Source organism: Daphnia carinata, chromosome 3 (genome assembly GCF_022539665.2).
Source record: "Daphnia carinata strain CSIRO-1 chromosome 3, CSIRO_AGI_Dcar_HiC_V3, whole genome shotgun sequence".
NCBI classification, from domain to species: Eukaryota; Metazoa; Arthropoda; class Branchiopoda; order Diplostraca; family Daphniidae; genus Daphnia; species Daphnia carinata.
This window is the reverse complement of record NC_081333.1, coordinates 13,217,704-13,273,426: the sequence shown is the minus strand read 5'-3', so window position 1 is coordinate 13,273,426 and position 55,723 is coordinate 13,217,704. Positions and strand designations below refer to the sequence as shown.

Below are 55,723 nucleotides of genomic sequence, written 5' to 3'. Positions count from 1 at the left end.
CAATGTCAGCTTCTTCGTCGTCTTCGTCGAAAAATGGCTCGTCGTCGTCGACAGGGTGCCAAACTTCTGGTTACGCAAAGAAATGCCAATTTGTCTACGGTCCCGAAAAGAGGACGAAAATTTGCGAACTCATACCCGTCGAATCGACTGAAAATTGCTGATCCATAATCGTCGATTACAATAATGCGATCGGACTATCGTTGAATATCCAATCGCCGGGGAAAACAAAGTGTCCTGTCTGAAAATCCACAAATAAATTTCACTGATTCATTAACTCCAGCACAACTATTTAGATGTTTTGTATCTCTTGACTTTTTCCTCATTTACTGTAAAACTGTTGAATCAGTTACTCACGAAAGAAAAATGAAATTAGCACTGATAAAATCTAAGCTCTACTCTTCCATAAGAGACCAAGATTTACACCGGGTTTTTTTTTCACACTGTCATCGCCTTGGCAAAGAGAATTTGTTTTTTAAATCTCGACTGGAATGGTCATGTAGTCGAACTTAATACAAATAAGTCTAATCAACTCTTTCTTAAGTTGTATTTTTGCGTCAACTGTCCGGTAGATGGTTGAACGAGGAGACTGTTTGGCCACAACTTCAATGGAAGTTTCAACTGAAAAAAGTTGAACTTCTTTGGTCCAAACCACCGTTGACCTTCAGCTGAACTTCAAGTCCTTCTCTTTATATTAGTTTAGCTTCGACTTTCAGTTTGGGGAATATTCTGATCAGCTTGTCGTGGGTGGTACACAAATGGTTTGGTTAGGATCTCTCAGCCAATCACGTCTGCTGCCCGGACACGAAATAATCTGATATTACGAAAGAGATCAAGGGTGTGCTGTATGTTACAATTTGGGCATTTCCATCCTAATGTCCGATAGGGGTGAACAAAAGGGGCGGTGGCAAGGGGTGACATCTGGAACGATGCTGCAATGTGGTTATTAAAAAGTAAGACGCAACGCGAACCATCGAGTTTCGAACCTTGAATCATTTTTTTTTTAAGAGTCGAAGCTGTCTTTACACAATCATTTAAAGAAAAGTTCACTGCGTTAAGAAGCTATTCGTCTACTGCATACGACAACTGGTGGCCAACTCGAGAACTAGCCCTACTGCGCTTTTAATTCCGCATTTTAGCTTGGGGACGTTCTTGCAACAATAGAATTCTTAAGATTTCGTCCACGTTGTGGTAGGTAAGATTTGTATTGTGATGACTCAAATCGAATGGGCATTCCATACTTTGCTTTTATCTGTTGACATCGTGTTTGATCGAGAATGTAATCGAATCAATTAAGTGTGGGCTTGAATTGTGTCTGCACAAAAGATGAAGTGCGTCCCATTCATCGTCATCCTTTGCGTTTTTGTCAATGCCAAATTCGACCAAGAGTTTAATCGTATCGTATTGCTCCTACAAACTTTAAGAAAACAGACGGCGTCACTTACACATGTGTTCCCACAGCTTTTTAGGCCATGTTATAGATATTCTACCTTCGGCCTTGACATAGAAGTGTGACACCACATGTTGTATGGTAGACATGCTGTAGAGTTTAGATATCGAACCGACGTGCTCAACGAAATGGGGATCGATGGCGGATATGGGTCGTAGTTGGCTTACTGTAGAAATATCTATTGGAAAGATTATGCATTTGAATACGTTCGAAAAAGATCAAAGTGAACTGTAATTCTTTTGATTTAGCAGTGTCAGCAGAGGAAAAACCAGAAAAGTTGATTGTGACGTCATTAAGCAATACGCATCAACCTCGGATTCGATTATCGGATTGGAATAGAGCAACTCGTTGGAAAAAAAATGTTGAAACATCATCGCCAATATTTACTGATCGTCCAATGGCCCAGATAAACAACAAGAAAAGGTAAGTTAATCATTAAAATGAAACGAATCATTATTTTAAAAAATAATCAAGATACGTTTAAGCAGAAAATGAACTGTTGCAAACATCGTTTGGCCATTTCATCATGCATCGCCTTGGCGCTGAATCCCCAAAAAATAATTAGAAAAACGATGGACGTCAGTACAGTTGAAATGGCGCTGGTCAGCTCGACCTCGAGCAAGCCAATCATCCAGCAGCAAAGTATACAAGTAGTTAATGTAAATATGATGGACCGTCTGCTTCATCGCGTCGATATCTCGTGTCGGCATCAGCCACTGGCGTCTTCTCCGTCTCCCCTCCCTCATCCTTGACTTTTGCTCCATCCGATATTCATCGTCAACACAAATTTCTTCACGTCGCCTATCATATCATTGAAGTGAAAGAACTGCTGCGACTGCATACCGTCCCCAAACTTCGCACTACGCAGTAGCAGCAGAACAAGTGTCCAATCTATCGCACATCTCGACGAACCAGTTCCATTACTCGTCGCCAGCAGCCAGAGATTTTCTACATTTTGTGGTGCGGTTTGTTAACGGATAAAAAAAATCATATCTCAAAATGATGTCGTTTCATTGCCTGTTAAAGTGTTTCTCTTTTTCGCATTTCAGGTAACGTTGAATAGGGGAGTTGAAGAAAAAAAAATGAGGCGGGCGAATAGGCCTCCAAATGGTGTGTTCCTGGCCGGCTTGGTCGGATTAGCTATCGTTTTCATCTGTGGCTTTATGTCTACCGTAGTGACAGCGCAGTTAGAAAATGAGGAATCGTCTTTGCCCGATGAGGTATCATAACTGCTAATTAGTTTTTTTTTTAAGATGGATAATTTATTTAATTGAAAATTAGATGATGACGATTCATAAAGTCGGTCGTAGGAGGATTCCCGTTCGAGTAAGAATTAATCACGAAGAGGAAACAATTTGGTCGGTTCCAGTTTCGACACACGGTGACCACCATGAGCTGGAGACACTCTACGATTTCAAATCTGTAAATATCGATTTTCATTTAGAATTTTTCATCGTTTGACTTTCTTTGTTTTTTCCTTTAAAACATCAATAAAATTCAGGGAATCGCAGTTTATCGGGCCGAAGGCGAAAACATCTGCTACGTGGAACAACTGGTCGACCTCAGTTTCGATCAACTGTTGAAGGCCATTAAAGAGCAATCGCTTCACGAAGTGTTTGTCAGACAGGCGCCCCGCACATTATACATCGTCAATGCAACGGTATTTTCCTATTTAATTCCGCAGCCAAACGTTTTTAAACTGATTTGTTCTTATCTTTACACAATGTGGAATACTGGTGAATAATAGACGGAACCGACCGATGCGCGATTAAATGCCATCTGTGAAGGAAGAGAAATCCACATGTTGATCAGCGATCCGGAACAAGCTAATCAACCAATTGAAGGTATTTACCTATAATTTTAACAACGCCATCTAGGGCTCGATTTCAAAATCAATTCCCGAAACGCAGAGAGCAGTGAGACGCCCAAAGTGAGGTCAAAGAGATCAGCTAACCCATGGCAACCGACTTCAAGTTCGGCGTGGGCCAAAGCCACACTGGACTCGGCTGAATCTCGTACTAATGGAAACGGATACGCCCAGGCTTACAGCAATTTAGGCGAGGATTCGTCCTACCCTCCTACCAAAAATCACAGACGATTGGAAGCTACCAGCGCATCGGGCACATTTGCCCGACGACCGGACACTCGTAACCTCGAGTCCAACAGCGATGGTCAATTGCAACAAGGAAGACAAATGTCTCAGTTCAGTTTCCAGCAATCGTTTCAATCACCTGAAAAGGGACACTCCATGTCCTCGTTCTCTTCACCTTCAATGATGGGCGGCTCTCCGATGGAACGATCGGGACTGTCGAATAGCTTCAGCAGTTCCAGCTCGTTTTCTCACTCTTCTCTGATGGACGCCTCTGATTTGCAATCGATGATGATGCCCGTTGGACGTCATATGCCTCAAGGCAACACTAAAGGACCTGGCAAAGGACCGGTAGCTTGGACTGGCTCCATTCCTCGTGATGCGACCGTCACCCAAGAGGCTGGATCGTCTCAGCTGACGTACACTTGGAAAGTGCAGGATGCCAACGGTTACTCAACGACCCATTGGTATACAGGACCATTGGGCCCCGACAGAACTCCCATTCGAATTCAAATGCCTTCAGAGCTGGACGTAGGTGGTCCGAGTCCCAGCATTTTGGGAGGTGGCCGCCGACCTGTCAGTTCATGGACTGGCCCCATTCCCCGCGATGCAACCGTCACTCAAACGGCCGGTTCAACTCAGAAAACGTACACGTGGAAGGTGACGGACGCCAATGGTTACACGACTACTCACTGGTATTCGGGACCGTTAGGACCTGACCGAGTACCCATCCAATTGGGCTTCGATTCCGACATAACGGCCAACATCCCCCAGCAGCCACAACCGCAACAACCAGCTCACCGTCGCGTAGCTGAATCGCGGACTGTCCAGCAACAGCAACAACAGCAATCCATCATCCAACAGCAACAACAACAGCAATCTGTCATCCAACAACAACAGCAACAGCAACGAGTGAGTCAGCCCCAACATCCACGACGCGTCGTATACCAACAACCTCAACAGCCGCAGCAACTTCAACCACAACAGCCGCAACAACCCGACTTCCAGCACATGGTCGGTCAGGTTGAGAGACAACAAGTCCAACAACAAGTCCATCAAGTGCAAGAACAACAACGTCAACAGCAATCAACATCCCAATCGACTAGCCGCATTTTGCAGCAACAAAAACAACAACAAGAGCAACAGCGTCGAGTAGCCATCGAAGAACAGCGACGTGTGGCCATCGAATTGGAACAGCAAAGACGTGCAGCTGCTTTAGAGGAACAACAAAGACTGGCAGCCGCTCGTCAAGAAGAAGAGGAACGCCAACAAGAATTGGCCCGTCAGAGAGAGCAGCAATTGGAAGAGGAAAGACGTCGCGTGGCTTTGGAAGAGCAACAACGTCGAATCGCTTTGGAAGAACAGCAACGTCGCGCAGCTCTGGAAGAACAGCAACGTCGCGCTGCCGCCGAAGAAAAACAACGCAGGGAGGAACAACAACGTCGCGCAGCTATGGAGGAACACGAGCGCAAACAGCAGTTGATCCGCCAGAGGGAACAGCAGTTGCAACAGCAGCGGATCGAACAGCAACGCATCGAGCAGCAGCGAATCGAACAGCAACGCATCGAACAGCAGCGTCGCGCTGAATTGGAAGAATACGAACGTCAACAGATGAAACGGCAACAGGCGAAGCGACAACAGGAAGAAGAGGAACGCGTTGCTATGCAAGAATACGAACGCCAACAAGAATTGTACCATCAACAAAAACAATCGCATCAAATGACGTCACATCAATCCATTAATAAAGAACAAGTGGTCCACCGGGAACAAGTGGCGCCGGGAGACGGACACATGATGGAAGAATCGACTATGTTGAAAATCATGGAAGAACAACAGCAAGAAAAGAGCCACCAATCAGCGGCTGAAGAGGAACATCATCGACGCGAACATCACTGGACGGTTGGTAATCGCAATGGAGGTCGTCAATCGGTTGCCACTCAACAACATCAACAATCGCAACAGCAAAGCAGCAGCCATGGCAGCAGCACGAGCGTCAACAGTCAGAGGGAATTCGCTAGGAGGAGTCACAGAGATTCGACTCAAGCGTTTGTCGATCGCGGAGCTAACGGCCACGCAACCAACGGCAACGGTCGAAATGGCCGCGCTGAGGTGGTCACCACTTCGGCCACCAGCCATCAAACGGAAGCTCACGCTCCTTGCGACACCTGCCAACAATTGAATCAACTAGAAGGTGACATTAAGGACCTTTTCAGCAAACCTTCGTCGAGTCCGTCGGGTAGAGCTGATATTCCGATTGAGCACGATCACGAACCAGAAGCCCATCAACCGGACCTCGGCGGTGAAACGGAGCTTGGCATGGAAGGACCTGAAATGGAAACTCAACCGGAACCTGAGGCTCCTTATCAACCAGAAAGGCAACCAGAGTCTTACGTCCCGGAGCCTTATCAACCAGAACCCGAGCATCACGCACCTGAACCTGAATCATTACCGGACACTGAACCAGGTTATCTACCAGAACCGACTGATGTGGGCACAACAGGAGGCGAACCGGTCGAGTACGAAGAAACGGACCAAGTGATTTGCGAGGAAGATGAACAACAAGGTCAGCCTGGTGATCAAGACTACGGTACGACAGGTGGTTGTGGGGGTGGTCCATCCATGACCGCCACATCTTCCATTTTTGAACACCAGGTGTCGATGATCAGCGTCCCGATTCCGGCCATGATTGACCACGTGACCAATAGCAACAGCAGAAGCGGAACGTTTATGTCGTCTCATCACCAAACGGCTAATCAACCTTCGTCGACACCCAGTCAGACTTTGCCGGCCCGTCCGCAACCAGGACCGGCCCAAATGCCTCAACCAAAGTTAGTGAGCGGCAGCAAACATGTAACGAGCAGTAGTTACTCCAAGACGTACATAAGCAGTGGATTCGTGCCCATGGGCAGTCAACCAGCCAATGTCCAGCCGGCCATCATGATGCCTTCTATCTCTTCACCTTCCATGTCGTCTTCGTTGTTGTCCAGCTCAATGTCGGCCTCGTCTTCGTCCAATAAAGGCTCGTCGTCGTCGTCGACAATGTGCCAAGCTTCTGGTTACACAAGGAAATGCCAGATTGTCTACGGTCCCGTGAAAAGGACGAAGATTTGCGAAATGGTACCCATCGAATCGACAGGAAATTGCTGTTCCATTTGCTGAAAACCTAAATCGTCTATTACGATACATTTTCTTTGTTGATAAAAGTGTGGTTCATCCTTAATTCTTCTTCTATAATAATTTGTTTTTTAATCTTTTTTCCTTCTTTATATTTTGATTTTCCGCTTGCGCCAAGTTACGTTCATTCACTCATTTCAAATGACGACCGTGAATCTAGTTTTTTTTTTATTTGAATGAAATTCCTCAAGCTCTGATCTTCCGCACATCACACAACTATAGACACACGTTCTCTTCCAGGCTTGCCAATTTGTCTCTAAATTTTGCCTGTGTAGGCTTTACAAATACACAACTTCCGGTTTAATGCTCTTTCAGGTATTTGCAATTTGAGAATTAAAACGAGTTTGCATGTGTAGATGTGTGTATTCATTTTGTTACCATTGTCAACCATAATCAGCCAGGGATGCTACGTGATGCCTTCTAGTGTGAATAGGAACATTCACATCGACTTGATTTGCAGACGACAGCCAGTGATGTTACGTGATGCCCTCTAGTGTGAAAACGAACAATCACATAGCGATAACTTGATTTGCAGACGACACTTTGACAGTGCGCGGAAATCTACATGATTTGCTACGATGCTATTACCCAGCTAAAAACGTTCAACGTTTCAGTTAAATGCAGAGTTTTATCGTAAGGCGTGATTAAATCATTAGCCATCGAATAATTTGTAGACGAGCTAAAGAATAGAATAGACACAAAGAGAAGGTGAGAGGGATTTAGTGTCCGAGGCAGATCCACTTGGAGGCAAATTCGTGTCCGAGCTTGTTCAAATCAACCAGATCTTTAACAGTGACGAATTTGCATTGGCAAGCATAAGCGCGACAAAATTTGGCTGCGGCTAGTTTGACGCGCACTCGATCGAATTCCGGCATGTGGTTGCGCAAGAAAAGGTAGTCCGTACCAGGTCTCCATCGGTAATGTCTGCATTAACATTTAATTCATCTACATTTCTCTATAGAGGTCTGTAATCATAAAAACTTACGCAAATTGGCTGACTCGGAAATCACAGCCCGTGCATCGGAGACTGGTACATACTCTGACAAATCAAATGTGATTATTACAATCAATTTCTAAGGTACTCAATGCAATTAAATTCGTACCTAACAGTGTGGCTGGTGTCTATGCTGTCAATGACGCCACTCACGTAGATGGGGAAACATTTTTGTTTTTCAACTACGACAGCATCGATGGTAACGTGAGTTGTACGCGTTTCTACGTTGCTGTGATGATGAACGAATGGCGGGGCGGAACGGATCCCCGTCAGCATTGCTTTGTTTCCCAATGAAAATCCAGCTGCACCGCTTTTGTTACTACTAGCAAAGTCGTGACGTTTGTCGGTGGAAGTCAGACGATCACCGGTGATTGGTTTTGTACCAACCAATTCCCTGGCACTGGCACTTCGTCGAGGACTGCGTTTGCAACGCAATCCAACAGTGGCCGCATCCGACATTCCACCGGCTTCATCCAGCAAATCGGAAAGTTCATCTTCCAGTTCACGACAGCTTCGTATGTAAATCATAACATTTATTGGCTGAATTGGTTTAATTTTTAATGTCAAAACTTACACAATGTCAGACGAATGAGCCCTTGTTGTAGTTCGGGTTGCCCCGGTTACCCCGACTGCTATCGGGGCCGATCGATCGTCTTTGTCTCCATGAGTTTCTGAGCTAATTGCACTTGTTGTCGGCTGAATTGGTTGTTTAGAATGTTTAACCTGCTGCGAATGAAAGGGGCGTGGCAAATATTTCTCTTCCACTTCACGAAGCAAATCCTCAATATCGTCGGCCATGTCTTTTTAATTCTATCCGATCGATCTATTTGTCAAATGACTGGCAATCTAGTCCACCATTTTGAATGTCACGATCTGAGAATCTACGAATAGATTTCAGTGATTTGTTAACACCAACACAACTATTTAGATGTTGTGTATTTCTTGACTTTTTCTACCACACTCACTGTAAAACTATTGAATTAAAGCCTCCACGAAAGACAACTGAGATTAAGCACTGATCAAATCTAAGCTCTACTCTTCACTAAGAGACCAAGATTTATATCGGTTTGTTTTCACACTGTCATCGCCTTGGCGACGAGAATTCGTTTTTTTAAATCTCGATTGAGCGGTCATGGAAATCGATGAAAAACCCGCCCCGGCTGTGACGTAAGGTTCGTCTTTTTACCCATAGATGGCGTGAGTGTCATAAAACGCCGATTTCTCGTCTGCTTGAAATTCTCAGGTTTGCTGTATTTTATCATTTCTGTGATCAAAATTAATTCTTTTTTATTTTTCTTTATTTACTGCTTCATGCTTTAGTCTCTGGTCTGGTGGAGTGCCACAATGTGCCCTTGTGAATTTATGTCCCATAAACATTCACCTTTTCCGTTTGCTTCTTCGCCAGTATGTGTGAGCGTTGTCACCTTTTCGTTGCAGGACATAAAAGCAGGTAAGAACATTTGTCATGCAATCAATGAAGTAAATTTGTTTAGACAATACTAGTTTATTGACGCGAAAGCAAAATGTTACATTTCTGTCCTAAAAACAGTTGCATCTCAGGCAGAGTGTGGATCATTCGACTAGGCTTGCAAGGTGGTTTCAATATTTTTCGATTCATGGGCCATCATAAGAAACTTGGAAACTTTGGATCGATATTGCTTGCAACATGTGCCTGTTGCGAGGGGAAATGTTTTAGAAATAAAGAGCCACCTGCAAATCATTTGTTAGCCTGTAGTATTAAGCTAAATATTTATAATGTCGTTCTTTTTCACTAAATGATGATTTTTTATTTGCCTATTTTTTTTTGCATAGTTTGTTGCTGAATGCAACGAGTCCTGGTGGTGAAACTGGCACACTTGGTTTTGAAACTGGCCAATAATCTAAACCATGGAAACATCGTCATACCACACGCTGATTGTCCATCAGTGCTCGAATGTTTACACGTCAGTTGACAATGGGCCACAAATCAGTTCATCATTTAAATCGGAGAGTCGAAATCTCAAATGTGTGTAGTGACCAGCAGATTACCCTCTTTCAATGAGACTATATATGGTGCATTTCCAGGTAAGTTTTGTATTCAAGCTTTACATTTTGCAAAACTTCAGAGCTGTGCTCGCGCGTTAGATTGTATAAAGTATCAATTTCCTTGTAAGATTTTTGTGCGTTTTCCTCGGATTTTTACAAACAAATATTTTAAGTGAAGGTTTATTTAATCGGGACAAAGCCCAGACCTATCATCCGTTCCGTTCCTTTTCAAGCCGCTTGATCGGTTTGCCACGAAATGAGGAGCGCTTTCCATCTTTCGTTGCACTCTGTATTATGTAAATGGATTAAGAACAAAGTTGACTCGGTTTCCTTTACCACACTACTTATTTGACTTTGGCAAATTTCAATTAATATTGTGGCTATGTGTTTGTTGTTGAAATTTCACGCTCATCTTCCCTGTTAAGTCTGCATTCCTTGGTAATTTTACGCCCCTAATATGTTTGCTTCAACTTCATTAACTATTGCGAATAATTGTCGGCGTTTCAAAATGCCACATTACGTACCGTTTGGCTTCGTGTTGTTGATGTAGAACTGGGTTGCCCTTTAGTTCCCATATGCATAACACCATTCTCACCAATGACTCATGTTTCTCCCAAACTGGCGGTGTCCAACCATAACAGAGTTGTGTTGGTGGACGTGGGGTCGTTCTTTTTACAGTTGGCTTAGCAAACGGAGAAAGCTGTTTTCCGCAGACAAGTTAGACAGTTTAATGCTTACGTTTAATTGTGCAAAGCAAAAATATTTCTTATTATGGTTGCAATAATAGGCAAGGGAATGATCGAGAGGAGAGGACGAAAACAACTAGTTGTTTCCTTATTAAAGAAGTAATTACTAAAAGAAAGGGATCAATTTTTCGTTACGTCTCCTCAAACACGTCCATTCACTTAGGTTATAACTTTCGCCTTAATCAGGTTCTAGCTGATGTGATGCGCCTTACTTTGTGAGGTAGTCCATCGACCAGAACCTTATTTTTTCGAGTGTTAATTTATTTAACTTACATGCGTTGACGTTACAGCTCGAAATAAATACTCTTTGCGATTGATCAATTTATGTAGTTAGCTGTATTTTGCCGAGAATCTCATTTATTGCAACGTAGCACGTTTTGTGACTTTTCAAACAACCTTGATATCCTTGTAATTGCCATAAATAATATCTTCGAAAATTCACCTCATCCGGTTTTAAAGATTTCGTACAGGTTGCAGTTTTTAAGATTTGGATTGCGCCGACTCAAATCGTATACATTCCATCCAAAGGAGGTTTTTGCGTTTTTGTCAATACCAAGCTCGATCAAAAGTTTAATCGCATCGATTATGTGTGGACTTGAACTGTATTCACACAAAAGATGAAGCGCATTCCATCCATAGTTGGCTTTTGCGTTTTTGTCGATGCCGAGTTCGATCAAGAGTTTAATTGCATCGATTAAATGTGGGCCTGAATTGTTATAACACAAAAGATGAAGCGCATTCAATCCAGCGTTGGTTTTTGCGTTTTTGACGAAGCCGAGTTCGATCAAGAGTTTAATCGCATCGATTAAATGTGGGCTTGAATTGTTATAACACAAAAAATGAAGCGCATTGCATCCCATGTTCTCCTTTGCGTCCTTGTCGAAGCCGAGTTCGATGAAGAGTTTAATCGCATCGATTAAATGTGGGCTTGAATTGTTATAACACAAAAGATGAAGCGCATTCGATCCAGCGTTGGTTTTTGCGTTTTTGTCGATGCCGATTTCGATCAAGAGTTTAATGGCATCGATTAAATGTGGGCCTGAATTGTAATAACACAAAAGATGAAGCGCATTCGATCCATGGTTGGTTTTTGCGTTTTTCTCGAAGCCGAGTTCGATCAAGAGTTTAATCGCATCGATTAAATGTGGGCCTGAATTGTTATAACACAAAAAATGAAACGCATTGCATCCCATGTTGTCCTTTGCGTTTTTGTCGATGCCGAGTTCGATCAAGAGTTTAATCGCATCGATTAAATGTGGACTTGAATTGTTACGACACAATAGATGAAGCGCATTGCATCCCATGTTCTCCTTTGCGTCCTTGTCGAAGCCGAGTTCGATCAAGAGTTTAATCGCATCGATTAAATGTGGACTTGAATTGTTTCGACACAAAAGATGAAGCGCATTCGCTCCATCGTTGATCTTTGCGCCCTTGTCGATGCCAAGTTCGATCAAGAGCTTAATCGCATCGATTAAATGTGGGCTTGAATTTTTTCGACACACAAGAAGAAGCGCATTCCATCCATCGTCATCCTTTGCGTTTAAGTCGACACCGAGTTGCATTAAAGATTCGATGTTATTCCTATAATCTGTTGTGGGACATGTAGACAGCTGATGAAGCTGTTTTTGCTTTTCGCTAAACTAAATGGAAAACCTTTGTTAGAAAATTAAAATTTGCCTGACGAAGAATGTGTTAAACTTGTGTGAATTGCTTACTTTGATTTTTATGGCTTCAAGTTGATTAACAACTTCTTCAGATGTAATTCGTGTATCAGGTGTGCTGGTCAGCATTTGTTCTATTAAGTTACGTGCTAAATGTTTCTGGTGAATTTCTATTTTTAAAAAGTTTTAGACATTTAACTAGGATGGTTATGTTATATGATCTGCCTTAATAGGTAACTTACTACTCATATTGACTGATTCGTTTTTCATAATGTTGTTCATAATTTCCAACTCATTCTCCCCGTAGATATGCCTTCCTTTTAAGAGAATATAACCAAAGACGAGGCCTTCTGCGAATACGTCGCTTTTTGTGGAGCCTCTAGTATCTTCAATGCGTTGGTTTCCGCCCATAATTTTCATCTCTTCGGGAGAGAACCAAAGTAGAGTCCCTCTGATTCCACTCATTGTAAATGTTCCTCTTGCATTCACTGCTCTTGACAATCCAAAATCAGCCCACTTGATCGTTATCTTTTCACCTTGGGCAGTACGTCTCCCAGAAATTAGAATGTTTTGCGGTTTAATGTCCCGGTGGATAACATTCTGTGAATGAATGTATTTGAGACCAGAGGCTAATTGGGAGAAAACTTCGAAATTATTTGGTAATGCAGGTCCTTTATATTTCCGAGGATCGTCCTCCTTTAGGAACACTTGAGCCAGTGATGCGTCGCACAATTCCAAAGCAAAGAACCTGAATCACAGAAATCATATGGAAATTCTCTTTTAAATTTAATCACGTAATAATCTTACTGGAAATCGGAACTGCTTGCAGAGTGGACAAATTTAACTATATTGGGATGGTCTAACTGCTGCAGAATTTTTAACTCGTTGTCAACTACTTGAACTCTGCCACTTGTCTTCTCTATTCTTTTGACTGCTACACTTTGACCGTTATATGTACCACGAAACACTGAGCTGAAACCACCACTACCCAAAAAATCATCGCTATCGAATTGGATGCCGTCTACATTTACGGCAGTAGTTGATGACATTTTAGACTTAATTGCACCCGAAAGTAGCGAGACGAGAACTTGTACGAGCTGCTATTGGAAAATACCGTTTAAAACTGGACAACTCTCACTTGCAACCCGAAATCGCTTTGAGTTTATCAGTCAGTTTATCTGTCTGTAAAGCATAAAGTAGAACTTACGAGTCCAATGCAGATAATGATGTGCTATCGCGTCGTCTACCTGTTGATCCCTGTGAAATGTCAGCAAGGCTTTTTCATTTGCTCCTTAAAATTACTTCAAATCATTTTTACGGGACGTTTTTCTTGTTGACGAGAGCTAGTCAAATGATCTGCATCGAATTAATAATTCGTTCAGTGTATCTCAATCGTTTCTTTTAACGCTTTCTGCGTGTAAAGCATTTTATCCTAGTTTTACTAATTGCCCTCTGCACTGTTCACTTTCGACATGTATACCTTATCGCATTATTTTCTCGTTATCTTTCCTGAAGCTTCCCCCCTTCTTTTCTTTTCATCTAAATATGTTGTGAATATCGTCTGCTTTATTTCTATAATGAACCTGGGATATTTATTAAATTATATTTGTTGGCGCTGTAGGTGATGCTAATCGGAAAGTAAAACTACTTGAAATTACAAATGTTTTGGTTAACCCGTTGGAAATATTTTTGCTTAAAGCCGCGTGACGAAGTCGCGTGCGAACCCCACCATCGGTTTGGCACAAGTGAATCTCAGTTCACCGCCTCGTTTGATCCGGTCCAAATAAAACCAACACTGATTACCTTAGACGCAGCTGTTGAAGATGGAGGACAACTAGCGCAACCAGATTCATGAAAGATATCATTAAAAGCGAGGTACCGGCAAAGTCGCTAATTAATATAACTCTTCTTTCAAACGGCATTCAGTTCTTCTTTTCGGCCGCATTCAAATTGAGTACAAAATGCGCAAGACGTAAGCCAGGCCCAGCAGTGTCATCTCAGCCCAAATCATTTGCCCCGTAAATGCTTAATTCAATACTCGCATTTTCCCAGCTTATTTGCCACGATGAACATTATCACCAAATCCTAAATGTCAGAAGGTGATTTATATAACTTTTCCCATCTCACGGGTAGAGTGGATGTGTTTAGCTGAAGCAAACATACTCGACGTTGCCTCGAGATAAGACGCGTTGGTTCTTTAATTTTAATGCACGTTTCGCAATTTTTATTGACAAGTTGCTTACCTCAACTCAAGTTCGGCCAGATAATAGCATTTCTGTTTGGTTTGGATTTGTTTCCCGTACATTTGTTTGTTTCGTTTCAAGATAAGCTCGGGCGTATCAGCCAGTTGTTATTCTCTTGATAGGATTGCTCACTGTCTATTGCACCACAGTTTGAGTCATAATTGCATTTCAAATAAATGTAATTTGGCTTATTTCTTCAAGCCAGCAAGCAAGGAAAAGACGAACAAATTCCCATGGTCATTTCCTTCGTTTGTTACAGCAACAGCTGAAGTGGCGAGAAAATGAATATGTTTCCTTGGCTTTTTTTTATAATGTGGTTTCATTGAATCCGCCATCTTCTAAAATGACGACAGGGTGATCGGTGTGACCCAGGAACCGAGCCTTGCCACCGCCCCGGTGTAGAAAATGTCTCCGTCATCTCGTGAATGGCCCATTCCAGGCATGGGGCAGAGTGGTGAGCCCCGGATCACAGCCAATCAGGTGTTTAGACCCGACTACTGCTTTCGTTTCGCATTACGGCTGCTTTGGAAAAGTATGGCAACAAAGCATGAGGCATTTTCTGGCGCTTAACTGACAAGAAAGAAAAAGGCTTTCTTCATTCTGGCGCAAAATTTTTAGGCAAGAGGTAAGAAAAAAAAAATATCCGGTAACTTAGCATTGGTTAGGGTTAACGTAGAACTTAACTCGTAGATTCCTACAAGTCATTTCCGTTCATTGGCCTGTCTAAGAAATGCTGTTTATCTCTTGTCAGACAAAAATGAAGCATGGTACTCAAAAGGGCAGTTTTCTTCTCTGAATGAACATCCAGCATAAGCAAGGTGAGCTTAAAAATGTGGATCCGTCCGCCTTAGCCTTCCTAATCCAAGTGTTTTTTGCCATGCCTGAAATAATTAAGGAAAAAAGGTGTCAAATCAGGCTTCATCTCCGCTCAGTGACATGGACGATGAAGAATTCATTGTTGGGAAAATTCTCGTCTGAGGTTAGTTTGGAAACTTATCTAAATTTAATGTGTTAATATAAATTGACCGTCTTGTTATTATAACTGAATCTGAAATATCATATTAGGAGAAGGATGGGTATTTGCTGATAGGGATTGGTGTTTCAAACAACAGAAATACTTGGGAGCCCAAGAAAATCTTTATTGTCATAATTTCATTGCAGCATTCAAAATCAAATTTCTATCGTTGAATGAGAATCCTGAAAACAAGCTAAGCCATGAGAAGAAAATTGTGAAGAAAGAAGAACTAAAGCACAGGTTTTTTTCAAATTCTTAACTAGATGCAATGAACATCAGTATGGTCATTAAATCTATAGTTTTCTACGTGTCATTATGGATGCCCAGTCTTACAACAGGATTTGATAGAAATGTAGAGGTGGAGACAATTTTTGGAGTGAGTGATGATGGTGAAGAAACTATATAGGTAACCATTTTGTTTTGTTAAAACTTTACTGTATCATTTTCAAGTGAGATTTTTTTTGTTTTTAGGTAGTTGTAGGGATGTGTAAGGAATGGTGGTTGTAGAGCAGGAGAGTCATTCTTTTATACAAACCATTTCCATTTTTATTATAAATAGTCTTTTTAGCCGCTGAATGTTGCTGGGACATGAAATATTGGAATTGTAGTGTCGACATTTGGCATGCTATGCCTAGTTTTATTGATATTCTCTATATTCATTTCTATATTTAGTGGTAATATTATAATAGTATGGTGTTTTATTACAGGCTGACCAGAATTACAAACACATTGTCACAGCAGTCTTTCAACAATCATTGTTGAAAAATTTTTTCCCCCAAGTTTTTATGCTATTATCTTTCTGTTGGAAACATGAGAAGTGATCTCATGTCAACAGGTAAAATGATTTAATTTAAATTACTTGGTTGATGATTAATATATTTTTTTTTGTAAGGAAAGTGTGATGATTGTTACTGCAAATCTAAAGAAACTGGTGAGCTGTGCGACTGGCTGCAAATACTCATCTTGAGTATTTGATCTCATACAACTGTCAGATTGTATAAAAACTTCATTTTGTTAGCTTCAGAAATCTTTCAATTGTTCAGAAAATTTTTACTAACTTTACGAAATTATCGTAGGAAAAGAAATGCAGAATGCTACAGTTTCCTCAGTACGGAGATGAACAGTGTAGCAAGTCCAGGTCACCTAACCTGTATCCCATGAAATCTCCAACAACTAGTTTGCATAGATGATTTGAACCACTTAACCAAAGGGTAACAATTTGAAATTCATTGAAACAAAAATTTCAATAATGTTCTTCTTGACTTGTTCTAAATTGGCAATAAAAGTCGACATGGGTTTTTAAAAAGTATGGAAGACTTAACAGGTAAACACTTCGATAAATGTCAATGATGATCAAATAAGTTGAATTAAGCATCATTTCTAGGAGCTGATTCCTGAAACAGTGACGTGGGATAATACATTTGCAGGTCAATGTATTTAATCTATTCGCAGTTCGTCGATCAAGAAAAAAAGGGGAATAGTACAGCTGCCCAACTTCCTAATGTTGCAATATGCATCTTACGCTTCCAATTCCGGATTGTGTTCCCGGAACAAGATGGTTGAGCACGTTTCTCAGTGATTTTGCTTTATATTACTTCTTATCTGTTTTAATATTTGCTTTTGTTTGTAAAAGTGTAAAAAAGTGAAATTAGCTTTTAAGTTCTAAAAAAAAAAATTACACAGAAATGAGGGGGGGGTATGGTGGAGGGTAGTATGATGTAAATATGAAATTAATTTGTAAGGTAGATTGGGGTAGGTTGTGCTAATCAATCCTAACTTGCATGGGGCTTAGGTTTGAATAGGAAGTTGGGTCAACTTAGTAAAGTTCCTGACTTTTGTAGGCTAAAGGTGAGTTGGGGATGATTTAAAGATAATGAACGTTAACATCATGTATCCTGGCCCATTTACCACATGTTTGTTTTATGCATTAGGTAGATGTGTGTAAGTATCGCGAAATTAATCGAAAGAAAACATACAATATGGGCAGGTAAAAGTGTAATTAAATTATATTAATAGCAGCGTACATGCATGTTATGTTTAAAATTAACAAATGTTGGTAAGTTAAACATTGAGGTTGAATGTCTATCATTAATTCAAATGAAAAGGCAGTAGTTAATTTATTTAACACCTAGATATATATACCTAAATTTATTAATTACGCTGTGTTTTCCAGGTTCAATCCACGTAGCATTTGCTATTATTGCACAAGCAATCCAGCAGATTTTCGTTAAGTATTAACACCTTATAGCATGCATGCCAATAAACTGACTACCATTTTACTTAGTATTGAAATTGAATTATCTTTAAATGGACAATTTATAGGCAAAAGATAAATAAACTATCGGAATGATTCATGTTTTTATTTTTTAATCAGTGAGGTTATATGGGCATTTTTTGATCTCGCGAGAGATTATCAATTAAACTTAAAGAATTTTTATCAGAAAGCGTCCCACAAACAGTATCGCCATCTATTGGTATGACATTCAGTTGAACCATTTTAGACTCGGCTAAGGACGAAGCATCTTTAAAGTAAGGTTTCGTTACTGTTTACTAACAAAAAATTTCATATTCATGATTCTTATTAAATTTACAATCTAAATGATATATAGTTATCTAGTTTTATTGATATTATGATTTTAAGTAAAAGTTCTGGAACGGGCCACTGCACCAACTTTTATATTTTAAATAACTCAAAAACCATCAAGTCTACATAAAAACAAATTTCATATTCATGATTCTTATTAAATTTAGCATCTAAATCGTATATAGTTATCTAGTTTTATTTATATTAATTTTTAAAATAAAAGTCGGGCTTGGTGTTTTGTCGGGCCTTATATTTCTAGCGTACCTACTTTAATATTTGGAATAACTCAAAAACTATGATGTCTACATAAAAACAAATTGCACATTCGTGATTCTTGTTAAATTTAGCACCGAAATCATATATAGTTATCTAGTTTTATTGATATTAACTTTTTAGGTAAAAGTCGGCCTTGGTGTTTTGTCGGGCCTTAAATTTCTAGCGTACCTACTTTTATATTTGAAATAACTCAAAAACCATGAAGTCTACATAAAAACAAATTTCATATTCGTGATTCTTATTAAATTTCCAATCTAAATCATATATAGTTATCTTGTTTTATTGACATTATTATTTTGAAGTAAAAGTTGTGGACCGGGCCGAAAATGTCTATTGTACCTACTTTTATATTTGAAATAACTCAAAAACCATGAAGTCTACAAAAAAACAAATTTCACATTCATGATTCTTGAAAATGAAAATACAAATTTTGAATAATACAACGTTTAATTACATTACTTTTTTTTTAAATGTTTTCCGTTTTCCAATAGGCAACGTTGCAGTAGGGGGGAAGGGGTCTCTTGCTTCTGAAGTACCGGACTTATTCCCGCGTTTTTCGCCGTCATTGTGGTCGATGCATTTGCTAGATATTGTTTGCCGCCATTCTGAAAATCGTCACTGTAAGAGACTGTTGTGCAGATGTTGCGTCGCACCTTAAAACATTCTGGTAATATGTATGCGATAATTCTTCATTATCCTACTTCTACTTGCTTGGCTAATTGTCTTTTTTCAGAATTCTTTTTGGCAGATTTGGTTATCCCACTTTTGAGAAAAAAAAACAATAAAATTTAAGGGGCATCGTCTGTGGGGAACGCTTTAACAATTTTGATAAATTTGTCCTTCAGGTAAGCCATTTCTCGAAACTGTATTTCGTGATTTTAAAATATCTATTGGGTCATCTTTAGGTTACAGGAAAAGATGTACCTCAATACTTAACACCATTCGAAGAAACCTGCCTGCGCCATCCACTACTTCAAAGCATTAAAAATTCAGGCTACGTAGAACCAACACCTGTTAAGAAAGCTTCAGTTGCAGGTATTCTTGCCAAAAGAGATTTAATGGGTTGTGCTGTCACGGGCTCTGGCAAAACAGTAATCCAATTAATTAACGCTCAGTAATTTTGAAACCACTACAAGGTCCAATTGCATCTAAGGTATACCACGTATTCCACTTTGTGCTATTTGTTGCTTAAGTCATCTAACATTTAACATTTTTTTCATGCAGGTGGCGTACTTGCAACGGTTTTGAACATTGTTAGAACAAGGTGTTGCTGCTGCGTCTCATGCCATGGAACAAAAGCCAGAAGTTACACACTCGTGAATTGGCCATTCTAAGTCACCGCTACACCATGGCCACTGATGTTCCTGCCCTTGGTCTAGGTAATGCTTTATGGGTTCTTCGTTCGTTTTTTTTTCGTATTTGATGTTTGTATGGTTTTTCCTAGATATTGCTGGCGTCAACTATGTCGTAAATTATGACTTGCCAACTGAAATTGAAGAGAATGTTCATCGTGTTGGTCGAACGGGCTGAGTGGGAAATGTCGGAAAATTAATAAGGTTCTTTGACGAAGAAGAGAAGCGCCTAACGCTGGAAAGTTTGTGTCTTTGTTAACTTGGGTAAGAACCTACTCCAGTTTGGCATCTAATTATATTTCTCTGCACTTGTTTTCGTACTTATTAATCCTCCTTATTCTTTTTAGTCCAACGCCGGGTGCACCGCTATTCATGCAAGCGATGTTTTATTTCATTAATCTTTGCGAAATGGATGGGAGAGAGTGGACGACGGAATAGCACAGCTGCCCAACTTCCGAATGGTGCAATATGCGTCTTACGCTTCCAATTCCGGATTGTGTTGTCGCAACAGGATGGTTGAGCACGTTTCTCGGCTATTTTGCTTTGTGTTACTTATCTGTTTTAATATTTGCTTTTCTTTGTAAATATGTGAAGTTATTAGCTTTTAAGTTCTCGAAAAAATTACACAGATAAGTGTTGAGGGGGTGGGGGAGGGTAGTGTGATGTAAATATGAAAATAATTTGTTCGGTAGATTGAGGTAGGTGGTGCTAATCAAACCGTAACTTGCGTGGTGGCAATGTTGGATTAGGGAGTTGGTTAATTTAGTAAAGTTTCCAACTTTTGTAGGCTGAAGGTGAGGTAGGGTAGATTCAAGGATAACGAACGTTAACATCATTTACCCCGACGCATCTACCACATGTTTCTTTCATGCAATAGGTAAATGTGTGTAAGTATTGCGAAATTTAAACGAAAAAATAAACCATACAACAGTGCAGGTAAAAGTATAATTAAATTATAATAAAAGCAGCGTATATGCAGGTTATGTTGAAAACAAACCAAAAGTTGGTAAGTTAAGCACACTGACGTTGGTAGTTTTTCATTCATTTGTATAAAAACGCATAGTTAATTTATGTAACACTTAAATGTGTATAGCCATTTTTACTTATTACCTTATCTTTTCCAGGTTAAATCCAAGCATAATATAAGTGCTATAATTCCGAGCAGCCCTTCAAACTTTCGTTAAGTATTTAACCCTAGAACCATGCATGACAATAAACTGACTACCATTTTACTTAGCATTGAAATTGAATTATGTTTAAATGGACAATTTATAGCCAAAAGATAAATAAACTATCGGAATGATTCATGTTTTTATTTTTTAATCAGCGAAATTATATGGGCATTTTTTGATCTCGCGAGAGATTAACAATTAAACTTAAAGGATTTTTATCAGAAAGCGTCCCACAAACAGTATAGCCATCTATTGGTATGACATTCAGTTGAACCATTTTAGACTCGGCTAAGGACGAAGCATGTTTAAAGTAAGGTTTCGTTACTGTTTACTAACCAAAAATTTCATATTCATGATTCTTATTAAATTTACAATCTAAATGACATATAGTTATCTAGTTTTATTGATATTATGATTTTAAGTAAAAGTTCTGGAACGGGCCACTGCACCAACTTTTATATTTTAAATAACTCAAAAACCATCAAGTCTACATAAAAACAAATTTCATATTCATGATTCTTATTAAATTTAGCATCTAAATCGTATATAGTTATCTAGTTTTATTTATATTAATTTTTTAAGTAAAAGTCGGGCTTGGTGTTTTGTCGGGCCTTATATTTCTAGCGTACCTACTTTTATATTTGGAATAACTCAAAAACTATGATGTCTACATAAAAACAAATTGCACATTCGTGATTCTTGTTAAATTTAGCACCGAAATCATATATAGTTATCTAGTTTTATTGATATTAACTTTTTAGGTAAAAGTCGGCCTTGGTGTTTTGTCGGGCCTTAAATTTCTAGCGTACCTACTTTTATATTTGAAATAACTCAAAAACCATGAAGTCTACATAAAAACAAATTTCATATTCGTGATTCTTATTAAATTTCCAATCTAAATCATATATAGTTATCTTGTTTTATTGACATTATTATTTTGAAGTAAAAGTTGTGGACCGGGCCGAAAATGTCTATTGTACCTACTTTTATATTTGAAATAACTCAAAAACCATGAAGTCTACAAAAAAAATTCATATTCATGATTCTTGAAAATAAAAATAAAAATTTTGAATAATACAACGTTTAATTATATTTAAAAAAATGTTTTCCGTTTTCCAATAGGCAACGTTGCAGTAGGGGGGAAGGGGTCTCTTGCTTCTGAAGTACCGGACTTATTCCCGCGTTTTTCGCCGTCATTGTGGTCGATGCATTTGCTAGATATTGTTTGCCGCCATTCTGAAAATCGTCACTGTAAGAGACTGTTGTGCAGATGTTGCGTCGCACCTTAAAACATTCTGGTAATATGTATGCGACAATTCTTCATTATCCTACTTCTACTTGCTTGGCTAATTGTCTTTTTTCAGAATTCTTTTTGGCAGATTTGGTTATCCCACTTTTGAGAAAAAAAAAAACAAAATTTAAGGGGCATCGTCTGTGGGGAACGCTTTAACAATTTTGATAAATTCGTCCTTCAGGTAAGCCATTTCTCGAAACTGCATGTCGTGATTTTAACATTTCTATTGTGTCATCTTTAGGTTACAGGAAAAGATGAACCTCAATACGTAACACCATTCGGAGAAACCTGCCTGCGCCATCTACTACTTCAAAGCATTAAAAATTCTGGCTACGTAAAACCAACACCTGTTAAGAAAGCTTCAGTTGCAGGTATTCTTGCCAAAAGAGATTTAATTGGTTGTGCTGTCACGGGCTCTGGCAAAACAGTAATCCCAATTAATTAACGCTCAGTAATTTTGAAACCAATGCAAGGTCCACTTGCAGCCAAGGTATTCCACAAACACTTTGTGCTATTCGTTGCTCAAGTCATCTAAAATTTAAAATTTTTTTGCATGCAGGTGGCGTACTTGGAACGGTTTTGAACATTGTTAGAACAAGGTGTTGATGCTGCGTCTCATGCCATGGATCAAAAGCCAGAAGCTACCCACTCGTGAATTGGCCATTCTAAGTCACCGAATTTGCGAAATGGATGGGAAAGAGTGGACGACGGAATAGTACAGCTGCCCAACTTCCGAATGGTGCAATATGCATCTTACGCTTCCAATTCCGGATTGTGTTGTCGCAACAGGATGGTTGAGCACGTTTCTTAGCGATTTTGCTTTGTGTTACTTATCTGTTTTAATATTTGCTTTTCTTCGTAAATGTGTGAAGTTATTAGCTTTTAAGTACTAGAAAAAATTACACAGATATGAGTGTTGAGGGGGTGGGGGAGGGTAGTATGATGTACACTTGAAAATAATTTGTTCGGTAGATTGGGGTAAGTGGTGCTAATCAAATCGTAACTTGCATGGTGGCAATGTTGGATTAAGGAGTTGGTTAATTTAGTAAAGTTTCCAACTTTTGTAGGCTGAAGGTGAGGTGGGGTAGATTTAAGGATAGTGAACGTTAACATCTACCCTGACGCTTCTACCACATGTTTCTTCCATGCAATAGGTAAGTGTGTAAGTATTGCGAAATCTATTCTACCATACATAATGTGCAGGTAAGTATCTAAATTATAATGATAGGAACGTAAATGTATATGCAGGTTATGTTGGAAACTAACAAAAGTTGGTAGTTCTTTGGTGTTAATGCAGTTCATCAATATGTATAAAAACATATCAGGTAAAAGGCAGGAGTTAATATATGTAAAATTAAATATATACTACTTAATTTACTTTAGAATCGCCTGTCCTGCACTTGCACTCTGGTAATTTTAACAGCTTTAAAATGGAATTTCTTTATAATTTTCTAGCTCGAACACTTGGCTTGTTACCTGATGATCGATAGATACATTTTTCTCTTTCTGTTGCGCAGGAGTTGAGGGGATATAGCAAGTCACCTGCTGATGTATCTGTAATATGTAAACCTTCAGTTCTTAAAACATTTATATTATATTGATCTCTACTTTGCTGATAATGTTGAACATAATTTTGATCAAATGGTATATAAGTAATGATGACGGAACATATTATCTTCTTGTATAATATTGTAAATAAAAAATTATTCTTTTTTTTAAATAATACAAAGTTCGATAAAATCGTTACGTTATAGGTAATTGTGTGATATGGACATTTAAGTTACGAAATTGTTTAGTAATATTATTATTACCTAGTAATAATAGTAAGTTAATTTATTTCATTAAATTAATAAGTTATTTTGCTTTGTACCAAATCAACGCCATTTCCAAGAAAAAATTGTATTTACATGCTAAAGTACCAGAATAATACGACAAATATTGACAATTGTTCTTCATACAGATAACATTGATTTGCCAACGCCATCTCTGGAGTAACATTAGTAGCATTTGCAGGCGTTACTACAGGTATACTTCATAACTGAAGCGTAATGGCGGTTTAGTACTGAACTGCCTGTGCTGGTATACTTTTTGCTTAAATTTAGAGAACTTACAGTCCATCATATTGCATATGGTCATCTTATTCTTTGTCTATTTATTTCCAATCAGAACTAAATTTATTGCCTTAAATTCAATTCACTAAACGTTGATTTGGGGCTTACATGTCAAAATTTTACAACAGGGCGATGTTAATAACAATCCGCCTATTGGGCTTCCTCTCTTCTCATTGCCAGTGAACGACCAATCACCAACGACCTTTTGTGTACTGAACTACAGGCGTCTGCAAAATTCCATCTGGTGTGGAACGAAGAAAGTGCTCGTGTTGGAGCTGTAAAAAGCCGTAACAATAATTTCTCACTTTCTTTATTTTTCGTTATGCAGGTGAGCATAGATTTTTATCTTTTACCACGTTTTTGAACTGTTGTTATGCAAGATGAAACTTAATTGAAAACATTTTCTACTGTGTTTCCCATGCTTGTTCCAGGGTCTTCAGGTGACGCCTAGAATCAGGGAATTAGTAACGCACATCTAATCTGACTTAAACCTTTCAGGTTGCGTGGAAGGATATTACGAAAAAGAGTTAACTTTCGTGTTGTGATTTTTGTCACGCCTGACATGATGAAGGAAAAAAGGTGCCAAATCAGGCTTCATCTCCGCTCAGTGACATGGACGATGAAGAATACATTGTTGGGAAAATTCTCAGTCTGAGGTTAGTTTGGAAATTTATCTAACTTTAATGTGTTAATATAAATTGACCGTCTTGTTATTATAACTGAATCTGAAATATCATATTAGGAGAAGGATGGGTATTTGCTGATAGGGATTGGTGTTTCAAACAACAGAAATACTTGGGAGCCCAAGAAAATCTTTATTCTAATAATTTGATTGCCATTCAAAAGCAATTGTGGAGAAAGAAGAACTAAAGCCCAGGTTTGTTTCAAATTCTTAACTAGAATCAATGAACATCAAGATGTGGTCAGTAAATCTATAGTTTTCTCCTTGTCATTATGGATGCCCAGTCTTCCAACAGGATTTGATCGAAATGTAGAAGTGGAGACAATCTTAGGAGCAAGCGATGACAAAACTATACAGGTAACCATATTGATTTTTTTTGTTAAAACTTCCCCATGTCATTTTCAAGTGAGATCTTTGTTTTGCTTTTAGATAGTTGTAGGGGTGTGTAAAGATTATGGTTGCAGGGCAGGAGAGTCATTCTTTTATACAATACCTTTCCACTTTTATTATAAATTGTCTTTTTATCCGCTGAATGTAGCTGGAACATGAAATATTGGAATTTTAATGTTAGGACATTTGGCTTGCTATATCTAGTTTTATTTATATTTTATATATTCATTTCTAAATATAGTTGTAATATTATAAGTAAATTGTTATATTTTATTACAGGCTGACCAGAATTACAAACACATTGTCGCAGTGCTCAGAATAATTTGGCTTTGCATAACATTACTTCGGAAGGATAGATGTGTTATAAATTTGTAACAAGCAACAATGAATATTAAAGGTTAGTAAATTTATATTTTTCTACATGTCATTATGAATGTTTAGTAGTTTTCCTACTGAATTTGATTGTAATGTAGGTGGGGCCTTTCCCCATTTTTATTATTAAAGTCTTCGACAGGAATTATTGCACTTTTCATAAATATTTAATAGGAAATATTGCAATGTTGGTAATTGGTTGGACAATTAACTAGTTTGTGAACATACATTGTCTTATTTTATCTGTTATTTTATTTCTGATTAATTATGTTTTATTTTCTATTCTGTAAAATTTATTATTATATTTATATTGGATTTTTCTAAGCCTATCAATCGTGTTGTTATCGACAAGATGTACAAACACATTTGAATGCTCGGTGTTTAACAATGATCAAATTAATTCTGCTTAGCATAATATTTGATCAAAGTCAGAACATTTAAATTATCAGGTAGATTCACATGTGCAGAGGATACATTTTAATAGTGATTTGCAGGTGATTAAAATAAGATTGTCAAGATTGTCAATGCTTAATAATTTTTATTTACATTCAGGAGTAGCATTTCAGTGATGTGAATTAACGAACATGATTTCAGGATGAATAACAGCAATGATGAATCTAGCAGATACAATGAATACAAGATGGTACTATAAATTTTTAAAATAATTATTGAAACTTAATTTTCAATTATTCACTTAATGCAGTTTGACAGCGAATCAGAGTAAACTCTTCAGCACCTAATCGCCAAACGACTGAACAAACGTCATTTCCTAAAGAAAAGTAGTATTATTGGTAACAGTTTGAATTAATTCAAAAATAGTTTACTAACATAGATTTAGAGCTAACCTAAACAAAGTTGATTTCTTCTTACTTTCTACAACTGAAGAAGACAATGAAGCATGTTAGCATAAATTCAACTTTTCTTACAAGCGAATCGATCGATGATGGTATTATAGTTGTGGTACATTTGTATACTAATTGGTGTCTAACATAGATTTAGAACTAATTTAATCATAATTAAAATCCTCATACTTTCTACAATTAAAGACAGTTAACATAATTGTAACATAATGATATACTACACTTAACATAATGGTATACTAATTGGTGACTAACATAGATTTAGAACTAATTTAATCATAATTAAAATCCTCATACTTTCTACAATTAAAGACAGTTAACATAAATTCAACTTACCTGACAGGCGAATCGATCGACGATGGTGTTGTAGTTGTGGTACACTTGTATAGGCAAGACTCCGTACGAATGTGAATATCTAGCGTCTAGACGACGCCTTAAATACTCGCAGACACGTGTCACATTATTGCGTTCCCGGAAGTATAGTGTAGGGTAGAGGGACCTAATTCTGAAGGTCGATAGGTTGAAGGGCAAATTTTTATTTCCAGGTGAGCCCAAGGTTATAGCCATTCCTTATCAATAGACCTTACGTTACTTTAATTTTTTTTTTTGTTTCCAAGTGCCTAGAAACAGAACCTCGGGCATTCACAAAAAAAGGAGGGGGGAGACGAAGAAAAAAAAAGAATCTAGCAGCTCAGTAGCTCTTTCACCTGCACGCGGTGCACTGGTGTAGATTTGTTGCTTACAATCCACGTCTAATTATTCTTAGCACTTTAGCACGTGTTCTCAGCTCTCGTAAATCGTAGATTCATCTATTACGCTCTAATAACGCACTGAATCGGCACCTGGTTTAGCCTCTGCACTGGTTTTATTTAGTTGGGGAGTACGATAATTCTAGATGAAATAGATAAACGTAGATTAAGTTTAGGATAAGTAAATCTACAGTTATGTTAAGGATAAGTAAATCTAAAGTTAAAATTAATGCTACTTTAAGTAAGGCGTAAAGCGTAGTCCACCTCACTTCGTTATTTATGCGCAACACTATCTCAGCTATTTTCTTGCACTGTTTTATGTAATTATTTACCGTAGTCGTTCGAAAATAATTTTACTACGAACATTTGCACGTTTCTAATTCACACAGTTTACACTTGAACAAGCCAAACCCAATCCAAACAACCTCCTGACTCTTTAACTATTAATAAAAAATTTCTTTTTTCAGGAACTTTTTATCCAATGTAACTGTAATTTGTGTACTTGATGCCTGTTAGAATTAAGATGAAACATGGTGCTGTTCCAATATCGAAAAATTTTTATTTTTTTTTATTTTTGCCCCTTGCATACATACAGGAGTGCAATCTCTGGGGCCGAAGAGGACATTGGGCAACGAGGATAGCCCCGCAGCCACTGGAATATCGCCCAGGATTCCGAGGTATACAATAAAAAATTTTGTATCTATGTATTTGTTTTAAATCTTATATATCTAGGAGGGCCACATCACCACCGAAGGGGGACCGTTGGGCAACGAAGGTCACCGCCAGAATCCTAGCCCAAAATTGCAAGGTATTTAACAATTCTAAGTGTTTTATCATGTTCTATGTATTTATCTGTGTCTAGGAGGGCTGGTAACACTACTGAGGAGGATTACTGGACACCGGGAATCGCCGCCGAAGTCGCCAAGGGTTACCAGGTATTGCTTTAACAATTTTAGATGTCTAATCGTTTTTTTTATGTATTTAGAGTGGTCCACATAATCGAAGAAAGCCACTGGACAACGCGGTTCGCCGTCGGAGCCACCTCGATCGTCGCCCAAAATTGTCAAGTATTTCATTAAAAGTTTTAAGTTTTGAATTATGGTTGTATTTTGTTTTTATACATTTAGGAGGGCTACATCACCATCGAAGAGGATGCGTGACATCGAGGAGCGCCGCTGGAGCAACGAGAGGCACGGGTATTGAGGTATTGTTTAAAAATCGTTCAAGTGCTTAATCGTGTTTATTTTTTATGTATGTAAGAGGGCTGCACCACCGCCGAAGAGGATGCTGGAGCACCGACATCGTCGTCATAGATGTTACAGGTATATGTTTTACACGTTAAATTGTCTAACCATGTTTTTTTTGGTATTTTAGAGGGTTGCATCATCGCTAAGGAGAACCACTGGACAACGAGGTTCGTCGGCGGAGGCATCATAATTGTCGCCCAAAATTATCAAATATTTAATTGAAAGTTTTAAGTTTTGAACTATGATTTTATTTTGTTTTTATGTTTTTAGGAGGGCTCCGCCACCATTGAAAAGGATGTAGGACGCTGTCGGAGTCACCATGATCGTCGCCCAAAATTGTCAAGTATTTTTTTGTAAATTTTAAGCGTTACACTATGATCTAACTTTGTTTTTATTTATTTAGGAGGGCCCTACCACCATCGAAGAGGATGCGTGACATCGAGGATCGCCGCTGGAGCAACGAAATCTTCGCCATGGATGTAGCAGGTATATGTTTACACGTTAAATTGTCTAATCATTCTTTTAAATGTATTTAGAATGGCCTACATCACCACTGAAGAGGGCCACAGGGCAATGAGGTTCGCCGTCGGAGCTACGGTAATTGATGCCAAAATTTGTCAAGTATTGAATTGAAAGTTTAAAGTTTTACGCTATGATCCTGTTGTTTTTATGTATTTAGGAGGGTCCCACCACCGCCGAAGAAGACGCTGGAGGCCGAAGAGGACCGAGATCGTCGCCACGGATATTCAGGTATAAATTTTTTTTGATTTAGTGTTTAACCATATTTTTTTTTTACGTACCTAGGAGGGCCTCGCCAGAGGGGTACGTACCTAAGAGGACCGCTGGACGCCGTGGATCGCCGTGGATCGCCGTTCGAGGAATGAGGGTCGTCGCCCAGCCCCGAGATTCACGCCCATTAGGAAGATGGAAATGAAGATGGCACGGTTGAGTATTGCCAAATTGGCTTTCACTTTATTTCGTATTGTGATTTGTGTGATTGATAGATGTTTGCTTCGTTCCTTTTTCCCTCCCATTATTTTCCCTCAAGCATTATTGCTTATGATTTTACCTTTCACTGAGCACGCAATTTCACTACACCTGCACCCCACGGATCGTTCACGGCTTGTATTCGACTTAATGCACCGGGTTGGGATTAGTGGTTTAGGTAATGTAGCCCTACCTACATAGGTTACACGCGTATTTGTTTTCTGCAGGTTTGCAAAACACTAACTGCTATCGTAGAACAAAATACATTACTGCTGTATTTTGAATATTGAATGGTGACTTGAAAAATAGGAATATGAAAACAATTAATTGCTTGTGATCGGTTAGTGTACAATGATTGACAACCCGATAAAAACATGATGGGGTAATAACCCGTTCAACCTGCCCCATAAACGGAAATGAACAACCCGCTCAAAACCCGACCCGATCGAAACGGGGCTGTGAATCTGACCCAAGTCTTTCTTTCTTAACCTTCCCCTTTCCTTTTACCAATTCGATACTTCGCAACGCTGTCTTACATGTCTGCACAAGTGCACATGAAGCTCAGTGTTGTATGCGCGGAAAGTTTGTAAGCAAACAAGAAATACCGGTATATATATTTGATAATTTCATATTGGCGAAGTTCTATTTGGCATTTAATCCAGTTTTGGTAATTTTAAAATCTTAAAGACGTGTAGCGAACGGAAAGATATGGCAGCATCAAAGACAACTGACGAGCGTCGCATCGTTAAAATTAAAGGGGATTATAGTTCAACATGGCGACGATAGGACACCAACCTGTAAAGCCTTGACCACAGAAGAGAATTTAAACGAAATCGTAGAAATTCTCTTTGATTTTGAAAAACATACAAGACCTGTGAGTTGAATTTCTGTATTGTTTTGTATCTTACTTGATCCTATGCTTTGCTCACAGGTAGCTACCATTTCAGCAAGGTGCATCTTGGAACCGATTGTCCAGATCAGTTTCGGAATTAAGCAGTGGCACCTTAGCAATGAAAATATCCTAAGCTAGAACTAACGATGGAGCAAGCTAAAATCTTCGGGTCTAATAGTACCAACTGGTATGGCGAATGGGAGAGACCTCCACTCTGTCACGAGTTGTGGATATGAATGTACAAATCTATGATTACTGGATTTGACACTCAGAACTGTTCCCGTTAGAAAGGTGCACACGAATTTGGTCTTTAGTTTCTCTTATTCTTTTTAAAAAAAAAATATTTTATTTTTGATCTATATTGGAGTGAATCGAAGCTGATACAAACTTTCTTGTCATAATGCAAGAGAAGTAGGGTAAAGTTGCTGAAGCTGCAGACATGCTCCAAGGACTTCTGTTCAAGACCAGTGATTCTATGGAAAAGCTAGAAAATGTAAGACATATTAATTTTGGTTTTAAGGTCAAATAATTCTGTCATGCAATCTCATGTTCTAATACCAGTGAACAGAAGGAACTTATCTTGAAACGAATGAGATTGTTTCTTCTGCATCTGCACTCAGTTCAGTTTGAAAAAGATAAGTGTCAGATTTGTTTTTAGAGAAAGATGTGCTCAGTTTTAAATTGAAATATTTTCATGTAGGAATACTTTAAAATTGTTCCATCTGTCTTATTAAGCGTGGGAAGGTGGAGAGGAAATGTTGGTGAATTATTCATCGTTGTGTAGATTCCTGATGTTGACAAGAACAGGTATTATATCTCTACATTTGTTAACATAATCAAGCCATGTACAACACAACAGTGATCTAAGAGAAAGAGCCTCTGCAATTGTTGGTGGTTGTCGAGCTGATGTTTCGTTGACACGCTGTCAATAGTACCAACTAGTATGGCGAAGGCATAGACATTCCTCCCGACAAAGATATCATTAATAGAGGTCAGTGCAGTAAATCACATGTATAATAGAGCAAAACGTACAAGTAACTTCTTTTTGCATGTTAAAGAATCGCGATGTTATTCGATAACACGAATGAGGCGGATGAACACTTGGTAAATCTGCCTTAACTATGCAAATAAGATTGCATCACATCTGGAATTTAGCTTTGTGTAATAGGTTTAACATATCAGTAGACGTACAATTATTGCCAAAATATTGTGGGAAATGTTATGTATAAATGTGATTAATGCTTTTTTACAGATAGACCCGAATAACAGTCATTGAATGAAATGGGCATTGGAATGTGGGAGAATGAGATATATTGCCATGAATTTGAAGAAATGGTAAGTGAAGGAGAGATGATCTAACACCAATAGCCTATAAGATTGAGCGTTGTGAAAACATTACAAGTGCGTAGTTAAAGGCTAGGCAATGAAGTATGTTTCAAAATGTGCTCATTGATAATTCAATAAGGAATTATAATGTTGTAGGTCTGGGGAAAAGTAAACTGATTTAGTTTTCTTATTTAGATTTACGTGATAGGTTGTATTCATATTCCTTTATATATTTCTTCCATATTCCTTTCCGATTGGGTTTACTTAATATACTAGCCCACGGAAAAGATATGATACCCCGCGGAATAAAAATAATACGTAAAGAAACAAAGGAATAATAAACTATTTCGGATAAGCCGCTATTCAGAAAGAGGAGATAGGTTATTATTTTAACCTTAAAATTCGTGAGAAAGATATATTGTAAGAAGTACAGTAATTTATACATAATGTTAAACTGAAATGATGTAACGTGGTTATTATAAAAATATATGTGATAAATTTATCTGCAAATTGCAATAAATGACTAATTACTACATTATTATTATGTAAAAAAATATTGCACTTATCAGTAGTTACATTAACAATGCTATTACGTTATTTACATTTACAACATGTCCTACATGACGTCAAATGTTTGGTTTTTGGACTCGATCCTACGACCTATAGCGTCCCATGCCGATACTCTACATATGGGCCACCAACGACATTTACAAATTGGACGGATCGATTAGCATACAGTGTTAACCTAAGTGAAATACGATCACAGAAATAGAGCTGCTCAAATGTTTTTGATAACCATCAATGGCTCAGTGGTAGAGTACTGACCTCGTGTGTCAAAGGTCCTTGGTTCGATTCCGAGGGTAAGCATGGTGTAAATAAATGTGCATTGATACCAATGCAACTGTTGTATTCGATTTGCCTAGAAAAATATTATATCAAATACAATATCCATATAACTATTACTACAATCTCCACCAACTTGGAGTTGAACACTCAACCCTTCAGTTACAACACTGCTCCTCTACCACAGAGCTACCATTGACACATTACATATCAATGACTATTCCAAGACACTAAATTAACTACCTCCAAGCTAGCATACGTAAAAATGCTCTAAAAATCGAAATGATGTTTATAAGCAAGTCATGGCACAACGGTAAAGTACTTGCGTCAGAATTCTTAGTGCTGTGGTTCAAATCCCAGACTAACCAAAAAAATAATGCAAATCTGAATTAATGGTTGATTCAATAGTAGCAGTTGCCCTTACTCTAGCGTGAGTAATATGACATATTTGGTTCAACGCCCACAGCAACAACCTGAACGGTAATTGAAATTTAGAGGAAGATCAAGGTGGAGAATAACTTAAAGGTACGATAACCTTGATGGTAAATGACATTCGAGATCTGAGAAAGTCTAAACTGATAACCTTCAAAGGAAATGTCAAGGACAATCGCAGAGCCTGAAGTGCAAGTGTTTGACCTTGAAATTTTTGAAGGTCGAATATTTGACTTTGAAAATTTTGAAGGTCGAATATTCGACCTTGAGATATGGAATCCGGGATATGGGATATGGGATATGGGATATGGGATCCGGGATATGGGATCCGGGATCCGGGATCCGGGATATGGGATATGGGATATGGGATCCGGGATATGGGATATGGGATCCGGGATATGGGATATGGGATATGGGATATGGGATCCGGGATATGGGATATGGGATATGGGATATGGGATATGGGATATGGGATATGGGATATGGGATATGGGATATGGGATATGGGATATGGGATATGGGATATGGGATATGGGATATGGGATATGGGATATGGGATATGGGATATGGGATATGGGATATGGAATTCGGGATTTAGGATCCCATATCTCAAAAAAATTCAAGTTCAAGTCACACGTTGGTGGTCATCTATTAAAGTTATCATTTCGTTGGTAAACAACTGGACTTGGCCTTCGTCACATTACCATTGGCTTCATCATGGCTTTTCCTTCGCCGAAGGTTATTTGCCGGTATGGTACGCTTATTTACTGTGGGACTTGAACCACATCCGTCGTGTAACTCACTTTGTATAGGGCAGCAGCTGCCATTTAATGGTATTATTTAATTCGAATTTCAATTATTATCATTGGTTGGTCTGGGATTTGAACCACAGTACTATGTATTCAGACGCAAGCACTTAACCGTTGTGCCATGACTTGCTTGTAAACAACATTTCGATTTTTAGTGCCATTTTACATATGCTACCTTGGCGATAGTTAATTTAGGGTATTGGCGGAGTTATAATATTTGAATGTGTAAATGGTAGCTCAATGGTAGAGGAGCAGCTTTGTAACTGAAGGGTTGAGAGTTCAACTCCCAGTAGGATAAGTTGATTTTTAATAATTTTCTATACAGTGGAATTCAACAGTTTCACATGGTACGAATTACGAATTATTAGAACCATACCTACCTTGGATTCGAACCAAGGACCTATGAAATACCAAGTCAGTACTCTACCACTGAGCCATTGATGGTTATCATTGTAAAACATTCGTGCAGGTCCATTTGTGTGTTCGTATTTCACTTGTTAACACTGTATGCTAATCGATCCGTCCAAATTGTTAATGTCGATGGTGGCCCATACGTAGAGTATCGGCATGGGACGCTACAGATCGTAGGATCGAGTCCAAAAACCAAAAATTTGACGTCATGTAATACATGATGTAAACGTAATAGCATTGTTAATGTAAATATTGATTAGTGCAATAATATTTTTTGACTTAATAATAATGTTGTAATTAGTCATTTATTTGCAATTACCAGATAAACTAATCACAAACATTTGTTAAAATAACCACGTTACATCATTTGAGTTAAATATTATGTATAAATTACTAGACTTCTTACAATATATCTTTTTGACGAATTTTATGGTTAAAATAACCCATTTTTAATAACCAAAAATCAAATCTCCTCTTTCTAAATTGCGACTTATTAGGAAAAGCTTATTATTGCTTTGTTTTTTTACATATTATTTTCATTCCGCGGGTTATCACATCTTTTCCGTGGGCTGGTGTATTAAGTAAACCCAATCGGAAAGGAATATGAATACAACCTATCACGTAAATCTAAATAAGAAAACTAAATCAGTATACTTTTCCCCAGACCAACAACATTATAATTCCTTATTGAATCATCAAGCCAATCTTTTTGAAACATACTTCATTGCCTAGCCTTTAACTTTTCCCAACGCTCAATCATATAGACTATTGGTGTTAGCTCATATCTCCTTCACTAACCATTTCTTCAAATTCATGGCAATATATCTCATTCTCCCACATTCCAATGCCCATTTCATTCAATGACTGTTATTCTGGTCTATCTGTAAAAAACATTAATCACATTTATACATAACATTTCCAACAATATTTTGGCAATAAATGTACGGCTGCTGATATGTTCAACCTATTACAGAAAGCTAAATTCCAGATGTGATACAATCTTATTCGAACTGTTAAGCCAGATTTACCAAGTGTTCATCCGTGAAATTTACAGGGTAGGTCAGTCCTTCAGCACATTAAATTGGATTGAAATTCTTCTGTTTCGTTGACAAAGTAGTCAAAGTGGGCGGCCATCCATTAATCATCACAAGGTGTTTGGCCACGATGAGGACATTATGCTCAATAACACGTGTTTCGAAAGCTTTCCAATGTTATTCACCTTCTTCAGTACCTGTACAAAAAAGTTAATTATCCGTTTCTCCTTACTACATATGTGTCTTACTGAACTAACGTATGGAAAAGACGTCTGTTGCTGAGTGGAGTCTTGTCCCCTGCGAAGTGCTAGTTGATACTATAGGCATAGCTTACCCCAGTTGATTATCTCGGCAACGACGAGCAATTGCAAAAATCCAATGACAGACCAAAAGAAAAAGAAACTGATTAGATAAAAAAAAAATAGATATATTAAGTAAAGACTTCCCCGTTTAGACTTGCATTTCGGAATATCGTCGACAACTTTTGCCTTCAGAAAGCCGATAAGTGAGATTGAATTGTTTGCTATCAAAAGAACTCAGCAAAAGGTAAAGGTTGGTAGGTTGCATCATCATGCTAACTGTCAGATCCATTCTCTTTAACCCATCAGATACTAGATTATGTTAGTAAATGTGAAGATGTGATAACTTGTTAATCAACATAAATTTTTACCTGTAAATTGAGATATGATTAACTAACATCTCCTCCCCCCAAATAGGTGACATGGAACAATGGAAATTTTACTTGTAAAATTTCTATTTAAGATTCTGGCATATCCTTTCCAAAAGAATTGGCCATTATCTTCTTTGAATATCCTAAATAGAAGTCCTTGTTTACTGTCCTTGTTCCAAGATGAGCTCAACCTGTTTACCAATATGGGACAACAAGGATAGAATGACAGTTACTTAAAGTGAAAATCTACCAAAATTATTCTTACATTTTTCAGCTTTTCCATGGACCCGAAGTTCTTAGCACAGAGCTGCAGGACTTCACCTTTTCTCTTTCATTTGTGCAAAAATATGAGCATATTCAGCACATCGGACTTTGACACCTAAAATTAAATGTTTAATGTTAAAAAGATTAACGGCAACCAAAGCCGAAAAACATGTACACCTTGTGTGAAGTTACAATACTGAACGTGTTAATCACTTTATTCTTTATTTCCTTGGCAGGTGCCTCCTCAGCATACATAAAGCATAAAATATACACAGTTGCTTCCAAGACACACCTTCTTCAAATGGTGGCAGATTCCTGTAAGCAAAGCAGACGATCATGTAAGATACAAAGAGATACAGTAATTCAACTCACAGGGCTAGTCTATTTTTCGAACAAGAGGGAAATTTCTAGGATTTTGTTGAAATTCCCTTCTGGTCTTGGCTTTACAAGTTGGTGTGTTCTCGTCGCCATGTTGAACTCTAATCCTCTTCGACTTTAACGATGCGACATTCGTGCGTTGTGTTTGATTTTGCCATATCTTAGCCTTCATTGCAAGTCTTCAAGATTCTAGCATTTTCAAAGCTGGATTTAATGTCAAATAAAACTTGGTCAACATGAAATTCTTAGATGTATACCGGTATTTTTGGTTTACTTAAAAGCTTTCTGCACTTACAAGGCTGAGCTTCATTTGCGCTTGTGCAGCAATGTGAAACAGCGTTGCCAACCATCGAATTGGTAAAAGGAAGGGGGAGGTTAAGGAGGAAAGACTAGGGTCAGATTCACAGCCCCGCGTCGATCGGGTCGGGTTTTGCTGAGCAGGTTGTTCATTTCTGTTTATGGGGCAGGTTAAACGGGTTATTTCCCCATCCTGTTTTTATCGGGTTGACAATCGATGTATGCAACCCGATCACAAGCGATTAATTGTTTTCGTATTCTTATTTTTCAATCCACTAGTCCATGTTAAAAAGACAACAATAAGTTGCCCATTAATTCATTTTGTTTTCCTTTTTTTACTAAAGCAGTTAGTGTTCGTAAACTTGCACCAAAAAAATACTTAGCGTGAAACCTATGTAAGCTAGGCTACATTACCTAAAACACTAATCCCGACAAGGTGCAAAATAGCAAACAAACCCTGAATGAACTGTGGGGTGCAGGTGTAGTGAATTTGCATGCTCGGTGAACGGTGAAACCATAAGCAATAATGCTTGAAGGAACAGAATGGGATTCAAAAAGGAACGTAGGAAACACATCTGTTTATCACACAAATCACAATACGAAATAAAGTAAGTGAAAGCCAATTTGGCAATACTCAACCGTACCATCTTCATTTCAATCTTCCTAATGGGCGTGAATCTCGGGGCTGGGCGACGACCCTCATTCCTCCAACGACGATCCACAGCGTCCAGTGGTCCTCTTAGGTACGTACCCCTCTGGCGACGCCCTCCTAGGTACGTAAAAAAAAAAACTATGGTTAGACACTAAATTAAAAAAAATATATACCTGAATATCCGTGGCGACGATCTCGGTTCTCTTCGACCTCCAGCGTGTTCTTCGGCGGTGGTGGGACCCTCCTAAATACATAAAAACAGCGTAAAATTTTAAACTTTCAATTCAATACTTGACAAATTTGAGCAACAATTACTGTAGCTCCGACGGCGAACCTCATTGCCCTGTGGCCCTCTTCAGTGGTGATGTAGGCCATTCTAAATACATTAAAAAAATGATTAGACAATTTAACGTGTAAACATATACCTGCTATATCCATGGCAACGATTTCGTTGCTCCAGCGGCGATCCTCGATGCCCAGCATCCTCTTCGATGGTGGTAGGGCCCTCCTAAATTAATAAAAACAAAATTAGATCATTGTGTAACACTAAAAATTTACAAATAAATACATGACAATTTTGGGCGCCGATCATGGTGACTCCGACGGCATCCTACATCCTTTTCAATGGTGGCGGGGCCCTTCTAAAAACATAAAAACAAAATAAAATCATAGTTCAAAACTTAAAACTTTCAGTTAAATACTTGATAATTTTGGGCGACAATTATGATGCCTCCGACGACAAACCTCGTTGTCCAGTGGTCCTCCTTAGCGATGATGCAACCCTCTAAAATACAAAAAAAAAACATGGTTAGTCAATTAAACGTGTAACACATATACCTGTAACATCTATGAAGACGATGTCGGTGCTCCAGCATCCTCTTCGGCGTCCAGCATCCTCTTCGGCGGTGGTGAGGCCCTCTTACATACATAAAAAAAAGAAACATAATTAAGCACTTAAACGTTTTTTAAAAAATACTTCAATACCCGTGCCGACACTCTCGTTGCTCCAGCGGTGATCCTGGATGTCACGCATCCTCTTCGATGGTTATGTGGCCCTCCTAAATTCATAACAGCAAAATAAAACCATAGTTCAAAACTTAAAACTTTTAATGAAATACTTGACAATTTTGGGCGACGATCAAGGTGGGTCCGACGGCGTACCTCGTTGTCCGGTGGCCTTCTCCGGTGATGTGGACCACCCTAAATACATTTTTAAAAAAACGATTAGACATTTAAAATTGTTAAAGCAATACCTGGTAACCCTTGGCGACTTCGGCGGCGATTCCCGACGTCCAGTAATCCTCCTCGGTAGTGTTACCAGCCCTCCTAGACACAGATAAATACATAGAACATGATAAAACACTTAGAACTGTTAAATACCTTGCAATTTTGGGCTAGGATTCTGGCGGTGACCTTCGTTGCCCAACGGTCCCCCTTCGGTGGTGATGTGGCCCTCCTAGATATATAAGATTTAAAACAAATACATAGTTAGATACTAAAATTTTTATTCTATACCTTGAAATCCTGGGCGATATTCCAGTGGCTGCAGGGCTATCCTCGTTGCCCAATGTCCTCTTCGGCCCCAGAGATTGCACTCCTGTATGTAAGGAGGAGTGAAAAAAAAAAAAAAAAAATTTTTGAATATTTGAACAGCACCATGTTTCATCTTAATTCTAACAGGCATCAAGTACACAAATTACAGTTACATTGGATAAAAAGTTCCTGAAAAAAGAAATTGTTTATTAATAGATAAAGGGTCAGGAGGTTGTTTGGATTGGGTTTGGCTTGGGTTTGGCTTGTTCATGTGTAAACTGTGCGAATTCAAAACGTACAAATGTTAGTAGAAGGATTTGCGAACGACTACGGTAAATAATTACATAAAACAGTGGAAGAAAATGGCTGAGATAGTGCTGCGCATAAATAACGAAGAGAGGTGGACTACGCCTTACTTAAACTAGCCTTAATTTTAACTTTAGATTTACTTATCCTTAAACTTAACTTTAGATTTACCTATTTTAATCTAGACTTATCGTACTCCAACTAAACAAAACCAGTGCAAAGGCTAAACAAGGTGCTGAAGCAGTGCGTTATTAGTGCGTAATTGATGAATCTACAATTTGTGAAAGCTGAGAACACGTGCGAAAGCTCTAAGAGTAATTAGACGTGGATGTAAGCAACAAATCTACACTAGTGCACCGCGTGCAGGTGAAAGAGCTACTGAGCTGCTAGATTCTTTTTTTCTTCCTCTCCCCCCTCCTTTTTTGTGAATGCCCGAGGTTCTTCATCTGTTTTTGGCACTTGGAAACAAAAAAAAATCAAAGTAACGCAGGGTCTATTGATAAGGAATGGCTATAACCTTGGGCTCACCTGGAAATAAAAATTTGCCCTTCAACCTATCGACCTTTAGAATTAGGTCCCTCTACCCTACACTCTACTTCCGGGAAAGCAGTAATGTGACACGTGTCTGTGAGTATTTAAGGCGTCGTCTAGACGCTAGTAGCTGTAGTTCGTCCAGAGTCTTGCCTCTACAAATGTACCACAACTATCAACACCGTCGTCAACCGATTCGCCTGTCAGGTAAGTTGGATTTGTGCTAACTAGCTTCATTGTCTTCTTTAAATGTATAAACTAAGAGGATATCAGTTTCGTAATATATGAGCTCTAAATCTATGTTAGTAAACTAATTCTTAATTAAATCAAACTGTTACCAATAGTATTCCATTTCTTTAAGGAATGACCATTTTCCAGTCTGTGTGTGAGTGGGTGCTGAAGTACTTATTCTGGCCGACTGTAAAACTGTATCAAATGAGGAATTGAAAATTATTAAGTACCACTAATTATTTAAAACATAATACCATACTATATGTTTACTGTGTTTGCTAAATTTCATTAATGCTGGTAGTTATCCCGAAATCATGAACGAGATTTTACATTACTGACCAGCTATTCCTGGATGGAAATAGAAATTATTAGATATCGACAATCTTATCAATACGGTTGGAAAGTATATATGTAAATTTTGTACTTGCAAAACATTATTAAAAACTGCACAAGTGTGTCTATTTAATAATTCAACATGTTCTGACTGTATCTGATGGGTCTGAAATACTCTGATCACTGAAAAACCTATGATTTACATTTGTCCAACTGTTTTTATATCTGGTCTGTAATACAACTATGTTATTATCATAAAACTCCTTCTCTAACAATAGATTAGATAAATGTTAAACAATATACAATTACCCAACAATAAATATCTTTTTCCAAAACTGGCACTAGAATTCTGGTATTCCCTAATACAGTTCCATTCAATAGCTAAAAAGACAAAATTTATAACAATCAAAAAGAAAAACGTATTTTTAATAAAGTAAAATGTACAAAGCTTCAACAATGAGTTTATCATTCTGGTCGGGCTGTACTAAAATACTACTGCTACCATAATAGAACTCCCCTATCAATAGATTTAGATGAATGAAAGGTTATACCTTCCTGCCCTGTAACCACCCTTCTTTACACATCCGTAGAACTATCTGAAAACAAAAAAAAAATATCTCTTGAAAATGATATGGGATAGTTTTAATAAAAAACAAACAAAACAGTTACCTATATAGTTTCTTACAGTACAGTAATTGCTCACTCCTAAAATTGTCTCCTCCTCTACATTTCGATCAAATCATGTTGGAAGACTGGGCATCCATAATGACATGGAGAAAACTATAGATTTACTGACCACATCTTGATGTTCATTGCTTCTAGTTAGGAATTTGAAACAAACCTGTGCTTTAGTTCTTTTTTTCTTCGCAATTTTCTTCTCTTGGCTTATCTTGTTTTCAGGATTCTCATTCAACGGTAGAAATTTGCTTTCGAATGCTGCAATCAAATTATTACAATAAAAATTTTCTTGGGCTCCCAAGTATTTCCATTGTTTGAAACACCAATCCTTATCAGCAAATACCCAAATTCACCATCCTTCTCCTGTGTGTGAGTAGGTGCTCAAGTTTTTAATCTGGCTGCCTTTCTAACTGCATCAAATGAGGAACTGAAAATTGTTAAGTACCACTGATTATTTAAAACATTTATAGTACCATACTATATGTTCGTTGTTACTCTTAGGTTTCATCTCTGCTGGTATTCATCATGTACTTTAAGTCACATTAATAACCTGCTACTTCTGAATGGAAATAGAAATTATTAAGCATCGAAAATCTCATCAATACAGTTGTAATATGTATGTATAATTCTTGTACCTGCAAAATACTATTACAAGTATTCCCTGCACATGTGAATCTACTTGAAATTTCAACTGTTCTGACTTTGAATAACTATTAAATGTTATGCTAAGCCCCATTGTCCTGATCACTGAAAGACAAGCAAAGTAAGAGACCTATGGATTACAAAGCTTCGACAAGCTTAGCTAAACATTAGTACAATTATTTTCAATTTAGTAGGATAACGTTATTCATAATTGATAAATAAAGTACTTTACCATAAACAGGTTAGAAATTTGTTTTTCACACCTGTTATAAATGTAATAACAAATAATGAAATATAACAATAAAAATAATATAACAATTACCACAACTCCTTTTGATCGAAATTGAAAGGCTGTTCATCTGCTAGTAACTGAAGTGTAAGTTTGTCTATAGGAACCTATAGCTAACAAAGCTTCGACAAAGGTAGATAAAAATTAGTACAATTGTTTACAATTTGTTGGGATAACATGAATTCATAGCTATATATAAAATACTTTACCATAAACAGCCTAGAAAATGGTTTCTAACCTGTTACAAAATAATAATTTATATTATAAAAATTGTCACCTTTTCCCAACAATAAATCCAAAGTAATTACTTATCATTAGAATATTATTACAATTTCGTATTATTACTATTAATATTTCACTTACCAATTCTTGAAATTCACAATAGTTTTCAATCAATGTGTTTGTGATTCTGGTCAGCCTGTAGTAAAACACGATACTCCTTCCATAGTAGAACCCCTTCTCAGTGAGATATTCTGCATACAACAAGCATTATCTACTCCGAGACCAGCCATATAAAGTGTCATGTCAAAAGAGTAATCTAGATAAGTGATAGTTAATACAGAAATGTATACAAAACATACAATTACCATGACTCGTTTTTGTTTGGAATTGAAAGGCTGTTCATTTTATCATGCCAAATGAGTTGCCAGCTTACTATTTTGTTGTTTCTATCGTCCATTGTCCATCCAGGAACAGCAGTAAACCAAAACAAAAATCCTGAAAGATAAACATAAGATAAAGATTGTTTTTTATACCACTATGCCAAACAACTTAATAAAAGGGAAATAAAAGTTACGATTACAACATTGCTCAAGAGCATTTTCTAGAACTTCAGATGTTTTAGATACGTGACTGCACACCTTCGCTACCGGACTTCGTCTGAAGTTTGGCATAGCAGAAAACATTGGCGGGAACTACTAGTGAGGCTGCGTTGCCTAACCGTTATTTATCTAATCGTTTTAACATGGTGAACCAGAGTCATAGACAGAGTCATAGAGGAGATGGTACATCATCTCCATGTTATAACTGCCATAAGGAATTTCTCGAAAGTGTCCCCGAGTTTGACGATTCCTCCCAACCACCCTCCAACCACCCTACCCGCTTGAGAGCCAATGAAAACCGGTCCCCGTGCAAAAAACCCTGCCACCTACGTACTAAATGTTTAACTGAATAATGAAATTCTCATTCCGCCATTGTAAAAACCCAGAAAGCACATTGTTTCCTAATAAGGTAGGGGGCTGTGTAAGTAAAATGCCCAAGAAAAACAGGAAAAGATGCATTTTTCCTCATTGTAATTATTATTACAATAAGGTTAATCATGTAGAGTTCACAATTCTGCCACTAGATGGCAGTGTTTTTTCCACGGCACATCGTGTGTCTTGGGGACCCTGCCTTATGGGAAGTTATAACATGGAGATGATGTACCATCTCCTCTACGATTCTGCTGCAGAGTGCAGCATTGGCCTGATTTGGTCAAGCTGCGAAAGCCTAACGTACCCGAGCGTAGGACGTAAGACGTGGCACATGACTTTACATGGTCATGCGACTTCGACTTGCTGCTGGTACATCAACAGTTGGCTGCAACAAGACCAATCCAAGAAAGTCAATGCTCACCAAACGAAAACTATCATTCCACGTCAGTCCGAAGACTGTGCGGTTCTTAATCAAGCTGAACAGCTACACCTTCAAGTATTCGACAAAAAGGCCTCTCGCGTTGGCATTCTGTCTTGTGCTTCTGTTGCAGTAGGCAACGCAAAACAAAAGACAGACGGCCAATGAACGCAGGGATAAACGGACAAATCTTTTCTTTTTCTTGTTCGTTTTTCCATTTCTCGTTTTTTTTCGAACGAATGCCTTAAAAGGATAGAATAGTGCCGCCATTTGTCAAAGTGGAGGGCCGGGCCGGATAATGGCAACCTTGGAGCAGACGATACCAGATCGTCATATTTGCGCAAACTTTGTTTTATTTTTATTTAGTCGTGGCAAACTGCCCGCATTATCTCGATGACAAACGGGGAAAAAGGGAAAAACAAAAGGCATGTATGTATGCATATATTTAACCTGCATGACGAATTTCCGGTCATGATGCAAAAAAATGAGAAGGAACACAAAATAGAAAGCCCCTCCCCAAGAGAGTCGTCCACCCCTTTTCTTTTCCTCTAACAAGAAAAAATAGAACCGGAACTGTGAATACACAAGTGACTGTTGAATGATGAATGCAGTATGACGTCATAGATCTGAATTTACGTAACTTTCTAAATCTTTTTATTTATTTATATTTTCGTCTCTCTCTCCCTCTCGAGCATGTTTGGACACGTAAATTGCACGTTTTGGTTGGCTTTGGTTGGCTTTGCACGATCACGTCGTCTGCTACAATGACCAAGTGTCCAATTTGGTTTTTCCTTTCTTTCCGCGAAATGGATGAGTCATTTTTTCTGTTTAAGACGTTGAAATGATGCAATCTGAACCGACATGAATAGTTGAATTGTTAAGTACGTTCTTCGTCATTTCTTTTCAGCTAAGCAACACAACAACAAAAAACAGCCAATGGAAAGAAAAGCGTTGCCTAAAATAAATGAAAGAATGACGTCACATATATCGGCATTTCGCCAAACAACCCAATTGAATTACGAAACGCCCTACGTAAAATCCCAAACAAATGTGCAGTGGTTCATGGAACAAAAGGAAGAGAAATCAACATTAAGGCCCACGTATGTAGATATCGAAAAATGGGCGGATCAGCTGAAATAATTTTCATTTTCTCACCCTACATACACCTGCTGTACAGGTGATGGATCTTGAGCTGAATGAGCGGCCGTACAACAACGAGGGGGGAATCAAGGACATTGAAATCATATGCCATTTCATTTCAGTATCTCACATCATTTCAAGGCAAAAAAAGAGTTCCAAAGAAAAGGAGATGATTATTTTGTTGATTCATTCGTTGAATGAGCCATGTTTTAAATTTATACAGACTCATAGTTCACATAAATATACAGGAATGATGTTATTGGATGTCTGCATTTCCTCTCATTTTCTAGGCTGTAAGCCATAAGAGGAAGAAGAAATGATGAGCGTACAGTATATATAATCAATACATCATCATGCGAGCCAGTCAAGTGATGCATCACATTCTTGTGATGCATCACATTCTTGTGATGTACATCGTCGTAGCTACATAACCTATAAATGACAGCTGTTTTTTTAGGGTTTTATTTTTTTGTAGATTACGTGCAGGCCTATAGCTTGTACGTATACATACAGGCGTTTGCTTTCGGCGTTCTGACATCAACATTTTTGAGGGTGATGCAACATGAAAGATGAGGCAGTTTATACATACGGCTGCCTCATTTTTTTTCCCTTTCATTATTAAAGCGATTTAAATGTGATGCTTTTTTTTAAGGTTTCTCTCAACTTAATCCCAACCTGAATGTGATTTGCATTATCCCGACACAGCTACACGATATCGAGACAGTGTAATTGAATTATTGATGGAATTTGGCCATGTTATTGGTTCAATTTGATATGGTGATTAAATATGGCTTACACAAAGGCTTCTAATAAAAGCGGGCTGAAAATAAAACCCCTGCCACATGAGTGGATGCATAAATATACAAGGCCCGTGTGAACAGTTTCATCGAATAATAAGGGCGTTGGTGCGAATCACCTCACGAGTCAGCCGCTCACGCGATCTAATGGCAGACCACGGTGATAAAGAGAGGAATCACTGCTTACCAAATTCAGCATCAAAAGGCGACGAGTTGCAATGATACATTATATAGACAGTGGATTGAACGACACGTAATCACAAAGGGACACGCGTGCAACCCGCTTCTTAGAAGCGGGTGCAAGGATATGTGTTTTCGTTATTATATAGGCGGCGGTTGTTGTGTTTATTTATTTATTATTATTATTCAACAAAGAAAAAAGCAAACAAAACAACTATGTGTGTATATAGGACGGGACACGGGAGTAGATGCGGAAAGAGGCGTAACGCGTGAAAAGAGGAGGTTCGTTGCGGTGTGGAAAAGTGGGTCTCTCTGTCTCCGGCATCCGAGGAAAATGGGGTTTGTTTTTAAAGAAAAAAAGCTGTGAAGACCAGCCAATGTTTATAGGAACCTGTTTCCTGTCATGTGTTGGCACCCCACACAGCAGCCATTTTTGGAAGCGCTTCCACTTCTTTCATCCAGCAGCACAGAGGGAGGAAGAGCAGAGTCCTTGGCTGCTGTTGGCTCATCATCATCAACAACCAAACAAGAGGGGCCTATAGACAAAAGCACTTGCCGTCGTGTCTGTAAAGTGCTTCTGTTCTCTTTTATCCTTTTTTTTCGGCTTTAAAAAAAAACGGCAGCAGCACCCTATGAAAATAAATTCGGATGTGTGAAGGGGGATATGATATGGCCTCTTTTTCCTACCCCCCCTTTTCGTCCTCAGACACATGTCTGAAATACATTTCAATACGAAAAAGGAAGGCCTTTCTTTTTTCTTGCGGTATGGCCATCTAAATTATAGAACTCTTTCCCAGTACTACCCTCAACTGCCTTCTATTTAATACACCGTATAGGACAGACACTTGGTATAGCGCAGGTTTAGCTGAAGCGCTAATTGAATACATCCGTCTTGTTTTTTTAGTACTCCAACACAGAGTGTGCAATGCACAAACATTTCCGCAATTTCTCATGATGATATTCTCACTGGTGTATACACACAAAAGTGCCATCCGTCAGACGTAGTTGTAGAGACATCAGCACATTTTCATTCTATTTTTCGACTGTCTTCCCTCTTTTCTCATTTTTGACGTTTGTGACGTGCCAGGGGTAACAGACAATTTCCAGCTGCATTTTTTCTTTCTCTATATGGGCTTCTATTCCATTAGCCTATATTTCCAACACATGAGGGCTGAGTATTTTTCTCCAACCGAAAGTCATCATCCACTTCCGGCCGACTGCCTGTCCATGTGCCCTCATCACAGAGAAAGTCGAAATATACTAGAGACACGCAGAGCGATATAGGGTGTTAATTTGCAGCCAGCCGCACTGCTATATACTTGAACAGCCCAATAATAATAATAATGCGACGAACCGTGACCGGTGGTCTCTACATCCAGCGCATCCGCAGCTGACACAATAATGACATACTAATATTTCATATGGGCCGACTGTAGTGATCGTACAGGATATAGCTGACACATATTTTATCGTGTCCCTTTGCGTCCCTGTGTACGTAACTCCATTCGTTCCAGCTGCGTAATCTTCTTCCAGACAATAAACTGCCCTGCTCTGTCTAGACTCTTGCTTCACTATATATCCATCGAGTCCATTAGTTTTCACCTAATGCCCCTTAAAACAGCCGATACGGTCAAGTGTTTTGCTAAGGCCTCATTTCCATATACCTAATACGTGAGAGAAATATTCAAATGTATTTAAATTTGCTCTGTTTCAGTTATACCTGTTTAAAACAAACCTAGACCTACAATTCTGAGAAATGTATGGGTTTGTTTTCGTCCAAGCAGTTTAACGTCTCTATGGGTGATTTGCGTTGTTCCAGGTCCCCATTTTTTCTTTACGTCCCATGTCTGACAGTTGACAGCGGTAAATACGGGTTCTCAACGGTCACGTTTCAAAAATGCCTTTTAAATATGGACATTGCCTATATGGCCTTAGACTTACAGCGTATTGCTGTACTGTACGTAACTGCACGTGTGCGCATATTGAAATGTTTGAAAGGATAAGAGAGAAATATGGGAAAACAAAACCAATAACACACACGAATACATCAACCTTCTCAATGACAAAAAAAGGGAGAGGGCGGGCAAAACAAACGGTGTGCAACAACAAAAAATGTGCACGTAAATCTCAACTCGGGTGGTCCCTGCTGTTTAAAGTGATGGCTTCAAACAGAGCTCGTTTGTCTTGTTTTCAGTTTGTTTTCTTCCAAGTAAACGTGAAAAGCTACTTAATGGCATGTCCTTTTAAGGACTTTAGAAGGTCTGTGTTGCTGGCCAATTGTAGTAATTGTTTTAAATGAAATCTTTAAATCAAGTTCAAATAAATGATTTGAATTGCTATGGTACCTCATTAACACATTGGTACATTTCACCTTTCAAATTCACGAAAATAAAAGTAAGCAATAAGAATCAGCTGATTAGGCAGTAAAAATCTTGTTGTGGTACCACATCAAAGCATCTAGCGGAGGCATCGCAAACTACCAAGCAATTTTTGTAGACATTAAAAGTTGGTCTAATTTTGTCGGGCTTAAAATGTCTATCGGCCCTACTTTTATATTTTTAATTACTCAAAAACCATAAATCATACGTAAAAACAAAGTTCATTTTCGTGTTTCTCGTTAAATTTTGAATCGAAATCATGTATAGTTTTCTAGATTTAACGATATTGTTTTTAAATAGAAAAAGTCGGGCTTATTTTGTTACAGCGCTTTATACTGACTTTTTCAATTTGGGTCAAATTTGGCTTCAAATACATGAAATCTATTCAGAAATGAATGCTGATCACGGCAATAAAGTTTGGTTTTAAACGGGTCGTATAGTTTTTTAAATAACGTAAAAAACAAAAATAAAGTTGCGGTCTAGCATCACTTTTTGCCCATCCGATTGCCGTCTTTCGACGAAAACTATATGCAGTGCATTTCCAGGTTCCGTTGCAATCTGTATCATGTAATTAGATTAACGACAAACCTAACTCGGTTGAATTTCCTTTGAAACACTACTTATTTGACTTTGACAAATTTCAATTAGAATGATGACTATATGTTGTTGAATTTCACGCTTATCTTCCCCGTTAAGTATGCATTCCTCGATAATTTTACGTGCCTATTATGTTTACTTCGATTTCATTAACTGTTGTGCGTACACTGTCGGCGTATCAGGATGCCGCATTGCATACCGTTTGGCTTCGTGTTGTTGATGTAAAACTGGTTCGGCCTTTAATTCCCATACATATAACACACCATTAATTACCTAGTACAATTTTCTCCTAGATTGGAGATCTCCAACCATACCAGAGTTTGGTTCGTGGGCGTGTGGTCGTTCTTTTTACAGTTGGTCTAGAAAACAGAGAAAGGGGTTTTCCGCAGTTAAGTTAGATAGTTCAATTCTTAGATTTGACATTTCCGTTTAATTGTAGAAAGCAAAAAGATTTCTTATGATATTTGCAATGATAGGCAAGGGAATAGTCGATTGGAGAGGACGAAAACAACTAATTTATTCCTCATCAAGGGTGTGATTACTAAAAAAGAAGGATAAGTTCATTTTCATTACGTTTCCGCAAACTCTTCCATTCACTTGTGTTACAATTGTAAATTGATCGAGAGCGCGAAGCGCTATCGACGATCAATTTTGATTGTATAAGAATAAGAGAGAGAGACCTGAACTGTGTCGACCTTGTATTCTACAGCTCTTTTACAGCAGACAAAAAAGGTAGTTTAGGAGGGAGGGTTGGTAACCCTTTGGCCTCAGACCTTTTCACTTCATCTGAGTTAGGTGGTCGTCGGAATCCGTCAATACCTGCCCCTGAACTGTTGGATCCCACTTCGCCGATGATCGAATCTGCGTTTTAAAAGGGTAACAATGATTAGCTTATAAACTCATTAAATAGGAAAGCTGGGTGGGTGGGTGGATGTTACAGTTCAGGTCTCTCTCTCTTATTCTTATACAATCAAAATTGATCGTCGATAGCGCTTCGCGCTCTCGATCAATTTACAATTGTAGTCGAATGTTCGTTCGACCTGAACTGTGACTTTAAAGCCAACATTTGTTTAGTCTATGCTCAGAACGACTTCTGCTACGGAAGGTTCTTTGGGCAGATCCCTTCTGTAAAATCTCGTAAAGGTTGATTCCGAGGACCAGTGGGCTGTGTTTAGAATTGTTTGGACAGAGATGCCTGCTGCTGCTGCTTTCGAAGAAGCTGCTGCTGCTTTCGAAGAAGCCGCTCCTCTTGTTGAGTGAGCCGAGAATCTGCCTGTGTCTACGCCACTTTCCTGCAGCTGTCTCTTTAACCAACCCGCTACGGTCGATCCGACTACTGGGTTGTACGGCTTCACTGATCCCATAAAGAGATGCCTATCATTCGATTGCACGCGATACTTCTCCGTTATAGATATGTAGTGTTCCGTGCAAAATACCGGGTCAATTCGGGGGTCCGGAATTCTTTTGATAAAGAACGTTTTTAGCGCTCCTTCCTTCTGAGCCTTTCTCGGTTTTAGGAGGGAGAAATTCATACCGGATTCACCTATTCTTAGATCCTCTTTCCCGATAGAAGCCACTTCCGAAGCTCGAAGGAAGGATGCTAACGCCAGAAGCGTAGCCAGTTTCCGAGCGAGGGGGCCGATAGCTAAATCCTCGTTTTTAAGTTGGCTTAAATGGTTGGTCACTATACTGACGTCCCAGGTGAACTCGTACCTAGGTTTAGGAGGGTTTGAATTGTATATACCTTTCATCAATTTTACAATGAGCGGGTGTTTCCCGATCTGTAGGCCATCAATTGGTTGTAAGGTAGAGGAAAGCATCGACCTATAGATATTTATTGTGCCATACGCTTTTCCTTCGAAATGTGCTTCTGACAGGAATGATAGAATATGCTTTAGGTCATTTCGAAGGGGATTTTGGTCTTGTTTACCGCACCAATTGTACCAAGCGAGCCAGGCGGACTGGTACGCATCTCTCGTGGACTCTCGTGAGCCGGCCAGCAATAATTGGCCCACTTGTTCTGGAAAGCCCTGGTCTGCATATCGTTTCCGGATAATTTCCAAGCGATTAACTGGAAATTCTTGCATTCGCACAGGGGGTGTGGTTCCCCCCGACTGGACGTAAGTAGTTCCGGGCAGACGCGGAGAACTATTGGAATGTCGGAAGCTAGCTCTAGAGCTGTTGGAAACCATGATTGGCTCGGCCAATACGGACATACTAAGATCAGTGTCGCTCTCTCTCGTCTTATCTTTGTCAGGCAGTCTTCTATGAGAGAGAATGGGGGAAAGGCATAGCCGTTGCGGCCTAGCCAGCTGAATGAGAGAGCGTCCGTCTCCGCCGCTCCCGGTTGGGGTTTCCAGCTCGAGAACGTTTCCAGTTGGGCATTCCAATGGGATGCGAATAGATCGATTGCCACTTCCCATCTCCTCCGGATCAGTTGAAACACCTCCTTCTTCAACATCCAATCGCTCCAGTCTTTCCTCACTCTCGATTCCAGATCTGCGACACCATTAAAAATCCCTGGTAAGTGGGTGGCCTGCAGTGTGATGTCTCGTTCCTCACACCATCCAGCTATATCTAGCGCTATTTTGTTAAGGCTAGCCGATCTGGAACCCCCAATTTTATTTATATAGGCCACTGCCGTTGAGTTGTCTAGTTTAAGCAATACGGTACTGGAACGACATTCTTCTGCGAAACATCTTAGAGCGTAGAAGCCTGCTAAAAGTTCCAGTTCGTTTATATGCCTGGCGGTGTCGGTTGATGTCCACGGACCTCCCGTCCTTACTTTGTTACTTACTGCACCCCACCCTGAGAGAGACGCATCGGCATAGATGGTTATGGAAGGGCTTGGGTCTATCAGTGCTTTCTTTTTCTTTAAATTATGCGATGAAGTCCACCATGACAAGTCTTCTCTAGCTTCCCGGTTCAGTGAGATTTTGGATTTTAGTTCCCCATTGTCTAGCTTGAGTCCGTTAATGTAGGTATTCTGGATATTACGGTAGTGGGCTTGGGAAAACGGGGTAGCCCAAACGGCCCAGGTAAACCTTCCTAGAACGCTGGCGATTTCTCTTAACGTTAAAGAGTCTTTTTTTAAGGCATTCTTGCACAATTTAATGATGACGTCCTGCTTCGCGTCAGGCAGTTTAAGGGAAGCAGTAGTGGAATCAATCAAAAGGCCTAAGAACTCTATTTCCTGTGTGGGGGTTGTATGCGATTTGTCTTTATTGATAATGAAGCCAAGCGAATCCAGCAGATTGGCGACTACCACTAACTGCCCTTTTAACGACTCCTTAGATTGGTTTAGAATTAATATATCATCCAAATAAATTATTAATCTAATTCCTCGCTGTCTTAAATACGCGACGACTGGCTTCAATAGTTTAGTAAAAGCCCAAGGGGCTGAGGAGAGGCCGAAAGGGAGACAGGTGAATTGAAAGAGAGTGTTTTTCCATTTAAACTGTAAAAAACTTTGGTCCTCATTGTGGATGGGTATTGCGAAGTACGCATCTTTAAGGTCCAATTTTGCCATCCAGTCGTTATGGCGGGCTACGTGTTTGATTGAGCTGACCCCTTCCATTTTGAAGTGCCTATACACAACATACGTGTTGAGCCTTTTTAAGTTAATGACGGGTCTAAAGCCCCCTGATTTCTTGGGAATGATGAATATGCCACTAACGAAACCCCCCGTTTCGGCGCGCACCACCGCCCTTTTCTTAATCATGTCTTCTACTTCCTCATTACAGATTGCCCAATGACTCGGTCCCAACGCTGCGTTATTCGGTACGTTCTCTTGCGTAGGCGTCGAGTAAAATTCCAGTCTCAGCCCATTAGAAACTAACTCAAGGATCCAAGGATCAGCTGATATTTTGAACCAATTCGTTTTGAAGGCTGATATCCTGCCCCCTATCGCAACTTCCGAACCAGATGGGGAGAGCGGTCTGCCGATGTTTGATTTAACGATAGACACGTACCTTCCCCTGTTGTTGAAGTGTCTTGGTGTCCCGGCACTCTGCTGGGTCGTGTTGTACTCGACTGCGCTGCGTTCTCCGCCGAGTCTAGCCGAGGGGGTGTTGGCCTCTCCCACTCGTGTGTTGTTGAACGACGAACCCTGCTGGGCGTCGGTGGATTCAAAGCGATGGCTGGTGGATTGACCCGACGGCCTATTGTTGTGCCCATCAGGATGGCGAAATTGATGTCCGCCATTGCGGTAAGGTTGCCCTGACAGGCGTTGAACCGGTTGAAGATTGCTTAGCATGGTCTGTTGTTGTGAAGACCTCACCATAGATTTTACGAAAGATTTTCCAAAAAGAGAACTAGCCTCCTTGGTGTTAAAGTTGTCCTGATCGTCGAGGAGGTAGAGGTATGAAGGGCTAGTCTGCCTGAGTACATTCTTTCTTCGCTGTTGAGTAACCTCGTGAAAGGAATCCCCCAGCAATTGAATAGCTACACTAATCGCTTCGCGGTGAGAGTCGTCATCAAGTTTCTCATTAGACAAAAAAAAGAAGTGGTTGTGCTGCTTCTAAGATCTTTTGCTGTACGCAGTACAAGGCCCTCTCGTTGTGATCGATCGTGTTCTTTGAAGCCGACGATCCTTTAACTTGCTTGAGGCGTTGGTAGAGAGCGTCGTCCAAGGAAGGGCATTTAAACGCGGTTGAGCGCTTTTTAAAGGAAGCCAGGTAACGCCCCTTAGTTACCTTGGAATTTGATGCGCCTACTCCCCTAAAAAAGGGGCGTAGCAGTCTCTTTCCTCTACTCTTTGACAATTTGAATTTTACAACCGTATCCTCGTTTTTATGTCGTTTCCCTGCCCTCGGGTTTTGATCTTTCTCTTCATCCCTTGGACGCCTTTTCCTCTCTCCTTCCAATGGAACTTTTGGGTCCTGGGGAACCTCGGGAGCCGGCGAAAGGTCCTGATCTGGATCGGCTAACCTCAGGGCGTCGGCCTCTTCTTCTCTTTGAATGTCTGGAGTAACGTCCCTATGAACTAAACCGTGGGGGCTTACTCTAATTCTAGCCGTGCTGATTCTCAATCTCCTAGATGAGCCACGAGACGACACATCACTATCACTTGAACTTTCTGAGCTGGAACTAGAGCTAGGATCAGACATGACTATGCTGTAACAGAGCTAGAAAAGGTCTGAGGCCAAAGGGTTACCAACCCTCCCTCCTAAACTACCTTTTTTGTCTGCTGTAAAAGAGCTGTAGAATACAAGGTCGACACAGTTCAGGTCGAACGAACATTCGACTACAATGTTCGTAAAACGCGTTGATATTTCAATTTGTAATTAATGCTGTTTGTGGTTGATGAAAATACGTAGTTAGCTGTAATTTGCTGATCATCTCATTCATTGCAACGTAGCGTTTTGTTTGTCTGTCCCGCTTGCAAACAGCCTTAATTTCTTTAAACATTCACCTTGTCCGTTTTTAAAGATATCGTCTACGTTGCAGTTTGTAAGATGTTTTTTGCGCCGGCTCAATTCGAGTGCATTCGGTTCTATGAATAATCTCCTTAGCGTAAGTCGACGCCGAGTTCGATCAAGAGTTCAATCGCTTGAAATGATTGTGGGCTTGAATGGCATTCGTACAAAAGATGAAGGGCATTCTTTCCATCGTTGTTCTTTGCGTTTTTATCGAAGCCGAGTTCGATCAAGAGTTTAATTGCATCGATTAAGTGTGGGCTTGAATTGTATTCACACAAATATGAAGCGCATTTGATCCATTGTTGGTTTTTGCGTTTTTGTCGATGCCGAGTTCGATCAAGAGTTTAATCGCATCGATTAAATGTGGGCTTGAATTGTTTCGACACACAAGATGAAGCGCATTCCATCCATCGTCATCCTTTGCGTTTAAGTCGACACCGAGTTGCATTAAAGATTCGATTTTGTTCCTACAATCTGTTGTGGGACATGTAGACAGCTGATGAAGCTGTTTTTCCTTTTCGCTAAGCTAAATGGAAAACCTTTGTTAGAAAACTAAAATTTCACTGACGAAGAAGGTGTTAAACTTGTGTGAATTGCTTACTTTGATATTTATGGCTTCAAGCTGATTAACAACTTCTTCAGATGTAATTCTATTGTCAGGTCTGTAGATCAGCATTTGTTCTATCAAGTTACGAGCTAAATGCTGTTGGTGAATTTCTATTTTTAGAAAATTTTATACATTTGCTTATTATACTTATGTTATATGATCTGCCTCAATAGGTAACTTACTACTCATATTGACTGATTCGTTTTTCATAATGTTGTTCCTAATTTCCAACTCATTCTCCCCGTAGATATGTCTTCCTTTTAAGAGAATATAACCAAAGACGAGGCCTTCTTTGAATACGTGGCTTTTGATAGAGCCTTTAGTTTTTTCAATGCTTAGGTCTCTGCCCATAATTTCCATCTCTTCGGGAGAGAACCAAGGTAGAGTCCCTTTGACTCCACTCATTGTGAATGTTCCCCTTTCACTCACTTCTCGTGCAAATACAAAATCAGCCCACTTGATAGTTGCTTCTTCACCTTGGTCAGTATGTTTCACAGAAATGAGAATGTTTGTCGGATTAATGTCCCGATGAATTACACGCTGTGAATGAATGTATCTGAGACCAGTGGCTAATTGGGAGAAAACCTCGAAATCATTCGGTAATGCAGGTCCTTTGTATTTCCGAAGATCGTCCTTTTTTAGGAACACCTGATCCAATGATGCGTCGCACAATTCCAAAGCAAGGTAACTGAATAACAGAAATCATATTGAAATTTTCTTTTAAATTCAAAGTTATTACGTAATAATCTTACGTGAAGTCGACATCGCTTGTGAAGTGGACCAATTTAACAATATTGGGATGGCGTAACTGCTGCAGAAATTTTAACTCGTTGCCAGCTATTGGATCTCTGCCATCCTTTTCCTTCATAATTCTTTTGACTGCTATACTTTTACCTTGATATTTACCACGATACACTGATGCGAAGCCACCGCTACCCAAAAGATCATTGCGATCAAATTGGATGCCACCTA

General features: G+C 39.0%; 4 protein-coding genes and 4 long non-coding RNA genes across 10 annotated transcripts; 5 read left to right on the top strand and 3 right to left on the bottom strand.

Annotated features, from left to right (window-relative positions):
- Nucleotides 1–2,193: 2,193 nt before the first annotated feature.
- LOC130692760 (centrosomal protein of 164 kDa-like) lies at nucleotides 2,194–7,014 on the top strand. Its single transcript, XM_057515837.2, has 6 exons — nucleotides 2,194–2,407; nucleotides 2,497–2,667; nucleotides 2,729–2,869; nucleotides 2,949–3,107; nucleotides 3,195–3,291; nucleotides 3,358–7,014. Exons 2-6 carry the CDS (start codon nucleotides 2,530–2,532, stop codon nucleotides 6,693–6,695), a joined length of 3,873 nt encoding a protein of 1,290 aa, XP_057371820.1. The 5' UTR covers nucleotides 2,194–2,407; nucleotides 2,497–2,529; the 3' UTR covers nucleotides 6,696–7,014.
- Nucleotides 7,015–7,429: 415 nt separating this feature from the next.
- Nucleotides 7,430–8,966, bottom strand: LOC130692758 (cilia- and flagella-associated protein 418-like). The gene is made up of 5 exons (XM_057515833.1): nucleotides 8,891–8,966; nucleotides 8,279–8,504; nucleotides 7,814–8,215; nucleotides 7,696–7,749; nucleotides 7,430–7,634 (listed from the first exon to the last, which is right to left on the bottom strand). Exons 1-5 carry the CDS (start codon nucleotides 8,964–8,966, stop codon nucleotides 7,430–7,432), a joined length of 963 nt encoding a protein of 320 aa, XP_057371816.1.
- Nucleotides 8,967–10,815: 1,849 nt separating this feature from the next.
- LOC130692759 (serine/threonine-protein phosphatase 6 regulatory ankyrin repeat subunit A-like) lies at nucleotides 10,816–13,243 on the bottom strand. Its single transcript, XM_057515834.2, has 4 exons — nucleotides 12,944–13,243; nucleotides 12,379–12,884; nucleotides 12,191–12,306; nucleotides 10,816–12,115 (listed from the first exon to the last, which is right to left on the bottom strand). The coding sequence occupies exons 1-4, from the start codon at nucleotides 13,183–13,185 to the stop codon at nucleotides 10,919–10,921; spliced, it is 2,061 nt and encodes a 686-aa protein (XP_057371817.1). The 5' UTR covers nucleotides 13,186–13,243; the 3' UTR covers nucleotides 10,816–10,918.
- A 1,296-nt stretch (nucleotides 13,244–14,539) lies between these two features.
- On the top strand, nucleotides 14,540–16,017 carry LOC130692755 (uncharacterized). Of its 2 annotated transcripts, none has more exons than XR_009001537.2 (6): nucleotides 14,540–15,004; nucleotides 15,131–15,197; nucleotides 15,275–15,358; nucleotides 15,445–15,634; nucleotides 15,694–15,800; nucleotides 15,866–16,017. It is a non-coding gene; the product is annotated as an uncharacterized LOC130692755 (long non-coding RNA). The 2 variants fall into 2 exon arrangements; XR_009001538.2 differs by having other exon boundaries at nucleotides 15,070–15,197.
- Nucleotides 16,018–16,024: 7 nt separating this feature from the next.
- On the top strand, nucleotides 16,025–16,964 carry LOC130692757 (uncharacterized). Of its 2 annotated transcripts, none has more exons than XR_009001540.2 (5): nucleotides 16,025–16,229; nucleotides 16,292–16,389; nucleotides 16,471–16,605; nucleotides 16,681–16,718; nucleotides 16,779–16,964. It is a non-coding gene; the product is annotated as an uncharacterized LOC130692757 (long non-coding RNA). The 2 variants fall into 2 exon arrangements; XR_009001539.2 differs by having other exon boundaries at nucleotides 16,292–16,407.
- A 2,547-nt stretch (nucleotides 16,965–19,511) lies between these two features.
- Nucleotides 19,512–20,497, top strand: LOC130692762 (uncharacterized). The gene is made up of 3 exons (XR_009001541.2): nucleotides 19,512–19,633; nucleotides 19,699–19,870; nucleotides 19,954–20,497. It is a non-coding gene; the product is annotated as an uncharacterized LOC130692762 (long non-coding RNA).
- A 7,355-nt stretch (nucleotides 20,498–27,852) lies between these two features.
- LOC132087864 (uncharacterized) lies at nucleotides 27,853–28,185 on the top strand. Its single transcript, XR_009420735.1, has 3 exons — nucleotides 27,853–27,913; nucleotides 27,969–28,044; nucleotides 28,099–28,185. It is a non-coding gene; the product is annotated as an uncharacterized LOC132087864 (long non-coding RNA).
- A 26,713-nt stretch (nucleotides 28,186–54,898) lies between these two features.
- On the bottom strand, nucleotides 54,899–55,630 carry LOC130692761 (serine/threonine-protein kinase/endoribonuclease IRE2-like). The gene is made up of 2 exons (XM_057515838.2): nucleotides 55,504–55,630; nucleotides 54,899–55,439 (listed from the first exon to the last, which is right to left on the bottom strand). The coding sequence occupies exons 1-2, from the start codon at nucleotides 55,617–55,619 to the stop codon at nucleotides 54,899–54,901; spliced, it is 657 nt and encodes a 218-aa protein (XP_057371821.2). The 5' UTR covers nucleotides 55,620–55,630.
- Nucleotides 55,631–55,723: the final 93 nt, after the last annotated feature.

What these genes read in the sequence shown, in the direction of transcription:
- LOC130692758 (XM_057515833.1), bottom strand. Translation starts at nt 8,966, where the DNA reads ATGATAAAATACAGCAAACCTGAGAATTTCAAGCAGACGAGAAATCGG. An exon ending in GACACTCACGCCATCTATGG is followed by an intron (nt 8,505 to 8,890) that starts GTAAAAAGACGA and finishes AGAATTAAAAAG; the next exon opens with ACATGGCCGACGATATTGAG. An exon ending in GACACCAGCCACACTGTTAG is followed by an intron (nt 7,750 to 7,813) that starts GTACGAATTTAA and finishes TTGATTTGTCAG; the next exon opens with AGTATGTACCAGTCTCCGAT.
- LOC130692760 (XM_057515837.2), top strand. Translation starts at nt 2,530, where the DNA reads ATGAGGCGGGCGAATAGGCCTCCAAATGGTGTGTTCCTGGCCGGCTTG. An exon ending in TATACATCGTCAATGCAACG is followed by an intron (nt 3,108 to 3,194) that starts GTATTTTCCTAT and finishes GGTGAATAATAG; the next exon opens with ACGGAACCGACCGATGCGCG. An exon ending in AGCTAATCAACCAATTGAAG is followed by an intron (nt 3,292 to 3,357) that starts GTATTTACCTAT and finishes CCCGAAACGCAG; the next exon opens with AGAGCAGTGAGACGCCCAAA.
- LOC130692761 (XM_057515838.2), bottom strand. Translation starts at nt 55,619, where the DNA reads ATGAAGGAAAAGGATGGCAGAGATCCAATAGCTGGCAACGAGTTAAAA. An exon ending in ACAAGCGATGTCGACTTCAC is followed by an intron (nt 55,440 to 55,503) that starts GTAAGATTATTA and finishes TCTGTTATTCAG; the next exon opens with TTACCTTGCTTTGGAATTGT.
- LOC130692759 (XM_057515834.2), bottom strand. Translation starts at nt 13,185, where the DNA reads ATGTCATCAACTACTGCCGTAAATGTAGACGGCATCCAATTCGATAGC. An exon ending in CGAATCAGTCAATATGAGTA is followed by an intron (nt 12,307 to 12,378) that starts GTAAGTTACCTA and finishes TTTTAAAAATAG; the next exon opens with AAATTCACCAGAAACATTTA. An exon ending in TTGAAGCCATAAAAATCAAA is followed by an intron (nt 12,116 to 12,190) that starts GTAAGCAATTCA and finishes TTTTCCATTTAG; the next exon opens with TTTAGCGAAAAGCAAAAACA.